The 63452-nt window shown below is 39.0% G+C and overlaps 1 protein-coding gene across 1 annotated transcript; it reads right to left on the reverse strand.

Moving 5' to 3' along the window:
- Positions 1-12432: 12432 nt before the first annotated feature.
- MTPAP (mitochondrial poly(A) polymerase) lies at positions 12433-44365 on the reverse strand. Its single transcript, XM_025930542.2, has 9 exons — positions 44187-44365; positions 37832-38004; positions 37077-37310; positions 35018-35242; positions 28672-28883; positions 26646-26872; positions 15839-15931; positions 15682-15755; positions 12433-13390 (listed from the first exon to the last, which is right to left on the reverse strand). Exons 1-9 carry the CDS (start codon positions 44338-44340, stop codon positions 13028-13030), a joined length of 1755 nt encoding a protein of 584 aa, XP_025786327.1. The 5' UTR covers positions 44341-44365; the 3' UTR covers positions 12433-13027.
- Between the last annotated feature and the right edge of the window lie 19087 nt (positions 44366-63452).

Consider the following 63452-nt stretch of genomic DNA (forward strand, 5'->3'; position numbering starts at 1 on the left):
GTGAAGTGGAACAGCAGCCTATGGAATGGAAGACAAAATTTGCAAACCATAGCCAATACAGAGTTAATATCCAAAGTTTATGGGAACTCATAAAATTCAATAGCAAAATTAAAAATGGGCAAAGGACCTGAATAGGCACTTCTCAAAAGAAGACATACAGAGTCAACAGGTATATGAAAAGATGCTCATCACTAACCATCAGAGAAATGCAGCTCAAAACCACAATGAAATATCATCTCACACCTGTTAGAATGGCTTTTAGCGAAAACAAAACATAATCAGTGTTGGAGATGATGTGGAGAAAGGGGATCCCTTGTACACTGATGGGAATATAAACTGGTACAGCCATTATGTAAAACAGTATGGAGGCTCCTCAAAAATTAAGTAAAACTACCATATGATCCAGCAATCCCACTGCTGGGTATATATCTAAAGGAAATGAAATCAGTATCTCAGAGACATAACTGTGTTCTCACATTCACTGCAGCACTATTCACAATAGCCTAGATACAGAAACAACCTAAATGTCTATCGACAGATGAATGGATAAAGTACAACACACACACACACACACACACACACACACACACACACACACACACACACAAAGTGATATTATTCAACCTTAATAAAAGGAAATCCTGCCATTTGTGATAGCATGGATTAATGTGGAGGACACTTCACTAAGTGAAATAAGCCAGAGGGAAAGACAAATACTGCACAATCTCATGTATATATGAAATCTAAAATATTCCACCTCATAGAAGCAGAGAATAGAATGGTAGTTCTCAAGAGCTGGATGGAGTGGAAAATGGGGAGATGTTCAAAGGGTACAAAATTTCAGTTATACAGGATCAATAAATTATGAAGATACAGTGTATATTGATGTGACTATAATTAATACTGAGCTATATACTTGAAATTTGCTGGAAGAGTAGATCTTAAATGTCCTCACCACAGAAAAAGAAGGAAGGAAGGAAGGAAGGAAGGAAGGAAGGAAGGAAGGAAGGAAGGAAGGAAGGAAGGAAGGAAGGAAGGGATGGAGGGAGGGAGGGAGAGAGGGAGGGAGGAAAGAAGGAAGGGTAATTTAGTGAGGTGATATGTTGATTACCTTGATTTTGGTAATTATTTCACAATGTATATGCATATCAAAACATCAAATTGTACACCTTAATTATATATATGACTTCTATTTGTCAATTATATCTCAATAAAGCTGAGTTGTAAAGAAAAAAACTGTTTAAAAAGAAAAGAAGAAAATGAAAAGGTTATACTAAAGGGACTTCACCAGGAATTATGGGTGCAACTTCAAGCATAAAACCGGATTGTACATTCATATTCCTCACCAAAATTTTTTTAAATATAAATATGGCATGTAAACTCATGGAAAGATGTTAAACATTAGTTAATAAGAAAATACAAACTAACATAAAAATAGGATCTGATCATTTGTAATAAAATATCTGACTCCAGTTTTGATGTTTGATTGCTAACAGCTTTCAAGTCCATCTTTTCCTCTTCCCTTTCTGCCCCCCAACTGGGAAAGTGGACTTAAAAATACACACACACACACACACACACACACACACACACAGGGGTGCTCCTAGCTTTAACGCCAGCAGGAAGTTTAAACCACACAACCACAGCCCATGCAAAGGAACCTTCAACCCAATCCCACCCCTTAATCTCCACTAAAACCCCAAGCCACTCTCCTTTCCTTGCTCTCTCAAGCCAATTTCAGAGCAGTTTGGGAAGCCTGCCTTGGTCTCCTCAGAAGGTCTTATTATATGATAAACCTTTTCATGCCACCTTGGGGTGTCTGTGTGTGGCATCAGTCTTGAAGTCCAAGCCAAAGTTTAACGGGGGTGGGGAGGTTCCATCCCACCTATACCAGGTGACCAACACACCATTAGAATGGCTAAAATTAGAAAGCCTGACTATATTCAATGTTGGTGAGGATGAGGAGGAAGTGGAAACAATACACATATGAGAAAGTAATATACAGCTGCTTTGGAAAATAAGTTGTCAGTTTCTTAAAAAGCCAAACAGACATTGACCATATGACCCAGCAATTCTACTCTTAGGTATTTGTCCAAGAGAAAAGAAAGCATATGCTCTAATAAAGATTAGTACATGGAATGTTCATAGCAACTTTATAACAGCCAAAAACTAGAAATGGCCCAAATAGTTCATAAAATACTATTCAGTAACTTAAAAAAAACTGAACTGGTAATAAATGTAATAATATGGCTGAATCTCAATTATGCAGATTAAAAGACAAGAATACAAACTGTATAGTCCCATTTATATAATTTCTATTTGCAAGTATCAACAGTGATAGAAAGCAGTAAGTAGTTGCCGGGGAGCCCAGGTTGGGAACGGAACAAAGGTGCTGGGGGGGTGGTGGTGGAGACACAGGAGGAAGGGATTACAAGGATGCAACATGGAACTTTCAGAGATGACAAACATATCCAGTATCTTGATTTCGGTGATGAGTGCACACCTAAGTCAAAACTTATAAAATTTTACACCTAGGTATGTGCAGTGACTTTATATGGAAATTGAACTTGGGTGTTTTGGGTTTTTTTTTTTAAAGACTGGAAAATTTCACCTTGAGTACTTGTTGACAGAAAAGAGTCCTAAGGATTATGCTTGGGGCATTTCTCAGATCTCCTCCTAACCATCATTCTGGGTATGCTCTTCGATTTTCTGTTTTTGTTCTTTTCCTGAGTCCTGTGTTCCTCTTTTTTGGTTTGCCCCCTCATGTTACAGAAGACACCCTTCAGTGATACTGTGAGAAAGGGCATTTCTGTGGCACCTGAGTGGCTCCATCAGTTAAGCATCTTGAGTCTTCAGTCTTGAGTTTGCTTCAGGTCATGATCTCAAGGTTGTGAGACTGAGCCCCAAGTTGGGCTCTGTATTGAGGCATGGAGCCTGCATAAGATTCTCTCTCCCTCTTTCCCTCTCCCCACCCCCAAAAAAGGGCATTTCTGGGGGCGCCTGGGTGGCTCAGTCGGTTAAGCGTCCGACTTCGGTTCAAGTCATGATCTGACGGCCCGTGAGTTCGACCCCCCACATTGGGCTCTGTGCTGACAGCTTTGAGCCTGGAGCCTGCTTCATGTTCTATGTCTCCCTCTCTCTCTGCCCCTCCCCTGCTCATGCTGTCTCTGTCTCTCAAAAATAATAAACATTTTTTTTTTAAAGGGGGAATTTCTGTAAAATTACCTGAGGAGTATTCCTATGACAGTTTGGCTAGGCATAGAATTTCAGGTCAGAATTCCTTTTCCATCAGAACTTTGAAGGCACTGGCCATTACCTTGTTTTCCTTGTTGCTGTTAAAAAGATCAAAGTTATTAATATTCCTTTGTATGTTGACATTGTTTTTTTGTACATGATCTTTCTTTTTATTCACTCCCTCCATGTCTCTGGGGGGCTGTGGGATTTTCTAATCATTTCCAGCAAAGTTTATAATGTGCTTTAGTATGAGTTTATTTATCCCCTGTTCTGGTCACTCACTTCAACCTGAAAACTCATCCTTCAACTTTGGCAAATTTTCATAATGACTTTTTCCCTCTTTTCTTTTCTCTCAGTGGAAGTCCTAATGTTCACATTTCAAACCTACTGCTTTGTTCCTTTAATTTTTTCTTTCTTTCTTTCTTGCTTTCTACTTCCTATTATATCTATCCTATTTTTATCTTTCTGAGCAATTTCCTTACCTTTATCTACCAACCCTTATATTGAGTTTTAAATTTCTATTATATGTCAATTTTTAAGATTTTTTGAGTGTTTGTATGTATATGTATCATTCTGTTCTTTCATTCACTTGCTTCTCCAAGCATATTAGGGAGAGTTTCTATCTTTAAGGTATTTCTTCCTTCTCCTGGATAGTGTGTTCTGTAATCACTGTTTTGGTTTCTCCCTGTTAAGTGCTTCTCACATACCGTGTGTAATATTTTTCTATTGCTGCTCGGATTACTGCAAACTTACTGGCTTAAAACAGTGCCATTCTGGAGGTCAGAAATCCTAACATCGGGGTGTCAGCAGTGCTGCATTCCTTGTGGAGGCTCTGAAAGACAATCCATTTCCTTGTCCTTTCCAGCTTCTAGAGGCTACTCACAGCCCATGGCTCATGGCCTCTTCCTCCATCTTCAAAGCCAGCAGAGTATTATCTTCAATAGCTCTGATTCCATCAACGCATCTTCTTCCCTCGTCTGACCCTTCTGTCTCCCTCAAGCAAGCACCCTTGTGATTATAATGGGCCTACCCAGATAATCCAGGGTAATCTTCCCATCTCAAGACCTTTAACCACATCTGCAAAGTCCCTTTGGCACGTAAAGGAACACTATCAGTCTCTGGAGGCTAGAATGCAGACACAGTGGGGGCCATTACTCAGCCTGCCACATCTGGTAACCTTCACCCTTTCACAGCCAGTCCTGAACTTAGATACTTATAGTATTAAGACAGATAGTGCCTAAACTTGCACAAAGAAAGAGGTTTTCCCAAATATATTCATCTTCTGTTACTGCATAACAAACAAGCACCAATTGAATGGTTTAAAACCATATATTTATTTTCATGGTTTCTGTGGCTAGGGGGTCGGAGGCAGATTTAACGGGTCTTCTGCTCAGGGTCTCAGAAGGTTCAATAAAATTAAGGCCTTGGCCAGGATGCAATCTTACCTGATCCTTGGGATCCTCTTAAAAGCTTATTCTTTTTGGCTGAACGGAGGTCCTGATTTCTTGCTGGCTGTTGGCAGCGATAGCTTTCAGCTCTACGAAGTCACTCTTAGGTGCCAGCCACGTGGTCCCCCACAACACAGCAGCCTACTCCTTCAAAGCCAGCAGGTGTCTATATCTCCGGTAGGCCAAGGAAACTCAGATCACATACTACAATCACAGGAATGGTTCAACCATCACCTTTGCCATTTAATGGAACCCCATCAAGAGAATGACTATTGGTCTGATTTTACTCAAGGGCAGGAGGTTACACGGGGTGTGTACTCCGTGTACACTCTGTAACAGAATTCTGCCTACCTTGTCTAATTTGAAGCTTTTAGAGAAAGAAGTTTAAAGATTTAAATGGAAGCTGAGCTCATATTTTTCTTGATACTATTTGTGTATCTTAATACATTTAAAATCATGGGCTAAGATGTGTGTGCGGTGGCGCTTGGGGGAGAAATTAATTAACTGATTACCCAATATATGCCAGGTACCGTGCCTTTACTTTTAAGTAAAGATTCCTTTACTTTATAGTTACCCCATGTCAGAGAAAAGAACAGCATTTGAACCACAGAGGTACTAAAAAAAGCATGTAGCCAAATCAATTATCAGTGTGTTAAGGCTTTTAAGTACAGATAAGAAAACTGGACAATGATCATAACCGTCATTGAGCTGAAAGGCTAAACTAGTATTTCCTAATTTTCCTAAACGAGTGAATGAGAATGCTTTTAATGGTTTTGGAAAACAAATACTCTACACTTCCCAGTGTAATGGACTTTTTTTTACAAAGCAAAACAGATTTTAGTTGCATAGAATTTAAAACAGACGGCAGCTTATGTAACTAAATTTAATGGCCTAAAATATTTTCTCCTAAATCATGCTGGACATATTTTATTAATCTGTGAACAGAATTTATTCCAGGATGGCACTGTACATATTTAATCATAGTCAAATCTTTCTTCATCTAGAAGATCAAATACAGCTAATATTGCTTAGAAAATAAAAACTACAAAGGACTTTAGAATTAAGAAACATTTTAAACCACATTTAAATTCAAATATTGGTAAACACAACTTTCATCCTGAAGCATCAAGGAGAAGTCTGAAGTACTGTCTTTGTTCAGAGCAATCAAGGTAGAAACATCAAATAATTTCACTTTTCAAAACAGTTTTATTATATATTTAAAGACCTGAAAGTTTCTGGCAATATAGCAATGTTAGAATATATGGAGCAAATTATAACACAAGTTGAAAACGAACTCAAAATTTTATTTTATTTTTTTTTTTTAATTTTTTTTTTTCAACGTTTTTATTTATTTTTGGGACAGAGAGAGACAGAGCATGAACGGGGGAGGGACAGAGAGAGAGGGAGACACAGAATCGGAAATAGGCTCCAGGCTCCAAGCCATCAGCCCAGAGCCTGACGCGGGGCTCGAACTCACGGACTGCGAGATCATGACCTGGCTGAAGCCGGACGCTTAACCGACTGCGCCACCCAGGCGCCCCTGAACTCAAAATTTTAAAAAATTTCTTTTAATGTTTATTTATTTTTGAGAGAGAGAGAGACAGACAGACATAGAGAGAGAGGGAGACACGGAATCCAAAGCAGGCTCCAGGCTCTGAGCTGTCAGCACAGACCCGGACACAGGGCTCAAACCCTTGAACTGAGAGATCATGACCTGAGCCAAAGTTGGATGCTCAATCGACTGAGCCACCCAGGCGCCCCAATGACAGTTATTTTTAACTATTTCTCTGTCACCTAAACAAATCCAGGCTGATAACATAGCTGAAATACTACAAATATGAAATGGCCAAACATCAGAGAAATAACTGACTCATAATACAGAAAACCTAAATTATTTCACTGATGTAAAAATGCACTGAAGTTTTTGTGTTCATGAATAAGAGATCATGATAATAACATATGCTTAAAGTTCAAAAGAAAATTTCTTATAAAATCATAAAAATTTTAAGAAGCATTCTGGCCAAAAATACTTCATTCTTGGTCTCAACCCAGAGAAATATTTTGGAAAACTGGAAGAAAAATTGTATTTCATAGTTGTTTGAGGTGTCTCAATATGGTTGGAAAAAGAAGATATTTTCCCCATTCTTATTTGGGCATTTTGCACGCATTCACACATGGCATAAATTTAAACTTTGAACTGGCATGCACAAAACCCTCTATGAGGAAATCACAGTCTAGAAATAAAAGCAATTTCTGATTTTTGAGACAGAACACGAAACAACATTGGCAGGGCCCTGTTTCCTCAGTAGTGAATTAGGCATTCATTCCAGCCAGGTATTCAGTTACCTAAAGACCCACTCAACAGATGTTGGTGAGAGACTGCATCTGAAAGCTCCTTATAAGGAAGCACATGAAATGAATAGTATACATCATTTGTATAAGGTTAAAAATAGACACACACACACACACACACACACACACACACACACACACACACACACACACTATATGGGAATGAGAAGCTGGAATCACAAAGAACTCAATGGGTTCCAGTAATGGCAGACTAGGTAATAAACACCAACTCTCTGAACACTGGAAAAGGTGGGCAAAACCAACAGCAGTTACTTGAAAGCATCCAAATGCCAACAAGGCAATGAAAAATCACAGGTCAGTGGAGAAGTAAACTTTCACAAGGGAAGCCTAGCGTTTGGGGCTGCTGTTCCCACAGGGACAGCTGCTGATGAGGTAACTCAGAGGTGAGCAGAGCTTTCAAAAATCTCACAGGAAAGGGGACAAAAACTGAAGTTCAGGGTTTTCCAAGGAGAAAGGACTCTCCTAAAGGTTTGTGGCTTTGGATGGAGACACACTCTGAGAGTAAAGAGTAACTAGAATCAGGAACTGAATCCGACTTCAAAATCTCAAGCCCTTTCTTGATTAAGGGGATTCAGGATCCGAAGTACCCCTACCTGCCTTCTGAAAGCAACACTAAATCAGTTCTGAAGGAAGATTAACATCATCCTCCCAGAGATAATCTCTGCTCTCTTTCACATACCGTGCCAACACACAAAATAACAACTCCATGTACCAGGAGAGAGATCAACATCATGAAAAACAGAGAGGCCCACAGGGGAGCAGATAATCCAGTTATCACACACAGACTTTAAAGCAACTGTTTAATACAAGAAAATCAGACAAACTTGAGAATTTTGTCCAAAAGTTAACAAAAACAATTTTTTAAGTACCAAGAAGAAATTCTGGAACCAGAAAACAAATAAAAAAACAAATGAAGAGGGGGATAAAGGATAAAAAAATAGAGAAAAGAAAATATGGTTGAAAGTTTTCTGTTTTCTAAAACTGGTACACTTTTAGGTCATTAAGTGATGCTGCTCTCTCTCTCTCTCAAAATAAATAACTAACAAACAAACAAACAAACAAAAAACCACCTCTGTACTATTCCAAAATATCTGTAGAGTCAAAATAAACACACACATATAATTTAATATTAATTTACCATAACATGTACGGTTTTAAATCCTAATCATTTGAAAATTAATGGTTTCAGTGGGTACACAGAAGAAGGAATTCATTAGGTTAAAAAACAAGCTAATAGATTATTGCATTAAATTAGGAGAGAAGAAATACAGGCATGAACTAAACTAATGGCAATGGAAATAGAAAAAGATCAGGCAAACAAAGGGGAAGGGGAAAAGAAGGAGTCTACAAGGATCCCAAAGTTTGAGCTTCAGTGGCAGACAAAATAATGGCACCAACAACAGAAATGGGCAAATTATGAGGTAAGCCAGTTTTAAGGAAGAAGATACTTTAACAACGCAGGCTGACTTGGAGGTGAAGAATGATAGTTAGGGCACAAAGTCCAGTGCACAATAAAGTTGAAGTTCTAGAGGGTGGGACAGTGTTAAAAGAGAAATGATTTGAGGCTCATATGCCCAGAAGTGATGACAAAGCTATGGAAATCAATGTTATCTGAAAACTGTTTATTTGAATCCATCTTACTAGTTCACAAAAGATAAAACTAAGTGCCACTGCTCACCATCATTCTAAGTGTAGTTACTTCTTAAAAAAAGAAAAAAAATAGGTTGATCAATCAAATATAAAAATATGCAAAAAGTGCTTTCGTTCTCTTTTTAAAAAACTCAATTACATAAAGTTGAAGGAAACGAGTCAATACTGACAAGTGAATTTTATAACCACTAACACCAAGAAATCAAGCAGGGAAACTCCAAAGACACTTACTGTTGGGACTATTAGAGAATGGGAAAGGCGGGAGCATGAAGGAACTTTACCACGTAAATCATTAACAAACAGCCCCTCTACATCACCAAAATTAATTGTTAATAATGAAGAATAACAAGGAGAAGCTTGTGCTAGTTTTATATTCATAGGTGTATTTACAGAATCACAAATACACGTTTTAGATGGAATAAAATAAATAAATAAAACAGGCTTTGAGTTTCAAATTCTATCTCACGACATCAGCCAGCTTCATAATGCACCTTTTTTACTGTTAGTTTTGGGGAAGAGAATATGTCAATATGCTACTTCACACCACTCTCCAAGTCCATGTGTAACCTCAGCAAGGATTATTTAAAACCCTAATCATTAGGCTGCATTTGCATCTAAGTGCAATTTGCACCTAATGCAAGTGCATTAGGCTGCACTTGCATCTAAGCCAAGTACCAGTAACTTTGTAACAGGAAAAGCTTCAAAAACATAAGACGTTCATTGTACCTAACAATTTAACAAATTAAAGAATTTTGGTAACACAGAACATAATACAGACCTATCTGTAATCTTTCTGTTAATTTGAGCCATTTTATTTGACAGCATCCATTGAAGTTTTCAATGTGCCATAATGTAAAATAAACCCAGAAAAAATAAACATCTGTAACTTATATTTATACCTATTCTAAATTAGGTATTTTACCATACTCTATTGTCTTCATAGAATTATTCACCGTTCAAGTTGAATCTTTCCGATACTCTCTTTTAAGATGTTTCAGCACTACATTCTAACAGCTTAGTAAGAAACTCTACCACGGGGGGGGGGGGGGGGGGGGGGGGGGAGTTTAAATGCGTATATCTAAGAGTAGACAGAAAAAGTGAGTAACACCTTTAATCTAGCTTTGACTCCACAGTGTTCTTAAAGGCGGGTGGGATCCACATGCTACAGATAACGTAAGAATCATATTTAAAATATGAACAGCATATTTTTAAATAATTTGTGGTGACTTTATATATCCTGTATTATACATATTACAGATTCAAGAGTCAGACATTTTCTGGGAGTTGCTCCATGGGAATTCCAGAAGAACATTGTAATGTTTATATTCTTTGGAATATGTATCCACACATAATTGAATTCTGCATGAAACCAAAATAAGCTTTTCAAGTATCGAAAATAAATTTTCCAACATCACCCCAAGCTGAAAAGTGATTTTTGGTCATGCTGTCATTCCAAGTATGTATTGTAAAGTATTTCTCATTAATAGGGCTTTACGTGAAACTGGGTGTCATGGCCTGATTATTTCCTGATGATAACTTTAAACTACTTAAACCTTACTTCCTTATTGAATATTAAGAAGAAAAACTCCTCTGAGGTATAGGGGAGTCAGCTTCTGGACCTTTGTGGAAAATTTAACAGCCAAATTTTATCTAACTTAAGGATGAGACCCATGGAAACTCAAATTGCAAAAAGGAGTGGTGATCCAAAACCACTTATCACCAGATTACTTGTCGAAATGCACTGCCTTTCTATTATTCTCTTACACAGAAACCTTCAACAGCTTACCACTGAAAATACACTGAACTTCCATAACTTTGCCTTTCACAGTCCTTCACAATCTCACGCAACCTTAACTCTTCTGAGTATCAGGGTAAAAACTGTAACCCAGCCGGTCCAAACCGGTTCTCCAATACACTTCCCACTTTCTGACTCTTACTTAACTGTCATCTTTTTTCAGGACAGTAAGCCCCGTGTCCCTCTCTCAGTCTACCTATCTTTCTTTCAAGGTCTACCTACGCTATTCATCAATAAAGCCTTTTCTCATCGCCTCAGGCAAAAACGATTTATTCGCTTCTATGGCATTTTGAATGTTCCACTCCCACCCCGTTTCCTGAAGGGACTGGACGGAGACGCAATGACAGCTACTCACCAACTGAATGCCAAACTTTGGAGAGTGGAAAGTTGCTACCTGGACAAGCTGTGACCGCTTGACTGCTCTTTCTGCTGGCTTTGCTGCAGATGTTCACTGTGTTGGATTAAACTACACATGCAAATGTAGCCTTTCCCTACTGTGGCACTGACAGGCTGCAAGGAATTGAATAGAGCTGTATTTTAAAGGCTGAGGAATTGCCAGGAACACGACATAGCTTGAAACCATCTAATTCTGTTCTCACCTGACAACAGCCCTTGAGCCAAAGAAGAGAGAGGCAAGGAGTAACTGACAGCAGGAAGGAAGTCCTACTGACTTCAACTGTATTTTCTCTTCTCTTCTATGATCACTTAGAGGCTTTGTGCCTCTAAGATTACAGATGGATACCAGTGGGCCATAAAATCCAGAAAAATGTAGAACTGAAATTAATCTGAGCTAGGTGGGCTCATATCAAGTCTTTCACATACTGAACAAAACTTTTTCCTTACCTTATTGCTGCAATCAGTTTTAATTAAGCAATGGCAATGGTAAGGAACTGAAGATTATCTCTACAATCTAATAAAACTATTTTTTAAAAATTTGGGAGGCGATACAGAGAAGTTAAGAGAAAACATTAAATTTGTTTGTAGTCTATATTTAGTTAACTAGAATTAAAACTTTGTATTAGAAGATCTTTGTAGATTAAAATTTCGCACATAATTAAATCTGCTCCTGAAAAGTAATACAAACTTACAGTGTCAGAGTTGTTCTATAGATTACAAAAAAAAAAGAAAGAAAATGCTAACACGTATTTTATGTGCCTCAATGATCATTTTAGACTTAAAAAAATGTCCAATGTCCAACCTTACAAAGAAAATGTCCAAATATCTGTGAACAGAAAATCACTTCCTTTGGAAACTCTAAACCAAATATGCTTTTTAAACCTCTTTTTAATTCTTAGTACAGATTTCTTGCCCAACAGAGTAAACCTAACTGAAGAACAAATGAAAACTAGCTTTTAAAAGAACTGTATACAAGAACACTGCATATGTATACAAGAACACTGACACCTGTTTGTTGGTTTCAGATGTGAAATCAAAACAGCAGAGCCATGAGGGTGCAGAACTTACTTGCTCCGTAACAATTCTATTAGTGAGTTCCCCAAACAGGTTAGAGTTTCTGACCTAAAATTTAGATGGGCAACCATTTTGAAAAGCACCACAAACTGTAAATCTGATTTCTGAATAGCAAGAATTACACACCACAAACACGAAAAAGTAACAGCTAAAGAAAAGTGACAGGTATGATGTGCCAGGCTCTTGACCTAGCACTTTCCTACGTACCTCACTCAAAACAATGTGTGAAGTAGGCACTACTGTCGTCCCCCCTGTGACAGATGAAACAACGGGGTCCCGGACAGGCTGAGCAGTCTACCAGGAAGCCAGGCTGGCTCCAGTCCCCTGTTTTCTAGCACCGCACTATTTGCTTCTAAAACTGAAAATTATTCCACAGGAAATGTCATGGAAGTTCTATTTCAATATGTCTCTATTTCGAACAGGAAGAAAGGAGGTTTCAAAAGTAAAAGAATATTGGAAATATATAGTAGAAACAGGGTTTTATTTTTGAAAACAAAAGTGACTAATATTTTAAAATACAATGTACCAATATTTTTACAGATCTGGCTTGGAATAGCTCGAATGCAGTGAATGAAGTGTCCGCACTCATATCTTAAAAACATGACCATTTTTGGAAATCACTACCAACCTGTTTTTATGTATATGTGAGTAAGAGTACAGTACTTTGCTTGAAGAATAAAAAATAAAAAATACATACTAAAGAGTACTAGCAAATTCGGAAGTTTTATTGTATCCACTGACTACATACGTACATATCTAGAAGTCCTTTTAAATGATTTCCACCCAGAGACAGATGTAGAGATCAACAATGGTTTGATCTGAAACCGGATTTTTACCGCTTTCTATGTACAGTTTATTTAAAGAACATTCCGATCTCCTTCCACCTGTTCCTCGTGGCTGACAGCTCAAAGTGCCGGTGGAAAGGAGGCTTATCAGACTGAAACCATCCCAGAACTTCAGACCGGAAAGGGGCCCCGTGAGAAGATCAGGGGAAAGTGGTTCCAGGTAGTCCAAGGAGCATGTTACCGCAGAAAACCAGTTCTTGGAGGAGGAGCCATCATGCCTGAGTACTAACTGTTCTTTTCCCGTTGGTGCTGGTGGCATTTTCTGGACCGCTACTTTTTATGGATTCCAGCAGGCTTTTAATTCTTTCACTTGCGGGCTTCTTCCTTACCCTCTCGGCGAGAGACGCGCTGTTCACGACAGACGGCAACAGCAGGGCCGCCAGCCCCCAGGGCTGACTCCTCGATGAGGAAGGCCGATCTTTATCTTCCTGATTTAAAATCCAGGCACTTTCTCTGGCCAGATCAACAAATTTTTGTAGCTGGCTTTGACTTACATTTTTGCTGATGTTGAGAGAAGTTTCAAAAGGATTCTGAATGTGTAATGGAGAAGATTCAGGTTTGTTTTGTTCCCTTCCCTATAGATTGTTATAAGGAAGAGAAATGCATAAATACACGAAAAGCTCAGATAGAACAACCATTTGGTTTAATAAAATGTTAAAAAACATGTAAAATCCCAGCATGAACTTTACAGAGTAAAGGATTTCTTTCCTAAGGGAACCAGGTATGTGTGCATGTCATGTGAACATGTACTTCTGATTTTTTTTTTACCACTGTAGTTCTGTGATTATTCTTTTTTTTTAAATTTTTTTTTCAACGTTTATTTATTTTTGAGACAGAGAGAGACAGAGCATGAACGGGGGAGGGGTTAGAGAGAGAGGGAGACACAGAATCGGAAACAGGCTCCAGGTTCTGAGCCATCAGCCCAGAGCCTGACGCGGGGCTCGAACTCACGGACCGCGAGATCGTGACCTGGCTGAAGTCGGACGCTTAACCGACTGCGCCACCCAGGCGCCCCTGTGATTATTCTTTAGAGAAAAATAAATTAGGTTTATGAGCTATGAATGATGATGCTCAGATGAGAGGCACCTCAACTAAGTCAACCAATAGAAGTATTCTTAAAATAACATAATTTTTACCTAACAGGATAAAGCTAGGAAGGGTAAAAAAAAATGACAAAGAAAAATAGCAGAAAATAAGATGAAGACACTTATTTTTAAGACTTGCTAAAAACATAATAGAAGCACACAAAATTAGAATCCTTAAATTAAATACGGTAATTAATGTTTCCCAAGTATAAAATCAGAAAGGAAGAGAAGGAACAAAGGATTATTCATTATTCATTTTAAAACACTGGAAGTTTCTTATTATATTCCTAAAGACCCAACTTCTATTCTGTGAGGCTCTAACAGGTACGACAACATCTCACAGAAGTAAAAGAAATGCTACAGCTGTGATCACACGACCAGCAGATGCAGTAGTCTCCACAAGCTTTTCCTCTTTCAAAGGCTATCACGTGTATTACTCAACTATTACAAAGCAAATGGCCAAGATTCCCCAATGTGAGCAGCACCTAGTGATTCCCTAACTTCTCTCATGCCCTAGCCAGCAGTGGTCCTGCCTATCCATCATCTTTGAGCCCTGGGGGTAAAGTACAAAAAGGATAAAGAACTTCGTATGATCAGCGACCTTTTTCTCATATGGAATCTGACTCCATACTAGCTTGCATTTCAGAGCTCTGTGTCCCCTCCCCTGCCCTTCCCCACACTTTTTTTGTTGCTGTTAAACAAAATCTCCATGAGCAGGATAAGAGTTAGGTGAGAATGAACAAAGGCGAGCTAAAGAAACAACAGAAAAAAAAACCTGAGGATGTGTTTTATGTAGCCAGTCTTACAATGGTTATAATTAAGTACCCAAATGCTAAACACAAACCCAGAGAGCTACCTCAAGTATCCCGCACCATGAACAAATTTTGCCTAGGGTTCTGCTCTAGATTTTCTTGTTTTAGAAAAATGTCTATCATTCCAGCTACTCAGATGAACCAAAATCATAAATTCATTTCCCTAAATAAATTTAGGGCTCAAACTGACAGAATCACTAAAACCTCCATGGCTGTGTATCCTACTTCTTCCACAAACACAAAAGCAGTTTAGAAAGAACTGTATAAGGGCACCTGAGTGGCTCAGTTGGTTGAGGGTCTGACTCAATTTCTGCTCAGGTCATGATCCCAAGATCCTGGGATCAAGCTGCATATCGGATTCTGAGCTGAGCCTGGAGCCTGCTTAAGGTTCTCTCTCCTTCTCGCTCTGCCCCTCCCCCACTTGTTCTCGTTCTCTCTCTCTCAAATAAAAATTAAAAAACAAAACAAAACACTGTAGGGGCGCTGGGTGGCTCAGTCGGACTCTCGGTCTTGGTTCAGGTTATGACCGCGCACAGTTCTGGAGTTCGAGCCCCACCTCGGGCTCTGCGTTGATTGTGTGGAGCCTCCTCGAGATTCTGTCTCTCCTGCTCTCTGCCCCTCCCCTGCTTGTGCTTGCTCTCTCTCTCAGAAAAAAAAAAAAAAAAAAAAAAAAAAAAAAGAACTGTATATAAAATTATGTTTTCCAGAAACATTTTTAGCATATATTCTGTATTTTGAAGGATGTAGTATTAGATGCTGAAAGAGCTGGTTTTTGCTCTTCCAAATAATTAGGTGACTGATCTTATTCAAGTTAGGCAGCTCCTACAGGCTTCAATTTCCTTATTAGTATCTATTACTGCAGAGTTGAAATACAGTAACACATTAGAGTACTTTGTGAACTAAACTAATTCAGTATTAGTACAGCAGAAGACCAGATACTTAATCACCAAATATTAAAATATTATTTACCTGTCGGATATTTATGGAATTTTTATTGAAAGCGAAATTTCCAAAATATTCAAAAAATTCTTTCAGTAGTAATTCTGCAAGAAAATAAAACAAGGAGAATAAGAAGAAGGTCTATTTCAACTTTAAAAAAACGCAAACAGAGAAAGAAAACACCTACCTAGTGTTTCTGTGTTTCCCGAAGGTTTAATTTTATTCAAGTCACGAACAAAGGTACAGTTGTGGCCTTCTATTACACATTTATCTTCTGCATCTTAAATAAACAGAAACGGAAAATATTTCACACTCTATTTCAAAGATATTGGCCTACTTCAGAAGAGAAATTCAGAATTAACTAAATCAAAGTTACAGATGAATGTGTCCTATCATTAGTCAATGCTATGTATGTTTACAGTTAATAGGTCTTAAAACTCCATTAAAACAAGATTTGAGACTAATTATAGTACAACGAAATTAGCATTACATTTTTTTTTTTTTTATCATACTAGAACTATCAACAACCCAATGACTCTTAATCTATCTTTTCAGGAAATCAGCTTCTCAGTTATACATGAAAATGCAGACAGTTCCCATCTTTCACCAGCTCTAATCTTGGCTCTATTTTTTTATCAATAATATTTAATCTCCTCTCCATTTCTGTCCTTACCACCCTTTCATGCATATTATTTTCAACAATTCATCCATGACACAAACTGAATGCTCTGAGAGTTTTGAACAACCTCTGGCAAGTTCTAAAATGCAGTGATCTAGCAACCAGAATTCACCACCACATAGTAAATGGCATACTGGACGTTAGCATTCACCTTTTCTAATAGTATTTGTACCTACAGAAGTAATCCCTTCCCTCATGATAAATATACAGCCACCATGAAATCCCTCAGCCATTCTAATCTACATTCCACTGTACAATCAGCAGGCAAATGCCCACTCTTCAAAAATCTAATTAACAGCCGCCTCATCTGAAAGCATTTCCTAATTCCAAGTGGGCCATCCTTGTCCTGTGCCCCATGAGCACTTGTCTGACTGCACTGTGACTGCAGGCACACTTTCCACTCCCCTACCCCACTCTGGGATGACAAATGTCATGGTCCTATTCATTATTCCCCCTCCCCACACCCAATCCAGCTACAACAAGTGTCTAGCATACAGTAGGCACATAACCAGTAATGTGAATGATCAATGAATGCCTATGATCCCCAGCAGGGGGATTAAATATAGAAATTAGAAAGAGATAAATAAGGGTCCTTCAAATTTTTGTTTTTTTGTGTGTGTGGTGTTGGCATTTTTTGGGTAGACCTGGGTTACGAATGTAATTTCTCAAAAATTATTCTAGATCCTAACATGTTAATTTTAATAATTTATAGTACCCTGAAGAACTTGTTACACTTAGTTACACTTAGGTTTTTTATGGGACCCAGACACATGTTTTATTCTTTTACACTATCAATAGGTTATACTTCTTGTGACAACAGTGCCAGTCACATATGTCGATGTTCTTTTAGTTTCTCAGAAATGTATGTCCAATTAAAGCATTCCTACCATAGAAAAATGAGCTCCATGTCAAAATATTTCTAGGGCTAAGCTGTCTCTGTGACCACTGCTCTTCACTAAAAGGGTTTTTTAACAGAAAGCATTAAAACTTGAAGGAAAAAAAAGTATCTTCTGATTTAAGATGGGACCATCTTTGTTTTTTCAAAATCCCTAAGGCATTCAAACCTAGCAGCCTGGTGGCCAAGGCTCTCCCCTCCTTTGTCTGTCCCCCATTGTTTACTGTAACACCCAGACAACATCTACGCAGTCCAATATAACAGTCACCAGCCACGGGTGGCTATTAAAATAAAATATTCAGTCCCTGGACCACACTAACCATATTCCAAGCCACAAGTGACCAGCACCTACCCTATGTACAACATGGATACAGGACACTTCTATCATCATAGAAAGTTCTATTGGATAGTGCTGCCTTAGAAAAATGATTCTCAGGGTGCCTGGGTGGCTCATTCAGTTAAGCGTCCGACTTCAACTTAGATCATGACCTCACGGGTTGCAAGTTCGAGCCCCACATCGCGCTCTCTGTTGTCAGTGCAGAGCCCGCTTCAGAGCCTCTGTCTCCTTCTCTCAGCCCTTCCCCCACTTATGCACTCTGGCTCTCAAAAATAAACATTAAAAAAAAGGAAAAAATTATTCTCAACCTATTCTGACACAGGAAGCCCTATCACTATTAGTTTAAACCTGTGGCACTTTTTTCTTAAAAGTATTATATGAAACACTGGCAAAAATTAATAAGTAAATACAAACTCTCTCAGTTGTAAGGAAAATAGCCATGTAATAAGCAACTTAACTCATATTAGGAGCTTGATGACACATTCCTTCAACTTCACCTTTAGTGAACTTAAAAACTATGAAAAAGTAAGGTTATGCATTTACTAAATTTGATTTTCTGGCTTCCTTGGGAAACCTTAGACCCTCACGGATTGGTACGTCAATTACTCTTTCAGCAGAGTACACATGATGAATGAAATTCACTGAATAATGTTCTCGCAGCCACAGCCAGATAGATAAACTTACCCACATTTTTTCAGGGTACTAATATCCACGCTATAGTAACTCATAATTAGTCACAGAGATCACTACTGGCACTTACCCAGGGGCTGCAGTACAGATAATCCTGTCTACGGGTTGTGTGATTGTTTACGTTAATCTTTCTGGTCAAATGAGCAAAATCTACATTGTGCCAGCTACATGCATTTCTAATAAGTAACCTGAAGTTGAGAAGCACGAATATTAGGGACATAACAGGCATAAAGTTCATATGAAGGCTTACTATTTTTTTCTTCGATAACAAATCTTTTATGATGTCCTGGTTTTTTACGAGGAGCTGGAGCAAAACTTGAATACCTAAAAATCGTATAACTATATTCAGCTTCTATTATAACTATTAACAGGTCCAAACCTTCCTGAGGTCAGTAGTAATTAAATGGGATAAGCAAAAAGGTGATCCCTGCTGTACTAATTAACGCAGGCTGCTGCATACAGGGCAGGGAGTCCTATACACTTAGACATTAGACACACTGGCAGTTTGCTTCCTTCTAACCCACCCAGCCAGAACCCTTTTTGAGAATGCATATCCAAGCAACTGCCTCTCAAGTGCCTGGATGTAACTTTGAGAAGAGTGTAAGTGTTATGGTTATATCCGTGTTTCAAAGTAGCTTTACTGATTGTCTTGTAGCTCACTCAACTCCAGAATGCGACTCATACTTAGACACTATTCTTCACATACGTACATCTATAATATAGACTGTTCCCTATTAATCACTTATGCTAATCAACAGACAGGTGAAGTTCTACCTGCTCCTCCCACCATGCCATATGCTCCAGTGACACTCAGCCTCCCTCGGAGGGAGCCTATATACCAGTTATGAGCACATGCTATGGGGTGAAGGTGATGAAACGAACACAAGCATCTATCTTCACCCCCTCCCAAAACACCTATGAACTGACAGTAAAATGACATAAAATCTTGAAGACAGAGAACAGAAGAAATAAGAACCAAAAATTTTTCAGTGAAGAACAGATGGACAAGTAGCAAAGACTTAGGAACTCTGAAAAGACTAAATCCTAAACTAGTAGTAAAGAAAGCCAAAAAAAAGGGACGCCTTGGGTGGCTCAGTCCGTTAAGCGTCTGACTCCTGATTTCAGTTCAGGTCATGATCTCATGGTTTGTGGGATCAAGCCTCCTGTCAGGCTCTGTGCTGACAGTGCCCAGCCTGCTTAGGATTCTCTCTCTCTCTCTCCCTTCCCCACTCTCTCTGTCTGAAAATAAATAAACTTAAAAAAAAAAAAAAAAAAGCAAAGAAAAAACCAGATCTACAAGGCAGAGCTCTCTCCCAACAACTCAGGAAATAGAAACACCAGGTCTAACTGGAAGCTCCCTGGTTAAAGAAGCAGTTAGACTCCCCCAGATCTCTTCCTCCCTGACAGAAAACCTTTAGAGTACTTTGGAGTACTTGGAGAGGGTAAAAGAGAGGGTATCTACACACGGAGTTACAAGGCATGGCTGTGGTTGGGAAAATTGTTCTAAAAGCAAGAAGAAAAGCACAGTAAATATCAAAGTTACAGCATGCTAGTAACTGGGTCTTTTGTTCCAGACCAAAACAAAAACAAAGCAAAAAAAAAATTTTTTTTAAGTCATCTCTGGGGAATCTGAATAGCTCAAGAGGAATGACCTGGGGAAAGTGACATAAAAAGTGCCCACCAATGCAATAGTCCAGCTACACTGCCCTACAGTGAAGCTCAGAGTCAACAAGCCCCACCTAAGCTCAGAGATTCAAATGAACTTTTTAGTTTCCAACTCAAACATGAGCAGAAAATCAAAGATTATCAGACACCTGAAGAAGGCCTCTAAGAGGACACGAAACTTAAAAAATGAAATAAAATGAAAAAAGCTACTTAGAAACAAAAGAGGCCACATAAGAAAGAATTAATTCACAGAATAATAGATGATTCTGACTATTCTGAGAAAAGATTTAGACAACTGGTAGCAAGTTGGAGATTCAAGTAATGTTAAGCACATAAAAAACTAAGCAAACAAACTATAAACTCCAAAGAACAGAAAAAGTTGGGTAGGAAAGGAAATTAATTTTAGTTTACTCCATGGATTAAACAGGAATAGCATTTACATAGTCATAATATATAGAATGCAAAGCAGGGGGGCCTGGGTGGTTCAGTTAGTTAAGCATCCAACTCTTGATTTCAGCTCAGGTCATGATCTCGCAGTTTGTGAGATTAAGCCCTGCTTTGGGCTCTGTGCTGACAGCATGGAGCCTGCTTGGGATTCTCTCTCTTTCTATCTCTCTCTCTCTCTGCCTGTCCCTTACTCACATTCTTTCTCTCAAAAAAAAAAAATAAATAAGCATTAAAAAAAAAAGTGCATAATAAAACTATGCTACAGCCATATTCAGAATATGAGGGGTGGAAGAGACGTGTGTATGGTGAGGGCTACAGGGGGAAGAAGATAATTCCTCTTTTTTCATAAAGGGAAGTCATATATGATGCTTAAAACTAAAACTCAAGAAACATGGTCATTGTTTTGCAATATATACAAATATTGAATCATCACACTGTATACCTAAAACCAATATAATGTTGTATAGGTCAATTATACTCCCCAACTACATAAAGAAATTAAAGCATTTTATTTTGAGAATATGGTTTAAAACAGCAAACAGATCATCTAAGAGTTAAAAGTGGTGCCCACAAAGGGCAAAATGACTCGAAGGCAGAGGCTCAGAGTGGAAGTTATTGTTATGAAATTTGTAGAATCTTTTACTCTTTAACTATTTAACTATGTGTATCTATAACTTTGATAAAACTGAACTTTAAAAATCATAGTCCTTTTGGGACTCCTGGGTGGTTCAGTCGGCTGGGCATCCGACTTCAGATCAGGTCATGATCTCACAGTTTGTGAGTTCGAGCCCTGTGTCGGACTCTGTGCTGACAGCTTTGAGCCTGGAGCCTGCGTCAGATTCTGTGTCTCCTCTCTCTGCCCCTTCTCTGCTCACGCTCTCTCGCTCTCTCAAAAATAAATAAACATTAAAAAAAAAAAAATCATAGTTCTTTTCACCAAACATCAATCATTAAGACAGTGAAAAGAGAACCACAGTTATGTATTTATTTGACACATAAAGACATACACATGTATCCACAACATGTGACAAAGGACTCGTATGCAGAACATATAAAGGATTCCTGCAAATGAATCCCTTAAAAAGGACAGATAGGTGGGACGCCTGGGTGGCTCAGTCAGTTAAGAATCTGACTTCGGCTCAGGTCATAATCTTGCAGTTCGCTGAGTTCAAGCGCCCCATGTTGGGCTCTGTGCTGACAGCTCAGAGCCTGGAGCCTGCTTCGGATTCTGTGTCTCCCTCTCTCTCTACCCCTCCCCCACTCACGCTCTACCCCTGTCTCTCAAAAATAAATAAATATTAAAAAATTTTTTTAAATAAATAAATAAAAAGGACAGATAGGGGTGCCTGGGTGGCTAGGTCAGCATCCTACTCTTGATTTCGGCTCAGATCATAATCTCAGGGTTCCTGGGACTGATGAGCCCTGTATCGGGCTCTGTGCTGACGGCATGGAACCTGCTTGGGATTCTCTCTCTCCTCTTTCTCTGCCCCTCCCCCTACTTGTGCGCGCTCTCTCTCTCTCTCTCAAAATAAACACTTAAAAAAATGTTTTTAAATAAATAAAGAGAGAGAGAGTGCAAGAGAAAAACAGGCAAAAGACTGAAAGAAACATCACAAGAGATACCCAAATAGCTGACAGATACATATATGTGTATGAAAAGGGGGTCAATGTCATTAGGGAAAAGAAAATCAAAACACACCATGATGCCACTACGCGTGCATTTGGAATAGCTACCATAAAACAAGATAGTATCACGTGTTGGCAAAGACACAGAGCAATTTGAACCTGTACATAACGCCTGTGGGAGTTTACACTCTGGAGAACTGTTTGGCAGTGTCTATTAAAGCTGAATATACCCAAATCCTAAGACTCAGAAATTCTATTCCTAGTTTATACTTGAAAGACAGGAGTACCTATGCTCACCAAAAGATATGTGTTAGGATGATATGAGCAATTACTTGTAATAGTCCCAAACTACAAATTATTCAAATACCCATCAAAAATAGAATTAAAAATATCTTTTGGTATCTTCACGTAAAAGAATACTGCACAGTAATGAGCATGAATGATCCACAAATATGCTAACAGTAGGAATGAATCTCCTCAACACAATGCTGAGCGGGAAGAAACCAGACACAAAGCAATACACACGACATGATGCCCTTTAGCTAAGAGACATAAACAGGTAAAAGCAAGTCCATTGTTGGGAAGGGGTGTGGGGATGTGTAGGGACTTGGAGGGAACACACCAGTACTTCTGCAGTATTTATTCAGTCTGAGTGATGTTCACTTGGGTGTATTCAGTTAGTCAAAATTGGTGGGTGTGTGTGTGTGTGTGTGTGTGTGTGTGTGTGTGTGCGCGCGCGCGCACATACTTCTGTATTATATTTCAGTTACCTTAAGAAATTTAGAAAACCTCTCAACGCCTCAGTCTCTTCACCTATAAAATGAAAATATAATTCTGCCTCATAAGACTTGTTGGGAGGACTGAATGAGATGGTGTGTAAGATTTTTTAGCTAAATGCCTGGCACAGAGTTAGCACTCAAGAAATTGTTCGGCAGTCAGTCACAGAGCTACCAATGAAAACTTTCTTCCATTCGGGGGTTTCTGCATCAACACTACCAACAATACCGTACCCAGTCATTTCTTCCTCAAACCTTTAATTCATCACAGGAAAGAAGTCCTAAACAAAAAACTGTAATCAAACAACTGTTTATAAAAGGAAAATGCCACACGAAGCACTAAGCACAGAAATAAAGACAGTAAAACCAAAAAAGGAGAGAACGCACGATAAGAGACATGGGGGGTATGAGGAGAAGTGGAGATTATACAAAAACACAGAGAAACAGAAATTCAAGAATAACCAAAACATGAAAGTTGCCATCATGCTCAGTAAAAAAGTTTTCAATTTTATAATGTTCACCCAGCATCTGAAATCTACTTACTGAACTTCCACTATGGACCCAATCCTATGCCAGGAACAGAAGATGCAGAAATGAATCAGAGACTGCGTGCCCTAGAAAGGCCTGGCCACCTTGGGTAGATAAATCGGCTATGTTACAGCTGTCAATGAGCAGGTGTGCACCAAGGACTTGGAGGCCACCAGAGCACCACCTCCTGCGAGGAAGGCGGGAGGGAGCCAGACAGGGGTGACCTAACACGAGAGATCTGGGACTCGGTTTGTCTTCTTTCTTCGCTGGCCTAATCTTGAGGAGGTTCTCCACATAAACTGAGGAGGTAGCGAGAAAGCAATTTCAGGCAAAGACAGAGATGTAAAAAAGACCAAAACATCTGAGGATCAGCGAGGAGTTTAGAGTGCTGCCGCTCCTGATTTGCACAAAGAAGTGAATGTGAGACGAGAGGAGGAAAAGGACGATCAAAGAGACCCCTAAATACAACTCTACAATGTTTGGACTTATTCTAAGCTCCAAACAGTGGTTTATCAAGTCCTAGAAGTGCTCATAGGTGTTCCACAAATTTATGCGCCTTTTATTAATAAACAGGCAAGCAAACGTATTTTTTCTTTTTTAAGAAATAAGAATTGAGAGCCTCTATTTGGATATCAAGTGAGGGGCACGACTCAGAAGAAACAAAATGTACACAAGACTTAACTCACTCAGCCCATCAATCATAGAATACCCAAGACGATTTTGATTATTTCATGGTCTAACACTGTTTTCATTCTTGGCCAGAGACTGGTGAATACATATCAATGTGGAACCACTGGTTAAAATCAGGAAGGGTAAAAAAACATGGAATTTGAAAAATACATTTAAATGAACAGAAGAAGAAACTTTGATAACTTCTTCTTAAAATACTCACCACATCCTTAATATACATTCACTTATGAAAAATTCTTTGATAGCAAATTCAAGATATCATTAGAACTTCAAAACCAAAGATAAAAAAGTAGCAATAATTCTGTCAAATTTGCTTTTTCATTTATTGACAATTCATTTCATTTATCGGCAATTTCAGAGTAGTAACGGCAACAACAAATTCAAACTTAGTGTTTAAAAGCTAACACAGAAAAATTTTAAACCACCAATGTGGTATTTTAAAACAGAAAATTAAACAATTCCAAAATCAGTTTTGTCTGTTTTGATGCCATTAGATGTGAATAAATTTAAACTGTTTTAAAAAATAGATTTGAAATAAAAACTCAACATACTGTAAATGTGTCCATAGATCATATTCTTTTTCTAAAATAACTAGCAGAAAGTTTTTAGAAAGTTACTGAAGGATTTCAAGAGCCATCAAGATGTGAGGGATAGTTTGCTCCCAGCATAAACTTGCCTTAGTTCTTCCTACTTTCTACAGATTCTACTCTTTCCTTATTTGCTGAACTCCAAAAGTTCCATGATTTTTTTCCCAAAATGGTCTCTATGAGGGCAGTTTTAAGCATCAATGCACACAGCAAAGGTTAAAGAGGAAGCACTATTTACAGGTTGCTTACTGGTGAGGATCTCCCCACATTTAATATTTAATGCATGTGTGTACATATGTCTTACGTCTACCAGATTGAGTTACCTTAGAACAACGTCCATATCGTCACTGCACCAAAAAATAACACCTGATGTAGAATAAGTCACCAATAAATATTTAGTGAATGAATGACACCAAACAATGAGATGAGCACAGCCATGGATGCTGCCCATTTATTTCAACCTCAACAGTGAGATATGTGACTACTACCCTACCTTCTGAAAACTTCCCAGTTTCCATTAACCCATCATACTGAGCTTTTTTAAAGCTCAACTTTAAGCCATGCAGTACTTAACAGCGTTCACAGGAAGGAATTACTTCTAATTTGGATAAGAGAAAGTGGCATAGATGAGAGAATTTAGAGAAGTCACAATCCAGGCAGAAAAACAAACAGCATGAACCAAAGTGCTAAGACAGAATACAAGGAGTCATCACCATAGCGAGTGGAATGTGGGAGCACATGAAGAGGACGAATGAGAGAAGGGGCTGGGAAATCAGGGACGGCTCCATAAGTGAAGATCTCAAATACGAAGCTGAGTAAACCGAGGTTTACTCCACAGGGAATAAAATCTCTTTTAAGGTTATTTTAAACACGGAAGATTCAGGGATATACTTTAGAAGTATTATCCTGCAGCAATACACAGGACGGGCAGAAGATAGAGCATGTATACATTTTCAGTGTATCCCTTGTTTACCTTCCTTTTAGAATTTTTAATTTTTTTTAACGTTAATTTATTACTGAGAGACAGAGCATGAGCATGGGAGAGGCAGAGAGAGGGGGACACACAGAATCAGAAGTAAGCTCCAGGTTTCAAGCTGTCAGCACAGAGCCCGACATGGGGCTCGAACTCACAAACAGCAAGATCATGACCTGAGCTGAAGTCGGACACTTAACCGACTGAGCCACCCAGGTGCCCACCTTCCGTTTAGAATTTAGAACTCTAATACTTTAATATCTCTTCTGGCAGTCTACCAAAATGTCAAATAATTTGTGACATAAATAACATAATAATTTTAAAATAATTCACCTAAGACTGCTTGTAAACTTTTAACTAAAAACCACATTTAGGATCTTTAAAACCTCATGGAACAGTTTTTAGCTTCTTTAAAAATAAATCTGGGGGCACCTGGGTGGCTCAGTCACTTAGGCGTCCAACTTCGGCTCAGGTCATGTTTTCACAGTTTGTGAGTTCCAGCCCTGCGTCAGGCTCTGTGCCGATGGCTCAGAGCCTGGAGCCTGCTTCAGATTCTGTGTCTCCCTCTCTCTCTGCCCCTCCCCTGCTCATGCTCTGTCTCTCTCTCTCTCTCTCTCTCTCTCAAAAATATATATTATGTATATTATATATATAAAAATATAAATATAATTATATACATATATAGTTAATATATAAATAAATAAATACATCTGGAAGTTCAGATTTGGAAAGCCATCCTGAAACTATGATCCACTCAGAAGCTGTATCTGGCATAGGTTTTTTTTTTTTTCCCAATGTCATTCCAGGCTTGGTCAACTAAGAGAGAGGCTCCAACTGTCTCATGATAATTGTAAACAACCTTGCCAACTGACACAAATAAGGCAGAACTCTAAAGACCTCAGCTTTGCAAATCCTCTGCTCTCATGACCCCTGGTGGGCATTAAAAAAATAAAAAACACTTAAATTTTAGATTCACAATGTTTTAAAAATACAGAAGACAAATTATATGACTAATAAACAAACACACATGTCTTTGATAACACATGGTAATTATATTATTTAAAACATCAGAAAGAGAAAATAGATTGCTTCTAGTCTTACCTGCTAGGGTTTTCAGGGAGTCTAGCGTTGGAAGAATAGGGGGTGATCTCCTCTGGAGAAAAAAGATGACCATCATTGTAAGAGAGAAATTTGTAATCCAAGAACCAGGAATACTGCTCGTTAATGAGTGTGCTCGAGCCCAACATCGAATACTGAACACCAAGGCTCTCACTCGTGAATCAAGAGCACCATATATATAAAGGAGTTCAGAACTTTTCAAGGCAATCCTTCAAAAGAAAAAACAAAAAAAGAATTTTCAAACCACCAAATTATGGCTCCAGACTAGAATAAAACACATACCTGGGAACATATGTAAATATCTTACCATTTCTGAGTGTATTCAGAACACCATGATCAGATAATCAGAAGCATTATGTATTTGCAACATAAAACTGAATGTGAATGGTTGATTATCAAACACATTCATTACCACTAAAATATTCTTTAAATGTTGACAATCATGATGTAGTTATAAAACTTAGAATTTTTAAATCAAAGTTCCTAAACATGACTTAATTAAGAGAAACGCTACAGATGTGCTCTTTAGTAACTATCGATAAAGACAGACACATTAGTAAGTGAGAGGCTCTACACCTGACTTTCATGCTTTGGTTATCTAGTTCTTGGCAAGCAAGGAAAACACTGTACTAATTTTATCAAGAGTATAAATGTCTTAAAACTCAGGCAAAATTACATACGTCTAACATTGATAAAAACCAAAACCTACGAAGATAAAATGTCTTTTAAAGAAACCGACCTTTAGAGCCAATTTTCAAAAAGCTTCCTAGTCATAAGTTACAATGCAAAAAATTATTAATCAGAAATATTTTAAAGTTAAGCTCCTACTGATCAAAACATGTCTTGTAATGTCCCAAAGAACCGACAGAGGGCACAAAACCATTAACGGTATCAACTTCAAACTGTGAAGTATCAAAACATTTCCTTCCTGAGTTTACAGAGAACAGAAGAAATTGCAAATTGGAAATTCAAGGTGATTACATGTTTTATGTAAATGAATCTGAATTAAGTTGCAAATAAATGTCAAATAGTGCCAGGTATTCGATATAAAGAAACAATGCAGGAATATAAAAACCTGAAAGATTTTGGAACAAATTTTTAAAAACCTGTCCCAACAAGACAATAAAAATAACACTGCTACAGACACAGATGCCATTTTGTTCTATCACACATGCTATACAGAAAATATAATAATGATAGAAAACGCAGTATGTATACTTATTTTTACTCCCTTGGGCTACTTGAGAGAAATTCAGAAGTACTTAGCACTGCCTTGTTAGTGAGCAGGAGTTTAAGCAAAACTGCTCTTGAATGGATTTTCTGAATCTATTGTTAGTACAGATTATCTAACAGATAATGTAGTGAAATCTAATGCATGCAGTGAGAACACTACAGTTCTGACTTCAACTCCTGCATTGAGAAGTTTTCCCTGCTAAGAACAAAAACGATAAGGCGTCAGAGTAGGAAAGAACTTGTCACTCGCACCCCATTTTTTTAAGGAAACAGGCTGCTAGGATAATAAAATGAAAATATGCTAAGGAAAACACTTATACAGACTGAAGCTGCTCCGACCCACTTTCCATCCAAAGCAAACACCATCTGGGTTTAGGACCCTAAATTGTCTATACCCAGAGGTTCAGGGTCAAACCCAATGTGCTACTTTATTTTCTAAGTATACTTAGATGACTACATACAGAAGATCTGTTACAGGTGTTTTCATGGTATCACGCTATGTAAGGTAAGAACAATGAAACAGTTCTCCTCAGATGACGTTAGGTATGTTAACACTTCAAACACAGCGTCCTAACATTTTATTTATGAATATCAAAAAGCCAACAGATATATCTAAGAGAAAATATTTCCAATTTTTAAATCCAAGTATTCAAAAAATTTTGAAGTTATTATTAAAGCATGTATAAAAGTCCAAAGCCACTGTTTTTGTACAAGAAAAACTATGCTAACACCTTATGATATTCACATTTAAGATGACAAAACAAAGATATAGTACCTATTGTTAGTAGTCAAATCACATTGAAATCCAGAGGCCTGGTGTGAGAACCTCACGAGAGGACACCGAGCATTTAAGATTTTTTGTACACCCACACAACCAGGGCCAAAGTGGTCAAGGCATTCTCCTATCACAGACAGGATCTTCTGAGTTGCAATTCTTTCTGAAGGTACATTTTTCACTTGAAATTCCATCAGAAAATTTCCTGAGGTCTGAACAATAAAAACATTTGTAAATGGGAGCTTTTAATAAGAAGGAATTTCTTAAATAAACTCTCTAGAAGAAAGCTCTAAGTCATTTTCAACAAAACAAAACACAAAAAACACACATTCAAGGGGCACCGGGGTGGCTCAGTTGGTGAAGCGTCTGACTCTTGACTTCCATTCAGATCATCATCTCACGGTTTGGGAGATCGAGTCCCATGCCGGACTCTGCACTGACCGTGTGGAGCCTGCTCAGGATTCTCTCTCCCCCTCTCTCTCTGCCCCTCCCCTGCTTGAGTTCTCTATCTCTCAAAATAAATAAACTTAAAAATAAAAAAGAAGAAGGGAGGCTGGGTGGCTCAGTCAGTTAAGCGTCCGACTTCGGCGCAGGTCGTGATCTCTCAGTCCATGAGTTCAAGACCCACCTTGGGCTCTGTGCTGACAGCTCAGAGCCTGGAACCTGCTTCAGATTCTGTGTCTCCCTCTCTCTCTGTGATTCTGTGTCTCCCGCTCACACTCTCTCTCAAAAATGAATAAATGTTTTAAAAAAAAAATCAATGGGGGTGTAGAGAGGGGGAAGGGAAAGGAAGAAAGAAAAATAAAGCAAGTATGTGGAAAGGAAGAAAGAAAAATAAAGCAAGTATGTGGAAAGAAACTGAGTACCTCATGTACTCTTGATAATTTACACTTCCTAGTTCTGGTTCTTTCCTAAGACTCATTCACATTCCTTGCCTTGGGTTCTATGACACTTCCTCTACTTTTTTAAAAATTTTGTTTAAGCTAGTCTGAGTTGGTATCTGTGAATAAGCAAAGAATATTAACTAATACGGTTGACAATTAAGAGGGGAATAAAAGACAGCACCCTAACTGTCTTAACAAATAAAGGACTCGTGGGTCGGCTTTAGCTCAAACGGGGTTACTTCGCATGTGGTTACTAAACAAATAAAAGACTCGTTAAGCAAATTACAGTACATTCATTTAGTGGAATACTGAAAAAGATGCAGTAGACTGAACTGCCAAGACACTATTAACTGGAAAAAAAAATCAGGTTATAATCTGCAAAGATAAAGGGTTTTATTATAAAAAGGTAGAAGGATTTCTACCTGCAGAGGAAAAAAATTCAGAACAAAATTCACTACATTATTCATAGTAGTTACCTCTGCAAGTGGTGAGACCATCAGAGATATTTACATTATACATTTCTGGAACTATTACTCTATAATCAGAAAAAAAGACATTAAAAAATATACAGGTGTGACATGTATACAAACAATCCCCAGAAATAAACATGTTGTATTTTCTCTATTTATTTCTGTCGAGACAAGCTTTTTATTAAACTAGGAAACTTTTATATTGAAGAAAAAAAATGGATTTCCTTTAAGAGCATCAAAATTTCAAAAATCTAGCTTAGTCCTTTTGTTAAAAGATCTTAGTAACTTCTGGTTCCCTGGTCTATTCGATTTTAAAATTCAAACACACACCAATTTATATGGGAAGGAACCCAAACAAGAATAACCAACAAATAGAGCACAGAACTACTCAACAGAAAAGTAAAGAAAAAGAAACATCTTCTATCAGGATAAAGCAGTACCAGAAGAAAGAGACAGATTTGAGGTGAAACACTCTCAGGATAGAAAAAAAAAAGGGGGGGGGGGAATTGGGAGATTAGTATCAGACTAGTATCAGCTGTGTTGGACTCAGATGCAAAGGAAGGGTTAGAAGTACTCAGAAGAAAGGAGATAATGAGATTTTCACTACAAATGAGACAAAAATAAAATCGCTGAGGCAACAAGTGAAAATGACACCAGAGAAAAACAGATTTGAGTAATGCAGTAATTGAGTTCCAGTCTAGAAACTAGAACTAGCTGTGAACTATAGGCAGGAATGTGAAGTTACAGAAGGTATTGGCCAAATACTCTGCATTGCCTTTCTGACATTTAGGAGGGTGTCCCACTCCTGCCCCTCTAAAGTGAAGCACAGCCGCGTGACTTGCTGTCGCCAATGAAATACGAACAGAGGCTTCACAAGTCACTTCCAGGCAGAGCTTTAAAAGCTAGTGGTCCATTCTCCACTGTGCCTTTCCACTTCTTCGGTGCTAGAAGCATGGGCACGGGCGGTGAGAGCTGCTCAGCCTGGGTGCTTAAGAGACCTGTGCAGAGTGCCCCTGCTGACCTGCTTTGGCCACACAGCCTTAGCAAGAGATTAACAGCGAGGTGCAGAGTTTGGGGAGGTGTTTATCACCAAAGCATAACCTGGCCTAATCTGGCTGATATAAGAAGCAAGAGATCAATAACCACATGGGATAATTCTACTTAGATAAATGCACTCCACAGAGAAATAAAACACTGCATTATGGAATAAAACACTGCAATTATGGAAGATGCAGATGATGAAAAGCACATCTATAATGAGCAGAAATAAGACCCCCCCCCAAAAATTACTCTCCTCTAACAAACAAATAAAAATAAGAGAAATTTCTCAGATGGCCAAATCAATAAACATTTCTTACTAATTTTGCTATTCCTCTGCTACCTCTTTGTTTCAGATAAATTTTTAAAAAATTTTTATGTTCTTCCTAGTTACTCTGGTATCATGCCAATATCTCATAAAAATAAAACACAAGGTAAGCGCCTTGCCCACAGCAATAATTTAGAGAAGAGGATAGGACTTGGCCACCAATTTTTATTTCTGTTACCTAAATCCTGTAATACATAAAACCCTATCAGAAAAAGAAAAACCCTATTAGAAAAAGAGCAAGATTTTAGCTTAAAATTTTGTACTGAGGTGCCTGGGTGGCTCAGTCGGTTAAGCATCGGACTTTGGCTCAGGTTACAGTCTCGTGGTTTGCAAGTTTGAGCCCCACTTCGGGCTCTGGGGGGTGTCAGGGCAGAGCCTGGAGCCTGCTTCGGATTCCGTGTCTCCCTCTCTCTTCCCCTCCCCTACTCGCACTCTGTCTCTCTCTCAAAAATAAACAAACATTAAAAAAAATTTTTTTTTAATTTTGTACTAAAATGATATTTGTGATAACTTAGGCAGCACATTTCACTTGTGAGCATCGTTCACACATTAAGAAACATGAAAGTTTACAATTTAGTTGCTAAATAACTTTCCCTTACTCATTAGCAAATCATCTCTTTCTAGTGCCTGTGATGCACAAAATATTCTACATAGTGCTAAAAGACATACAAGAGTCTAACACACTCTTCCTAACTCCCCTCAACTCGGACTGAATAAAATAAGCACCCAGAATTATAAAGCAAGGTGATGTGCCAAAGGAGACACAAACCAAGAGGAGAGGAAGGAGAGTGCACAATTGCACAAAGCTGTCCAAGAGACTCTTTCATGAAGCAGATGAATTTAAAAGTGCTTTTGGTTTTCATTACATTTCATTTTTAATATTTCTAGTAGCAAAGCTATTATAATCTTAAACACGCACATATTTCAAGGTACACATTTATAATACATCTCATTAGTTAAACCTACATACCAAATAACATCAAATTGCTTAGTGAGATTGGAGCACTGTCTTTGAAAACATCTTTTTGGAATACCTCTATATTTCAGAAATCTAAGACCCAACTAAAAGTTTCCAACGCTTACCTCTGCCTCCAACGGAAAAAACTGTGTGTTTCCTACTTGCATAATAATGAAATAACTAGTAATATGGCTGCTGATGGTGATCAACATTGGAACACTTATTACACACTGAGCACCGTCCTATGTGCTTCACATGTATTAGCTCGATGAAGCCCTCCGGCACTCCACGAGCCAGGTGCTATAGCACCAACCCAATCTCACAGCTAGAAAAATCTAGGCACAGAGAAGACCAAAATAACTTATCGAGGATCACACAGCTAGTAAGTAGAAGAATTACTCTTCTCCAATTTGGCTCTAGAGCCCGGGCTTTAGCCATTACAATATATTATTACACTCCTTGATTATTTAGCAAAGTCTTTTACTTAAAATAAAAATAACCTAGCACAACTTAAGTGTCCCTGCCAGGAATTTAATACAATTTCAAGTACATGTTAGTCTTACTAAGAATGATCCATTTCATTTTTATGTGTTTTGTATTACTTTAATTCAGTAAGTATATACTGAGCAGAACATATTGAGTTATGCCAGGCACTGTGTGGGATAAGAAAATGAACAGACATGGTTGCTGCCCTGCCCTAGCTTACGATATAGTGGGAGGAATATATCAGCTGCTAACTAAACATAACACAGGAGGAATCTGGAGACAGAAATATGAGCAAGATACTACCAAAAAAAGAGTAATTAATTCTGAGAAGAAAAAAAATCAAGATGGTGTCAAGAAGGCAGAGTAAGAACTGGCCTTTGAAAACTACCAGGGAACGGCAGTCAGGGAATAGTGGGAAAGAGCACTCCCCACTGAAGAGAGAGATTAGCCAGTATTCATGTTCTAAAAGTGCCTTATAATTTGGTAATTAAACGATGTGATTGGAACACTGGGTAGACAAAGACATATAATGAGAAATCGTTACTAAAATTAATTAAGAGACAGATCATTTCAATACTATGCTAACGAGAAGACCCATTCTATGTCTGTGAGAAGATCCAATCAGTCTTTTAGGATAACTCCAGTACGGTCCAAAGATTGGAAAACCAAGACATGACACAAGAAATGAGGTAGAAAACAGCATACTGTGACATTAATCTAAGTGAGAGTTTATAAGGAACTGTGCCACTATAGCTTTGAGGATGTACATAAAGGGGGAGATACGAGAGATAACCTAGAATCAAAGAAGATGGCAAATATCAGGAAAACAAAAATGCCACTAATTAACATGTGAAACATACCTAAGCACTTTCATAAAAACTCACCAAGAGTATCTACAAAGAATGAAAAAAGTTTTATTTTCAAAATGGTAGGTTCAAGTGTCAACTGGACATCCACGTAGAGAAGATTCCTAGTTTGAAATATGTAAGAGAAGACAGAGGTTTATAAAAACCTACATTTTATAAACACACAGAAGCCTTTTCCAAGTTGTAACTAAATGAAAGCGTCCCTCATATTGTGTGGGAGAATGGTGGAGATACTGGTTCACTTCACCTGTTACATACGCATGTTAATAAGAACTGAATGGAATATATAATTTCCAAACTCGAAGAGGAGAAAGTGGGATGAGGCAGGAATAAAGCAGCAATCCACAGGAATAAAAGGTAGAGGACAGAGAATACAGTCACTGGTACTGCAAGAGCATTGTATGGTGACAGATGTGACAAGACAGACACTTGTGGTGAGGACAGCATAACATATGATCTTTTTAAGTACTGTACACCTGAGACTTATGTCACATTGTGTCAACTGTACTTCAGCTTTATTTTTTTTTAAAAAAAGCAGGACTCCAATAGGAGGAAGGAAAAGGAAATGAAAAGCAAAGATAAAGCACTGAAAAACATAAATAAAAAATAACACCGTAAAAATGAACTCAAAAATTATCAGTAATAATGAATAAACACATTGACTTCAAAGACTCAAGATCAGAGTAAAAGCACAAAATTCAGTGATCTGCTATTCATCAGAGATATTCAAAATACAAGAGCATGTATAAAGGCTGAAAATGAAGATACAAAAGATACGTGAAGGAAGTAACAAGTGGTCATCTTAACAAAAAAGAATTTAAGGAAAAAGCATGTATAGAGATAAAAGACATAATTTAATGATAAATGAACCCAGTCAGAAGATATAATAATCATACACCTATATACCTACACGTTGCTAACACAGCCTTTGAACAAAACAGAAATCAAAAGAATTCCTAGGAGAAATTAACAAAACCAAACAAACATCATGAGATTTCAAAATATTTCAATAACTAGATCACACAGATAAAAAAAATTAGTTAAGATACAGATCATTTGAGTAAGACAATGAATAACCTTGGCCTAATGGAAAAACTTCAGAACCCATGGAAAAAATAATCATTTTATTATGTGTAGAATAGTCACAAAAAATGATTCTACGTTACACCAATACGAAGAAAGACTTTACAATTCCAAAGAGTTAATATCAAATAAACCATATTCTTTAACCACAATGTTTATTGAAGTTTAGAAATCAAGTTATAATTTTATTAAGTCCAAAGATTACTTTTAGTGACCTAAAGCAATACAATTACCTTGTTGGCGCTGAATTTTCCAATTTCATCCAGATCCAAAAACATGTCCAAGTCACATCCCAATTTCCCAAAACTGTTCACCGAAGAGCCAAAGGGTCTGACAGTACAGTCCAGGAAATACGCAGCTGCTATATCTTCAATAAGAGAACACGTCAGGTATCGGAGCTTAGTGTTCTCCTCTGTTAACTGCAATTCCTTCAGCAGAGTGTTCAGCTGATCATCTATCTAGCTGGCCAAAACAAAAGCAGCAACATATAGAAAACGTACAGGTCACATAAGATAGTTGCCATTTTACTTCTAGAGATTCGATGGCTTTGGAGACCGAGCTGAAAAACATGTACTTTTTTCCTTCCATCCTAAAAGCAGGTGTTTTAAAAATATCCTTTAAAAAGGACTGAGGAGTGATGATGATAATAATAATAAAGTGTAAAACCATAGAAAAATAAAAAAAAATAAGTAAATGAAAATAAAAATACAAATGTTGGCACTTCAATCCACAACTAAATTGTCAGCATCTCTGTGGTTGGGGCCAGTAAGCAAAATTTTGGTATGTTTTATAGGCAATTCTGATGAAACAAGTTTAGGAGTCAATTGCTAGTCCAGACCATGATCCATTTATTCGGCAAATGGCTACTAAGTCTCTACGGCTAATGGTCAACCGGAGTATGGTTAGTCAACCAGTCTGCATATAACCTGGGGATCATCTGCCCAAGTCTCTAACCTACTCAAGGAATCTGGGTATTTAATATTTAAATAGAATACACTCAAGCCCACAGCTTACGCACCCTGAGAAAATATCCCTCACAATGTCTTTGAGGATTATGGAGACAAGGTAGCTGGTGTGATCTGAGTTGTGCTGCATGTGCAAAATACACACCAGATCTGATGATTTTTTTGAAACAAAAACCTAAAATATCTCATTAATAACTGTATAGTGATTATATGCTGAAATGCATATTTTAGATTTATTGGGTTAAATAGTTAAATTAATTTCAAAGAAAAAAAAGGACTGAGGAATGATGACGTCGGCAAAAATCAAAACCACTGCATTTCTTATGCAATATGTATAAAGTATTGTTTCAGGAGAATGAAAGTAGTTAAAATGCTCCAGAAAGAGGTCAAAACAACCACAAAGCTAGACATTTTAAACAAAGTTGGGGAGGAAGAAGAACCAATGTTAAAGGCAGGAAACACAAGAAATAAGCAATGCTTCAGGTAACCAAGGCCCAAGATCCCTCAACTCCTCAGAATAGTAATCCTGTATCTTCACCAGAAAACTGGTGTTAAAAACATCACCTTTTGAAACTGTGCACTGGAGTATTTAAAATAAAACTCATAGCTTCAAATGCCCATATTCGGAAAAAATATTGAAAATAACTGAACTACGTGTTCAAATCAAGAAAAACAAGTAACAGAGAGTAAAGAAAATGTGTAAGGTTAGAAATAAAATTTTTACAATTAGAAAATCAAAACAAAAAATAGCACTTTGATCAAAAACATGAACTGATAAAGCCAAAACTAATATAAACAATGTTAGGGCAGCAAAAATAGATTAAATCAGAAATGAGGTTTTTTGGGTTTTTTTTTTTTTTTTTGGAGATACTTCTTATTTTTGAGAGAGCACAAGTGGGACAGGGGCAGGGGGGGCATGTGGACAGAAGATCCAACAAGCTGACAGCAGTGAGCCCAATATGGGTTCGAACTCAAGAACTGTGAGATCATGACCTGAGCCGAAGTTGGAAACTCAACTGACCAAGCCACCCAGGTGCCCCAAGATACTTTTACATTTATAGAAAAATGCCAGGTACAACTATATGCCATTATGTTGACTGAAGAAAGAAAACCTGAATAGTCCAAAGGCTGAAAACTCTGTAAGACTGTGGTTACTTGCCAGGCATACAAGCAGAGTGTGGGGGAGGAGAGTGGGGAAGGACTGCTTTCACTTTTCATTCAACATATTCTGTAGTCTGAATATTTTATAAGAACCTATAATAAAGAAAATAATGTCAAACACACACACATATTTTTACATATTGGAGAAGTATACCTACAAACTTACACTTTCTGCGTAACAGAGTAACTCAAGAAGCTTCTTGCTAGAAGGAGGTGCATGAATACTACATTGTACACGTGACTGTTCTGAAGTCGGGTTTGAGGGATTCTTCGTCTTTAAATTGAAGACACGTGATCTGAATGGAATTGCAGCCTCTGTGCCCATACTTGGAGTACGAGTTCCATTCTGCAGTGAAGTTACACTTTCCTTTTGACAAAATTCTACAACAGCATAAAGACCCTATGCCAAAAACGTAAGAAAAAACAGAACACATCTCAGACTGATATATTTTAAATAGCATTTTTGCTCAAATTTCCAAACAATCATTGTTAATACTAAAAAAATATTGATTTTTTTAAATTTACAAATGATACACTTCTAACACAAGCACTGGTTTTAATCATTACAAGCAGATTAAGAAAAGGAACACTATAAACTGGTAAGAGTCAACACAAGCTGAAAACAATGATGAAAGAGAAAATTAAAAGGCAAAACAAAAATCCCCTCCCCTTGGACTTTATCAGTAAGATAAGAGACTACTTAAAGGATTCAAATAATGGAATCAGTCAGTTATAAATTACTTATAATCCCATAGTAATAATGCCATAAGGATTTTTATTCTCCTATAAAAAGATCATTAAAGAAATTTAAAGAGAGATGTAAGATATCAAAAGAGAATCTAACTTTACCATACTGCAAATAATGAATGGAACCTTTAACTTTCAAAAGCATGAATGTCAGACTGTTTTTCAAATACTTACAAAGCTCTCATAGAAGAAATGATTATTAATAGGTCCATGTTGGGATAAATATTTTAGAAACTTTTTTACACTGATTTTATTTGGACAATGTATCAAAACGGTTCGCTGTGCCTGTTCTCGTCTTTCTTTCTGCACCTCAGAGAATGTCTTTTTGGGAGTCCCGCCTTCAGAGCCTACGAATGAGACAATATTTCCAACACATAAACACACACACACAAATATAAAATGTAAAGCATATTTTGATAAGGTACATACAGATTTTATAGCTGACTAAAACCACTTTATCCAAATCTCATCTTCTTTCTTCTTCGCCTGTAAAAGAATGAAGCTACACTACTTTCGATTTTCATTTACCATTCTCCTGTAATTATCCCTAATACTGTCCACTTTCCCAGTTTTGATTTACTACATTCAATGCAGAGCACTGAAAAGAGAAATATCCACAAAGTTTTAAAAGCCAAATCAGGAACGTAAAATCACCCGTTTAACACTACCCCAAATACACACATATAAAACCTGTACAAGGTTGTAACATACCAAAGCCTAAAAGAAATTATTATAAACCTGAGTGTAAATGAGAATGAAGTTTAGAACTTTAACGTATTGGGGCACCTGGGTGGCTCAGTCAGACTCTTGGTTTTGGCCCAGGTCATGATCTCAGGGTTCATGGGTTCGAGCCCCGTGTCAGGCTCTGCAGAGACGTGGAACCTGCTTGGGATTCCCTCTCTCTTCTTCTCTGCCCCTCCCCCACTCTCTCTCTCAAAATAAATAAATAAACTTACAAAATAACTTTAATGTATTAAAGTAAGTTACTGTTGTTTTTCTTTGTCATGGGTCTTGATCTAGCTCAAACAATTAACAGTGCGTTACCAACCATGCTGTGCTGTGTATCACAGGTACATCAACCAATTTAAAACTCAGCTGCTGTCCTTAAGAATTCATGGTAATTTTACTAAAGAAATAGGGGTAATTTCTTTTTTCATTCCAAACCAAACCAGGGCTGGGGGCTTTACCATCACAGGAAATGAAGACAAGAGCTGTAACAGTCAAGAATTAGATATTAATAATCAACTGACCACAAACGAAGAATCAACCACCAAGTAAAGAGTGTATTAAAGCCAAATGCTGAATTTTAGCAACATATTTTTTCCTCCAAGATACGTAACTTCTAGTTGGGTGGCCTAAAAGTGTTTCTTGTAAATATCTGGAATGGTAGATTCTAGAGATTATAAACCACCAAGTCTGGTAACAATACCCACAAAAAATTCCAAAGAGATTAAATAGTACAGAAAATATAACTGATAACATGGAAATCAGCAGATGCTTTTCGACTCCTTTCAAAAGGTTATAAAACTGATAGATCAAGGAATACTGCAAACACACTGTACCTTGATCTCAGCAAACTCCAAGACATTCTCATGGACAAGACAGAAATGTGTGTTAATGCAGTAAGAGCTCACTGTACCCTAAACCCTGTTCGTTAGCAAAGGCCTGGAGGCAGTCTCCAGTGGCACACCACAGAACTCTTAGCCCTGACATACCCCACGTTTCTAACTAATCAAACACATGCTGAGTTTGATTCCTGCCTTCACTGTACGAGATGCTGAAAATACATCTCTTAAATAGGGGTCCACATCTCCATTCCGGATGCCAATTCTTTAACATCAATCTCTTATATTTCAAGACCTGTATCACAACAGCCAGATTCCTCAAATGGTCTTATTCACGCTGGTCTTTTCCTTTTCAAGCCATTCTCTGGTGCCAAAGTGATCTTTATAAATCAATCTTTTAAAAAAAGTCGTATTCTTTGACTTCCCTGCTTCAAACCTTTCAATAGCTTCCCTACTGCATTCAAGATCAAGCCTAAACCCAACAGCATGGGGACAGTTATTGGCATTTTGCCCCATCTCTCCTCTTCAATGTCTACCATTTCCTTCTACCATTTCCTCCTTCTGCAGTGTTCACTTAAGGTACCCCACACACTGTGAACTTTGACTATCTTCTTGTCTCTGACTGGAATGCCCACCTTCTCATTTTCTGCCCCGAACACTCCCATTCATCCTCCCATAGGTCTGCGAAGACTTCTGACTTCCCATGGTAGGTATCTCCTCCACCTCCGTATTACCTTACTTCAACATCTGTGAAAGAACGTAATTCACGGTGTTGTAATAACTTAACAATATGGAAGAATATATGTCTTCTAGATATTGAGGACAGAGACTATTACTATTAACTGTGATCTCAAGTCCACTGACAGTCCTTCCAATTAGTCCCTATTTCCTTCTTCTTCTTTTTTTTTTTTGATATAGGCTCTGCCTAGACCACCTCACCCACTTTTCCCTTTGTAACTACCACTTACACATTGTCTCTGATTTTTACGGAGTCCAGACTGTTGCCTAAATGCTTATTGTAAAAGTAAAGTCAAATTATTACATTTTATAAAGTTTAAGTATAAATCCTTCCCTAGTTCTCTGCCCCTAATAACACTCAACCATTAAGTTTGGTACCTATGTTTTCATACATTTTTAAGGCATATACAAATATTTGCATTTCTCCACAGGTAAACATTTTTTACACAAAATTACCAAAATCATATCTCACATTGTTTTATAATATGCCTTTAAAAATTTAATACACTAGGGATATCTGTATCAGTATATGTCTACCTCATTTTAAAAGTAACTGTGTAAAAAAAAAAAAAGTAACTGTATAAGTATTCTTGTTAATTTATCACAGTTTAGCCAATTCTCTACTGATATTCACATGGTTTACCTCCTGTCACTATCACAAACAATACGGCAATATCATCTGCATACGATGTCTTTGATTTTTATGCAAGTATATCCCTGCAGCTGATCACTAAGAAAGAGGAGAGACTGAATTTAAGATTGATAGAGAAGTCTGATAAAAGATGAAGAAATCTGCTTAAAAAGCTGGGAGAGGTACAGTACAATCTAAAGTATTTACAGCTCTGGCCTGAACAACAGTAGGTAAAAATGATGAGGACAAAGTTGTGAAGGGGGGACAAAAAGTTCAGGAAGTTTAAATTTATTCCCTCATAAAAGGTTTATCAAACCTACGAATAACACAAAGTTGAGACTGAAAAGTAATAAGTGCTAATATTTTATGACAGACTCAATTTCAATGGTCTTGATGACATAATCTGGTAAGCATAAACTTAATAAAAAAAAAAAACTAAGACTAAATACTGTCCTGCACTTAAAATCGAAAACAACATCGGGGCACCTGGGTGGTGCACCTGGGTGGTTCCGTCGGTTAAGTGCCTGGCTCCTGATTTCGGCTCAGGTCATGATCTCACAGGTTCATGAGTTCCAGCCCCACACCGGGCTCCGTGCAGACAGTGCGGAGTCTGCTCGGGATTCTCTGTTTCCCTCTCTCTCTCTGCCCCTCCCCTGATCGCTCGCTCTCTCTCTCTCTCAAAATAAATACACATTAAAAAAAATAAATAAAGACACAATGACATAATGGGGAAGAAAATTAACCTAGCAGCAGTTGCATACAAGAGGCCCAAAAGTTTGATTTGATGAAAGCTCAAAATGAGTCAAAGCGACGTCTTCACCTCTGGGATGTGCACAGGGAATGAACAGATATAAAATGGCGAGGAGTGGTAAAAGGTCTAGAAGCTGACAGAGAATTACTGTAGATTAAGCGGGATTTGCAGCCTGGAGGAAAACTAATGAGAACCCGAATGCTGTCTTCAACTCTTAACAGCAAACCCTCTGTTTGTGCAGCACTTCAGTTTTCCAAGCCTCCACAAATACGCTCTATTTCAAATATCAGAATAAGCTTTGTGATGGAGCAGGTATCATTACTGGTAAAAAAGAAAAAAAAACTTGCACAAAATCAAATATCTAATAAGCTGGATAGCATCTTCTAGATTGCTATCTGTTATCTGATTGCCTAGCCTCTGTCCCCCTTGTTTAAGTGATAGCACACCCCTGCTGGCAGGAAACCACTCTATGAGGTTGTGGGGGGCTGTCAATATTGTTATCCTACCTAGGATACTGACCCTCATCCCCTCGGAGAGACTAAGATTATCAGACTATTTTGGAAAGCTCCTCTTGGTCCAAGAGGTGGGGGTGTGATCAATCAAAAGCTCCTTCCCAGAATTCTTCAAATTTAGGTATAAGATTATCTTACTCTTCCCTTTGGAAAAGGCTATACGCATGTAAACTTGAAGCTGCTGGTGGTCATGCCTCCATGCAGAAGAATCTGAGATAAGGAGGCCACCAAAAAACAGCTGAAGAAAACACTACCGCACATTGACCATATCCACCCAGTTGACCTTAAAGCAGTTGGCTCTTTCTGGAGTTTGGTTACATGGGTTGGTACATTCTCCCCTTTCTACTTAAGCTAATTTGACTTAGCTTCTGTCACCTGCATCCCAAAGAGTATAATACACTATATACACTATATATTCTTACTCTTAAAATCGGGGTTCTTTTCCACTACTCAAATGAAAGCTATGTCAAAACTAACATGGAAATGGGAAATTAGTAGATTTTAGCTCATTACAAACATTTTCAAACCATTAGAACCCAACCAAAAGAGGGAATTAGCTGATTTATGAAATAGTGTGTTCCTTGTTACTAGAAAACATTACTGGGAATGTTTTCCAATGAGTTCTCACATTAAATGGAAACCTCAACTGGATATTTCCCAAGTTCCTTCCAATGATAAAATTTTATGCTTCTGAGTATCAGGTGCAGTTACTTCCTTCTCTTTTTAAAAATGGAAAAGAGGGGCGCCTGGGTGGCGCAGTCGGTTAAGCGTCCGACTTCAGCCAGGTCACGATCTCGCGGTCCGTGAGTTCGAGCCCCGCGTCAGGCTCTGGTCTGGGCTGATGGCTCAGAGCCTGGAGCCTGTTTCCGATTCTGTGTCTCCCTCTCTCTCTGCCCCTCCCCCGTTCATGCTCTGTCTCTCTCTGTCCCAAAAATAAATAAACGTTTAAAAAAAAAAAAAATGGAAAAGAAATTCAAATGATGATTTTGTTGCACACCACAAGAGTCCCTGTATGTTTAGCCAGTTATATGATACAAAATGAAACACATTTTCTAACAAAAACAACAAAACTGTACTAAATGAAGAGTACAGCCTTGGAATCAGGTTTTTTCCTTATCACTGCTACTTAATAGATGGATAAGTTTGAGCTAGCCACTTGGACTAGCCTGTTTTCTCATCTATAAACGAGTAATAACTCCTTTCATACCAACTTTACAGAGTTCTATTTTCTCAAAGAGCATATGAAAATACTCCCAAATTTAAACCACTATTCAGATGCTAAATTAAAACAGCTTCTTTGGCAGAATTCTTACTCAAATTTTCAGAGTTACTTAAGAATTTTTAACAGAAGCAGCTTCTACCAAAAACAATCCAATCAGTATTTTCATGAAAAGTCATGTTAAGTAACACTTCCACTCCCTGTCAATACGACCCTTTATTTACAGTCTGGGGAGAAGAAAAATCCTACCATTTACTTTAGGAGGGAACATTTTACTTGTTCAGCCTACTATAAAACTACTACCAGAAGTAATTTTCTCTCTTAAAACTACAGCTCCAAGAAATGGTAGTAATAAACATTTTGCCTATTAACTTCACTCGAGATCTAAATTAACTCGATATGTAACCTTACACAAGTTGCTTGGTTCTTTTAGCCTCTTTCTACACCTGTTAAGTGGAGACAATGAAACATTTTTTGCTAGATTGTTTTAAAAATTGTACAGAAGATACAGCTCTTGGGGGTCACAACAGGGCTTCAATAATACGCAAAGAAGCATATAAATTTAGAACGTCTCCGGGTCGGCAGCCTGTTCCAGTGAATGCAAACCCGTTACCAGGTTACTAAAACGGCCAAAAGAATAAAGCAAAAGGCAATAATTTTCACAGGCAGAATCCTACATTCGGAAGCGGGGAATACTGTTACTCATTAATGCTTCGATACACCCGTCCTCCAACAGCTTGTAAATCAGATACATTTGTGAATGAAGCAACTGACCGATATGTGGCATCACCGTTATCACTGTATTTTATCAAAGTATAAAATATAAGCAAATTGTGCTCGTGGCCTGAACTTCACAAAAATTTAAACAACTTCATTACTGTGCACAGGCCTCCCCGAATTAACATCACACCCCACTACTACCATGAGGAACGGGTGGCTCTAAGTTCCCCTAGTGAGATTAGAGGAGGATGGGACACAACCTCACCCTATTGCCAAAGGCTCCTCGGCCGTGTCCGCAGGCCACGCGCCCGCCCGCGATCCCAGTCTCTTCCCCCTTCCCTCGCCCGCGGTGGGTCGCGGCTACAGAGCAAACCGAGGACACGGCGCCATCACCTGTCTCCACGCTCCCCGACGACTGCTCTTCTCTTTTACTTTCTGCGGCCACAGTTCTTGGGCAACTGAGAAGCCTGTGGATAGGACGCAGCACTTGACTTCTCTGAGCACATAGGGGTAAACTGGCCAACAACCCCACAGCGCGAGCCGCCATTGTCAAAGTAACAGAGGCAGGAAGAGGAAAAGGGCACCTGGCTCCTGCGCGTGCGTGCTGAGGAATAAGGAACGGGAAGCCTAGAGGGTCAAACTAGGCGAAAGTTGCCGGACTGAAGATGCCTTTGCTTTCAGATTCGTTTTGGTTTTGCTCTCCCACGGTTCTCTAAAAAGAAGAGCCCCCCGTAGAACGAGCCCACCACCTACTCTTTCAAATAGAGTCATGAAAATAGAACCGGACCTCAAGGTCATAGGGAAGGAGCACTTATTTGGGAATCTATACTTAAGAGTAGAGTAAGTGGTAACACTTTTTCTTTATCACGTACCGGCTCTCAACCCTTACAACAACCCTGTGAGATGGGAACTATTATTATCGCCGTTTATTTACGGGGAGACTGAGGCGTATGCAAGTTAAGTAACATTTGTAAAGTTACACAGCCAGTCCGGGACAGAGATGGGAGTTAAACCTAGATTACCTGGTGCAAAGTTTTTCTTTTTTCTTATAACAAGTTTACTGAGATTTAGTTCATATTCTACACAGTTCACCACTTTAGGTGTCCCATTCAGTGGTTGTGAGTGAGTATACCACAAAGTTGTGCAACAATAGGCATAATCATTTTTAGAACACTTTCATCAGCTCCAAAAGAAACCTTGTGCCCATTAGCTAGCACTCCCCCAGTCCCCACATTCCCCCCCGCCCTAAATAACCACTTATCTACTTTTTGTCTCCATGCTTTTGCCTTTTCTAGACATTTCATAGAAATAGAATCATGCAATATGTGTTTTTTGTGACTGGCCTCCTTCACTTGGCATAATACTTTCAAGGTTCTTCTATGCTGTAGCATCTATCAGCACTTCATTCCTTTCTATGGCCAAATAATAGTCCATCACGTGGTGTTAAAAGATAAGCTGGGGCATATTAAAAATTTTAAGAGATTGTTTGAACAAAAATAAATTCAAATCAGGCAACGTCCAATCTAGCAGACAGAAAGGGCGTTTATAGGCAGAAGGGAAGACTTGAAAATATAAATGAAAGATTTTCACAGGCAGAAGAGAGCAGGAACAAGGAAGTAATAGTGAGCAAAAAACACACTGGTTTGCATAAAGTTACTTTCCTTTAGGGGATGTCCCAGTTTATCAGTCAAATAAACTGGTTCTAATCAGGTGAGTTCTGATTGATGGGCTTAAGATTCTATTTCTGGGAGAGTTGAAACTGTAAATTGGGTTTTGTTTTGGTTACATGAGGCTTACACAAGTGACACTATCTGGGGCCTGTTGTCTTATTTTTAACAATGGATATGCCACATATGGTTTCCCATTTCTGTTGTTTCTGTCTTTTGGATATTATAAATAATGCTGCTATGAACATCCATTATCAGTTTTTGTATGAACATATGTTTTCACTTCTCTTGGCCATATACCTATGAGTAGAAGTGCTGGGCTGTGTGGTAATTCTGTGTTTAATCTTTCGAGGAAATGTCAGGCTATTTTCCAAAGCAGCTGCATGATTTTCATTCCCACTAGTAGTGTAAGAAGTTTCCAATTTCTGCACATTCTTACCGATACTTGTTATTTTCTTTTTTTTTTTTTTTAACGTGTATTCATTTTGAGAGACAGAGACAGAGCATGAGCAGGGGAGGGGCAGAGAGCAAGGGAGACACGGAATCTGAAGCAGGCTCCAGGCTCTGAGCTGTCTGCACAGAGCCCGATGTGGGGCTCAAACCCATGAACCCGTGAGATCATGACCTGAGCCAAAGTCAGATGCTTAGCTGACTGAGCCACCCAGGTAGCCCTTCTGGGTTTTTGTGTGTGTGTGTTTTAATAGCCTTGCTAATGGGTATGAGTGGTATCCCACTTTTGATTTGCATTTGATGAATGTTGAGCTCTCTTCATATGATTATTGGTCATTTGTGTATTTTCTTTGGAAAAATGTTTATTCAGATCCTTTGCCCATTTTTAACTGAATTATTTTACTACTGTTTTAAGAGTTCTTTACATAGTCTGGATATGTCTTTATCAGATGTATGATTTGCAAGCACTTGATCCTATTCTGTGGGTTTAACTTCATTTACTTAATAGTGTCCTTTGAAACATAAAAGTTGATTTTGATGAAATCTAATTTTTTTTCTTTTGTTGCTTGTGTTTTAGTGTTATATCTAAGAAACATTGCCTACCCCAAGGTTGTGAAGATTTATCCCTATGTTTGCTTCTAAGATTTTAACATTTTTAGCTCATACATTTAGGTCTTTGATTAATTTTGAGTAAATTTTTGTATATGGTATGAGTTAGGCATCTGATTTCATGGTTTTGGATGTGGATATTCAATTTGTCCCAGTACTATTTGTTTAAAAGGCTCTACTTTGCCCATTAAATGGCATTGGCATATTTGTTGAAGTCAGATGATCACAGATACCTGTGCTTATTTCTGGATTCTCAATTCTATTTCATTGATCTATATGTTTATCCTTACATCAGTACCGCCCTGTCTTGATCAATGTTGCTTTGCAGAAAGTTTTTTATTTTTTTTTTATTTTTTTTATTTTTATTTTTTTAAAATTTTTTTTTCAACATTTATTTATTTTTGGGACAGAGAGAGACAGAGCATGAACGGGGGAGGGGCAGAGAGAGAGGGAGACACAGAATCGGAAACAGGCTCCAGGCTCTGAGCCATCAGCCCAGAGCCCGACGCGGGGCTCGAACTCACGGACCGCGAGATCGTGACCTGGCTGAAGTCGGGCGCTTAACCAACTGCGCCACCCAGGCGCCCCTGCAGAAAGTTTTTTAAAATTGAGAAGTGAGTTTTCCAACCTTGTTCTTTTTTTCCAAAATTACTTTAGAAACTGTTATGAGCCCCTGTATTTCCATATAAATTTTATTATCAGCTTCTCAGTTGCTTCCAAAAAGGCAGCTGAGATTTTGAGAGGAATTGTGCTGAATCTGTAGATCAACTTCAGGAGTATCGTCATCTTTAACAACATTAGATCTAAAATGTGAACATGGGAGGGCCTTCCATTTGCTTAGGTCTTCTTTAATTTCTTTCAACAATGTTTTCCAGTGTTCAGTGTATAAGTCTTGTACTTATTAAATGTACGTATTTCTAAGTATTTTATTCTTTGTGATGCTATTATAGATGGAATTATTTTCTTATTTTCCTTTAGATTGTTCATTGCAAGGGTATAGAAACACAATTGATTTTTGTATGTTTATATTGTATCCAGTAGCATTGATGACTCAGTTTCAGCTTTAATAATTTTTGTTTTTTGTTTTTGTTTTGTTTTGTTTGTAGCTGTGTTAGATTTTTCTATATACAAGATAATCTGCAAAGAGAGACAGTTTTATTTCTTCCTTTATGGTTTGGAAGCCTTTATTTAATTTTCTTACTTAATTACTCTGGCTAGAACCTCCAGTGAAATGTTGAATTGAAGTGGTGAGAATGACCATCCTGTATTCTTCCTGTTCTTAGTGGAAAAGCATTCAGTCTTCCTGTATAGTTTATGATGTTAGTTGTGGGTGTTTTGTAAATACCCTTTACCAGGTTGAAGAAGTTCTCTTCCCTTTCTGTTTGTTAAGCATTTTTATCATGAAAGGACATTGGATTGTTTTGTTTTTTTCCTACATCTATCGAGATGATAAGTGCATTCTTTTAATGTGGCATATAACATTAATTAATATTCAGCCTTTAAAACAATCTTGCATTTCTCTAATAATCCCACTGGTCATGGTGTGTAATTCTTTTTACATGTTGCTGCATTCAGCTTACCTGTAGTTTTGCTCTAACCTCTTAACCAGTTTGCCTCTCTCTCATGCTCCATACAGTCTGTTCTCATCCCATTGGCTACAGTGTAGTGATCATTCCATTCTTCTTTTCATTTTTTTCCACTTTATTTATTTATATATTTATTTAAATATATGAAATTTATTGTCAAATTGGTATCCATACAACACCCAGTGCTCATCCCAAGAGTTGCCCTCTTCAATACCCATCACTCACCCTCCCCTCCCTCCCACCCCCCATCAGCCCACAGTTTGTTCTCAGTTTTTAAGAGTCTCTTATGCTTTGGCTCTCTCCCACTCTAACCTCTCCCTTTTTTTTTTTTTCCTTCCCCTCCCCCATGGGTTCCTGTTAAGTTTCTCAGGATCCACCTAAGAGTGAAAACATATGGCATCTGTCTTTCTCTGTATGGCTTATTTAACTTAGCATAACACTCTCCAGTTCCATCCACGTTGCTACAAAGGGCCATATTCCGTTCTTTCTCATTGCCACATAGTACTCCATTGTGTATATAAACCACAATTTCTTTATCCATTCATCAGTTGATGGACATTTAGGCTCTTTCCATAATTTGGCTATTGTTGAGAGTGCTGCTATAAACATTGGGGTACAAGTGTCCCTTGGGTAAATTCCTAGCAGTGCTACTGCTGGGTCATAGGGTAGGTCTATTTTTAATTTTTTGAGGAACCTCCACACTGTTTTCCAGAGCGGCTGCACCAGTTTGCATTCCCACCAACAGTGCAAGAAGGTTCCCGTTTCTCCACATCCTCTCCAGCATCTATAGTCTCCTGATTTGTTCATTTTGGCCACTCCGACTGGCGTGAGGTGATATCTGAGTGTGGTTTTGATTTGTATTTCCCTGATGAGGAGCGACGCTGAGCATCTTTTCATGTGCCTGTTGGCCATCCGGATGTCTTCTTTATAGAAGTGTGTATTCATGTTTTCTGCCCATTTCTTCACTGGATTATTTGTTTCTCGGGTGTGGAGTTTTGTGAGCTCTTTATAGATTTTGGATACTAGCCCTTTGTCTGAGATGTCATTTGCAAATATCTTTTCCCATTCCGTTGGTTGCCTTTTAGTTTTGTTCATTGTTTCCTTTGCTGTGCAGAAGCTTTTTACCTTAGTGAGGTCCCGATAGTTCATTTTTGCTTTTAATTCCCTTGCCTTTGGGGATATGTCAAGTAAGAAATTGCTACGGCTGAGGTCAGAGAGGTCTTTTCCTGTTTTCTCCTCTAGGGTTTTGATGGTTTCCTGTCTCACATTCAGGCCCTTTATCCACTTTGAGTTTATTTTTGTGAATGGTGTGAGAAAGTGGTCTAGTTTCAACCTTCTGCATGTTGCTGTCCAGTTCTCCCAGCACCATTTGTTAAAGAGACTGTCTTTTTTCCATTGGATATTCTTTCCTGCTTTGTCAAAGATGAGTTGGCCGTACTTTTATGGGTCTAGTTCTGGGGTTTCTATTCTATTCCATTGGTCTATGTGTCTGTTTTTGTGCCAATACCATGCTGTCTTGATGATTACAGCTTTGTGGTAGAGGCTAAAGTCTGGGATTGTGATGCCTCATGCTTTGGTCTTCTTCAAAATTACTTTGGCTATTCAGGGCCTTTTGTGGTTCCATATGAATTTTAGGATTGTTTGTTCTAGCTTCGAGAAGAATGCTGGTGCAATTTTGACTGGGATTGCATTGAATGTGTAGATATTTTCAAAACCCTCCAGGGACTTCTTCCCACTCCAGAGTAAAAGCTAAAAACTTACAAGATCTGTTGTAAGCCAGCCTTCCACTTCTTCTAGAGCACATTTCCTGTCACTCTCTGCCCCATCTACTCTGCTCTTTCTAATACTAGTCTCCTTGATATTTCTCAAAATTCCAAGAAAGTTTGCACCTCAGGACATTAGCATTTGCTGTATTCTCTTCCTTGGTTGTTTTTCTCATATGCCTTACTGCTTTACTTCCTTCATGTCTCTTCAAATATTGCCTCATGAGGGAAGAATTTTTTTGATCACCTTATAAAATAACAATGCTTTTACCCCCCAAATATGGCTTGGTATTCCCCATCCTCCTAACCTGTTCTTTTTTGATAGCATATTTTGCCATCTGACATTCTATATATATTTATATGCTTGTTTTACTTACTATCTGTTTTTCTTCAAGTTCAGCATAAGCTCAATTAAATATGTTTACATATCTATTGGACAAATATTATTGATTTAATACTATGGGCAATGTTCTAGATGCTGGAGATAAAATGAAAAAGAAAAACAAACAAAAACAGATAAAATCCTTGCTCTTATGAAGCTTATCTTTTAGCAGGGAGAGACATTCAATAAACAAATATAATTAAAATAGAGAGTATCTCAGTGGTGATAAGTAGAATAGGGAAAGATTTTGCAAAAAATATGGAGGTCACTAATATTGTTGATAAAAGCAGTTTTAATGGAAGATGGATAATGAAAACCCAATTGAAATGGGTTCAAATGCAAATGAGAGGAGACAAAACTGATAATACAGAAAATTGTTTTAGGGATTTTACTACTAAGGTGAGTGAGTAGGTGAGTAGAGAAGTGAGTTATGAAGAAATAGCATGTTTGCTGATCAAAGCAATCCAGCAGAGCTAGAACATAGGTGCTATGGTAGACAGAAGAGAAAATTGCTGAGCTATGTCCTCAGCAGGATGGAATCTAGTTCCCAAGTGGAGGGACTGGACTTAGAAATCTGTACCCTGTGGAAATGATGTAAGCAGACAGTATGTTTGTTAAACAAATGACTCACGGTTGATCCAAATAGTAAAGTACTTGCCCCAGAAAATTCCAACGAGTGGCCCTGCATCAGGGGGCTTTCCCTGATCTCCTTTGTGAACTGAAGTCATCTTTGTATGTAGTATAGTCAACTAGGTTATAGTCTACCATATTAAATTTGGGTTCAAGGGCTGACTTGTTATCATTTTCTAGAGACTGTTGCAACAGTTCTTTTACGTGGAAGCACTTTAATGTGATAGATCAGAAAACCAACTCAAATTATGTAAATGTAAAATACACATTCATGACTTTTACCCACCATTTCCATTTCTGGGAATTTACCCTATAGATAGACTTGCACAAGTGAGCAATATTATGTATACAATCAGGTTCACTGCAGCATTAAATGTAAAAGCAGAAAAATGGAAATAACTTCAGTATCAGTTGTTGGTTATATCAGCTAGGGTGCAGACATACCATGAAACTCTCTTCCTTTATTACAAAGAATGAGTTACTTTGCCTACAGAGTACTTTTGTCATGAGAAGACTTCAAATTTTTACATCATAGAATTCTATGTATACAATAATTGTATACATATTGTATACAATATTTTACAGTAAGCATGTCTCAATATATTAACTTTATACCACTAAAAAAATTCCATATAGGACACTTCAAAGATATGGTAATGTTTTATTTTTTAAACTGTGTGGCAGGGCCACGTGTGTTCACTACATTCGAATTTTTCTTACTATACACATATTTGTAAATATTATTTTGTATCTACTTAATATTTAATAAAAGTTATACCCATGATATCTGATTCTTTTATTGTTAATGACTTCTCTTTAATTTTTTTTAATGTTTATTTATTTCTGAGACAAAGAGAGGGCATGAGTGGGGGAGGGGCAGAGAGACTGGGGGACACAGAATCCGAAGCAGGCTCCAGGCTCTGAGCTGTCAGCACAGAGCCCGACGTGGGGCTCGAACTCACAGACTGCGCGATCATGACCTGAGCTGAAGCCGGACGCTCAACCGACTGAGCCACCCAGGAGCCCCTAATGACTTCTCTTTAAATAGGCTAATACTGGGGTACCTGTATGGCTCAGTTGGTTAAGCAACCAACTCTGTATTTTGGTTCAGGTCATGAACTCATGAGTTCGAGCCCCACATCGGGCTCTGTGCGGACAGTGTGGAGCCTGCTTGGGATTCTCTCTCTCCTTCTCTCTTTGCCCCTCCCGTGCTTGCTCTCTCTCTCCCAAAATAAGTAAAATAAACTTAAAAAAAAAAAAAAAAGAAAAGGCTAGTGTAAATAAATCTTTGTTCAAAAGTTGGGGGTTCTAGTTAGCTGAGGTCAGTTCATTCAGGTTTCTCTATGTCTATCAATAACTGTCCACATAGATTCTCTCAAATACAGGAAGAAAGAACCAAACTTCCAGGTACTACTGAATATTTGTTACAGATAGTGGCCTTAATTTTTTTGTTTACAAAGTGTATCTACTATTAAGGACTGAATTGTGCCGTCCAAAAAAGATATGTTGAAGTCCTCTGTCTTTCTGAGCTCTAGGCATCCCATTTTTTCCAGAAGTTCAAGCCAGGAGGCCTATCATGAATTGCAGCTTGGATATCAGCATGCTTATCCCGACCACTCACTAAAATTCAGTCTTCTTAGAATTTTCCAGAATTTATAGGGTCCAAAAAAAATTGTCTAAGTGATTTCTCATGGTTATATTATGCAGAGAAATAAACTGTTCCTATGGTGTATCCATAGAAAGGATGTTGTCATCTTTCACCAGTTCTCATATGAGATATAAATGAGATCGTCTTTCAATATTTAGAGCAATCGCCCAGGCTCTCATATTCAGATTGGCAGCATTCATTGTTTCCCGAGTCTGTCTACCTCAGATCATGCACGAATCCTCTGCACAGGCTTCTGCCTTCCAAATGTTCTGTCAGCACCACCAGAACAGATGAATCTGACCATTTCTGACTACGCTCGCCCATTCTCTGCTGCTGCTGTTCCAGTTATGGCCACATGGGGACACTGTTGAAAACTGGAGATCAGAATCATCCAAAGCTAGCATGAGGTTATGCAGTCATACCTGTGTCCCAATGTCCTAATGAAAATAGCTTATTCTGGGGCACCTGGGTGGCTCAGTCGGTTGAGTGTCCAACTTCGGTTCAGGTCATGATCTCACAGTCCATGAGTTCGAGCCCCGCATCCAGCTCTGGGCTGACAGTTCAGAGCCTGGAGCCTGCTTCAGATTCTGTGTCTCCCCCTCTCTCTGCTAGTCCCTCGCTCACGCTCTGTCTCTCTTTCTCTCTCAAAAAGAAATACATGTTTAAAAAAATAGCTTACACTGATTTGTAACTCACTACGGACCTATGCTATATTGTGTCTAACTGCATCGTTTTACTTAAACCTCACAATATGCCTGTGAATGTTATTATTATTCCTACTTTATAGATGCAAAAACACATGTGGAAAGATGAGGTAAAATGACCAAGATCGCAAAGTTGTCACTCTCAGGTCTGACTGACTTTCTAGTCACCATGATTATAAGTCCATCCCTTCAATATGTTTGTGCTTGTGACCTAGGAATTCTACTTCTGTATTAGAGATACACTTCAAGGTTTACACACAAGGCTTCAACACAGTATATGATATAGGGTTATTAGAGACAATCTAGAGGTTCAACAAGGAGTGACTAATTCATTTAGAATCTAATACATGAATTTATTAAGTGAATAATACCAGCCAGTCACGGCTCTAAGTATCTTGTTTCTTGACTCAGGTAACCCCCACAAGACCCTGGGATATAGGTATTCCATTATTATAAAACACTCCATTATTTTAGGTACCACTGAGAAAAATGCTGCCAATTAACCTGGGACACAATGCTTTTTCACTGTTGATGGTTTCGGAGATTTTAAAATATGGGTAAGCACACTTATTTTAAAATATGGGGAAAGTGTTTATCTTAGACTTACTAAAATAAGCTATTACCTCTTGTTCTATGGGTAAGGAAACTGAGGCACAGTGAGATTAAATAATTTGCTCCATGTTTAAAAACAAAACAAAAGACTGTAAGCAAAGACAGAACAGTGATCAGTGTTCAACAGTCCCATCTTGATAGATCTCTGTGTGTCTCTCTCTACCTCTCTCTGAAGGAAAAGTATAATATTTTAACAATATTAAAAAAATAAAAACTACCTAAGATCCTCAAAGTGATTTGGGCACCTCAGAATACATGGAGGACTTTTGGACAGGCCTAAAATCATAGGAAACATTTCCATCAGGACTATAAGAATGTCTTTAATTCAATGAATTTCATAGAACTCTGAGCTACAAAGAAAGAGTTCTGGGCCACCTGAATGGCTCAGTCGGTTGAGCGACCGACTTCGGCTCAGGTCATGATCTCACGGCTCGTGGGTTTGAGCCCTGGGTTGAGAGCACAGAGCCTACTTGGGATTTTCTTTCTCCCGCTCTCTCTGCCCTTCTCCCACTCATTCATTCATTCATTCATTCATTCATTCTCTCTCTCTCTCTCAAAAATAAATAAACATTAAAAAATTTAAAAAAGAGAGTTCTGTATCTTCTTCACTACCCTCTGAAATGGTTTATGCAAATAAGTAGCATTGACAACTTTTCTCTTTCCTGTATGATTTTTTTCTCTTAAAAAATTTTTATTTATTTATTTATTTTGAGAGAGAGAGAGAGAGAGAAAGAGAGAGAGAGAGAGAGAGGAGAGCTCTAGCAGGGGAGGGGTAGAGAGAAAGGGAGACTGAGAATCCCGAGTAGCCTCTTAGCTGCCTGACATGGGGCTCGAACTCATGAGCCATGAGATCATGACCTGAACCAAAACCAAGAGTCAGATGTTCACTGACTGAGCCACCCAGGTGCCCCTCCTGTATGATTTTTTTTTTTTTTCTAAGCAATTGCTGCTATTTTGGGACTATGAATGGTCGATTAGATTTAACCTCATGTACAAGTGCTTATAAATAAATGTTTTGAAAATGTGAACGTCAGCTTTTGGGATGTCACCCTAATGTGGCTGCAGTTTGACTTTGCATATTCTAGACTAAGTGTTTTTTCTCTTTTTGGGAGGATAGGCTTTCTAAAGTTGGTCCAGGGACCTGATTCTCGCTTCAGAAGCATCTGGTGAGCTTATTAAAATACAAGAGTTCTGGGCTTTACCTGCAGGCTTATTAATCTGACTGTCTAGGGGTGGGATTCAGGAATCTGCGTTTTTTGGAAGCTGTCAGGTATGCTAAAACTTGAGAGGCACCGCTGAAGGCCATCACTGCATGTGTGTGTGATCCCATGGAAGTCTAGCTTTTCTGAAGAGGTTGTTTTACCACGTGAAAAACACCTCACATAGTCGAGTTATCGCTAGATTATTGTTGCTTTTCTCCCTGGAGAACAGGCTAATGCTTTCTTGCCATATTCAGAATAACAACGACAACAACAACAATAACAATACTAATAATAACTGTTACAGCTGCTGAATTCGCTTATACTAATTTTTTGCTCGGATTACAAAGAGTTCTATGGATTCACAGATACTGTATGTCAATTTTGATTGTGAAGCCAACTGTAATATGGAGTTCTATGAACTTAGATCCTAACCAGCCCACGCACTCAGACACACAGTCATCAGGGCAGAAAAACGCATTTCTCTTCTTGCCACATTTTCTTTAAGTTTGTATTTATTTTTGAGAGACAGAGAAACAGAGAGTGAAGGGGTGGGGCCAGAGAGAAGGAGATGGAGAATCTCAAGCAGACTCTATGCTGTCGGCACGGAGCCCCATGTGGGGGCTTGAACTCACAAAGCATGAGATCATGAACTGAACCAAAGAGTCCGACTACACCTACTGAGCCGCCCAGGCGCCCCTCTTGTTGCCACATTTTTAAAAAAATTTTAGTATTTATTTATTTTCGAGAGAGAGTGACAGAGCACAAGTTGAGGAGGGGCAGAGAGAGAGGGAGACACAGAATGTGAAGCAGGCTCCAGGCTCTGAGCTGTCAGCACGGAGCCCGACGCGGGGCTTGAACTCACGAACTGAGCTGAAGTCGGACGCTTACCCAACTGAGCCACCCAGGCGCCCCTCTTCTTGCCACATTTAATACTGTATTTTCTTTGAAAAAGGAAAGGAAGAAAGAACAAAGAAAAGATCCTTTGAAGAGGGAAGAGGGAAGTGAGTTTGCTTTGCCGCGTTGCTTTCTTCTGTGGGTTGCTCACTCTCAGAGCCATCTGTCACTGGCTCCTTTGCCCACCCCTGAGAAAATGTTGCAGCCACCAAGCTACAGGGAGACTGTCTTCCTGTGATCAGAAATGCCTGCCCCGGGCAGCAAGGCAGAGGAAACCAGCCTCCAGCTGGATGAAGACCATTGTCTGGGAACAGTATGATCCTTCCCCTGGGGACAGAGCCCGCATTTCCACCCCCCCCCCCACCTCCTCATCAAGCCACTTCTGCTTGGTCTGTGGCAACCCAGCTGGGCTAGGAAAAGAGAAGCCTGCCTGTTGAGCCTCGTAGCTACAGGCTCCGAGACATTAAAAGTTAGGCTTATTCCAATCTGTCCCAGTATTCTAAAAAATAAGCCCTCCATTCAATTCCCTGAGACATAAACTAGGCCTTTATATGGACCTTTCTAAAGAGGCTGGCAAGACCTTCCTAAAACCTCTGCACACTATGTAAAACATTCAATGATTTCTTAGTTGGGTTTTTCCTTAAAAATGTCCTGTTTCTTATCAATTTTAGATATTTTCCCAAGAACCCTCGGGAGATTTGCAGAGGGATAATCCAGTTTACATGGTAAAAATGAAACCATTACCACATAACTAATGATGCAAGAAATAAAGTATAATAAAAGCAGCACTGAAGAAAACCGGAAGGTTTGGTATCTTAAAAAGAAAAGCCACAGCAAGATTACTTTGACCCACTGAATCGGTTCCCCAGGTTTCTCCACGCACTGACCCGGGGTTTCTGTTCCTAACCAGAGCCCAATTCAGGTGAAAGAAAATCCCAACCACCACCAAGTTCTATTCTATCCCCCCCCCCCCCCGGGGAGGATATTAAATTTTTTCACCCTATATGCCATTTTCCTCTCTTACTATTTTCTCCATTTAAACGTTGGAATAGTAACCATATTTACTAAGCATTCTGGTTTCCTGAATAAGAAAACCACAGCTCAGAAGGATGAAGTAGCTTTTCCAAATCACACAGCAAATAAAAGGCAAAAAAAGAAAAAAAAAAACACATCTGGACATTACATAGCACGAAATCATGTTCTTTCGCCCCAGACTAGTATCAGGAAAAAAAGATTGTGCAGTTGATTATATTTGATTACAGTATATTTATGGGAACTAGATAAAGCAACATTTCTTTATATTATTCTTCTCTAAAAGGAGCCCCAGGGGCACCTGGGTGGCGCAGTCGGTTGAGCATCTGACTCGGGCTCAGGTCATGATCTCACAATTCGTAGGTTCAAGCCCCATGTCGGGCTCAGAGCCTGGAGCCTGCTTCAGATTCTGTGTCTCCCTCGCTCTCTGCTCCTCCCCACTCATGCTCTGTCTCTCTCAAAAATAAATAAACAATAAAAAAAAATTTTAATCAATCAATAAATAAAAGGAGCTATGTGTTACAATAATAACAGGATTTGTGGGTCTAAAAAGCTAGCCTCTGAACACAGTTCTGTTATTTGCCAATAACACAACTCTGGCTAAGTGATTCCCTTGACCTCATTTTCATCATTTACAAATTGAAGGTGTTGGATTAAATCACCTCTAACGTCTTTGCTTACTTTGAGAATCTAGCCACATCAACTAATAACACAATTGAAGCACGGGTTTAAGTGATAAACAGTTATTCCTACATTGCAACTTTTGACCTGTATCAGTTTGCCATAATCTACATCATTATCTTTATGTGAGGTGCACATTCTCAGAAAAGTCCTCTCTGATCTAAGCAAAGCCTAGTCCATAAGCCTCTCTCCACCCCCTAACTTCCTCCACCTTGTTCATTTCTTTCAGGAAATGCTGGTCACAAACTATACCCTTGTGTGTGTCTCTTGCTCCCCTACCTATAAGCTCCCTGAAAGCCACTGAGTTTGTCTAGTGCTATTTCCCAGAAGTTGGAAATGAATTTAATACACACTCAAGGATGTGTTAAATGAATGAATGAGTGAGCAGATTACCTTTGAAATAACGTGGTGGTTATTCCTTGTTTCTCACTTGTAAAGTTAATCTTAGAAGCAGTTGCCAGAGATAAAGGCAACAAAATCTTAATTTCTGTGAATGACACAGAAAATCAGAACAATGTTCACTCAAACGCTGACGGTCATTATCTCCGATCTGGGATGGGGCAGGGGTGGGGGAGGGATCCGTGTAAATTTCACTGTCTCTATTTTCTAAAATGTCTTTACCCAACACGAATTGTGTTGCAATCAGATTTAAGTCTTTAAAAAGTACACGCTTTTGATGCGCTAATCTGGTATTCTCGTAGCGGGTACGCTATAACCTGTGCATTGGGACGGGGGTCTTCATGGGAACTGTGTGGCACACTTGGAGCTTCCCCATCTTTGAGTCACTGGGGGTAGGAAGATGCATCTCATTATTCCAGCCCCCCTTGGAGGTCTGTGCCGCAGACTTTGCTTAGAAATCCTGGATCTGATGGGTGAAGTAGGGGAGCTGACCTGACGGCAATTCACTTGACTAGGACCCCTTGTGGTGAGAGGTTTTGAGAGCAAGCAAGGAGGTGGGGGCAAGCTGGTGTAGACTCAGAGCAGGGCTGCAGCAGAAGTAGGGCGGATTGGCCAGCGGTTCCGTGGACAATAAATAGCCACAGCTAGACAACGTGAGTTGTGTTCCTAGAGTCTATCAATCCCCATAAGTATCTCTTGAATCAGTGATTTAGCACCTGCTTACTCCAAGAATATCATAATCTAATGCCTACATAATTCTGAAAGCAACACATCTGGGTTAGAATTTGGACTCTGGGGGTGCCAGGATGGCTCAGTCGGCTATGCATCCGACTTTTGATTTCAGTTGAGGTCGTGATCTCACGGTTTTGTGAGTTCGAGCCCCACGTCAGACTCTGCACTAACAGCTGTGAGCCTGCCCGGGATTCTCTCTTTCTCCCTCCCCTCTCTCTCTCTGCCCCTCCCCTGCTCATGTACACGCATTCTCTCTTTCTTCCTCTCAAAAATAAACAAACTTTTAAAAATTAAAAAAAAAAGAATTTGGGCTCGGTATATTATCTGAGTAACTTGGGTCACTAATCTCTAGGTTTTAGGTCAAACTACAGCAGCTTTCAGGGTTACTGTATTAGTGATTAAAAACTGATAAGTAGATGAAATTATTATGTTTGTTTCTAAACTATTGTAAAATGGTATAAATTCACAATAATTGCTTTAAGTTTTCTCCCAATGTCAAAGCTGTGGGTTGTTATCAGCTTTTGAAATTGTAAAAAGTAAAATGAAAACAGAGTAGCTTTTGTTTTCCTTTCCATACACACACAAAAACCAAAGGCTCCATGACTTGAAGTGATCAGCACAGGGTCACATGGACAGAAAGTGACAAAGCAGAGGTCTGAATCCCCAAAAGCGCTCTATCCCAAAAGCCCGGTGTTTCCCAGTAACATTCTCCTGGAGCTTTCCAAAACTGAGGTCTTTGAGCCTTCATCTACTAAATGAGAAGTCCTCAGGCGATTCCTACAGGCGAATGCAGACTGCTGATCCCAAGCCCAGCCAGGGACAGCGTGAGGGTTCAGATTATGAAAGAAAGTGACTTCTCCCACTGCTGAGGACCAGGCCCACTGTGCCTGGACCATCTGATGGCCACTGGTGGTCTTTTCCCCTTCCCAGCTCTGTTGTTAGAATAGGATAGAACTATACAGGAAGCCCTCTACCAGCAGAAGGTGGAGGCCAACCGCCAGCCTTCATCATTGGAGATTTTGCTACTTGGGTGGAAATGAGATATTCAGATGTATCACCGAATATTCAAAAAGCAAAAGTAGATCACAAAAACACAATTAATTGGGGCGCCTCGGTGGCTCAGTCCGTTAGGCCTCTGACTTCAGCTCATGTCATGATCTCACAGTTTGTGAGTTTGAGCCCCACATCGGGCTCTGTGCTGACAGCTCAGAGCCTGGAGCCTGCTTTGGATTCTGTGTCTCCCTCTCTCTCTGCCCTTCCCCGCTCACACTCTCTTTCGAAAATAAATAAACAGTAAAAAATTTTTTAAAAACACACAATTAATGGGGCGCCAGGGTGGCTCAGTCGGTTGAGCGTCCGACTTCGGCTCAGGTCATGATCTCACAGTCTGTGAGTTCAAGCCCCGCATCGGGCTCTGTGCTGATGGCTCAGAGCCTGGAGCCTGCTTCCGATTCTGTGTCTCCCTCTCTCTCTGCCCCTTCCCTGCTCATGCTCTGTCTCTCTCTGTCTCAAAAATAAATAAAAACATTAAGAAAAAAAATTTTTTTTAAATAAAAAAAAAACCCACACAATTAATTACCTGAAATGTATCCGAAGTGCCCGAAAACATAAATTTTATCTATAGGCAATGATGTGCCACTAAATATTTAATAACCAGTCTTCTCAAAAGCTTGCCCTGGTTTGTAGCATTTGCTGGTTTCCGTGGTGTGAATACTCCCACCTCAGCCTATTTTAAGCCACCAATGTGAGGCCACCGAATGCAGAGTTGCAAACAACTGTGCTGAAGCCCGTCATATGGTCATATTTCCACCACACACATGGAACAGGCATGGGTAACCTCAGGAGCCTGGAAAATAGTGAAGTGCAACAAAATAATCAGGGGTAAGTTTTCAGGGTTTCAGGATCTCTTACCTTTGTCTTTAATATCTATCTTACTCACTTTTGATTTCATGTAATTTTAGTTTCAATACCGACGGTTCAGCAACCAGTTCTCACAGATCCTGAAAAGTTTAATACTGGTGGCACTGTGAGCTGGTAAAAACGGGCTCTACTCAGCATGTTGGGGACAGTGCTGGCCTAGGGACTGCGCATCTGTGGTAGAGATGGTCAGGTAAGTGGAACCAGCTGCTTGCCGGCCTTGAGAACATTTTAGGACCCAGCAACACCTCCACAAGCCTACCATCACGCCCAGAACGGGGGTGAGTGGGGCAGGAAGTCTCTCTGGGTTCCTGCAGACCCCAAGAGGAGTTACTTTAAGTACAAGCAAAACTGGTGTCCCATATTTGAGGCTTTCTGAGCTCAGTGATCCCTGACATCTCTACCCCTTGAAGACAGCTAAAATTCCTTCAGAACTTCTCCTGTCACAATTAGAGATAAAAGATTAAAAATATAAGCACCTAGGGGGGCCTGGGTGGCGCTGTCCATTAAACCTCGGATTTTGAATCAGGTGATGATCTCATGGTTCGTGGGTTTGAGCCCCGTGCCAGCTTTTGCGCGGACAGCTCCGAGCCTGGAACCTGCTTCAGATTCAGTGTCCCTGTGTCTCTCTGTCCCTCTCCCCCCTCCCAAAAATAAATATTAAAAAATTTTACAAACAACACACACACACACACACACACACACACACACACACACACACACACCTCGTTGAGGTATGCCTGAAATCCATTCACATCTTGAGGAAGGGGGCCAGAGGCTGGAGGAAAGGAGAGGAGTGGCCAGGATAGGAAAGCAATCTGGGGCATTTCACAATGTTGCCTATGGTCAGTCCTGTTTCCTTCCAGCTGGCACCTCAGTGCTTTTGCTGTGGGAGGTAACCACGTGCTGGTTAATGCAGAAAGTTATTATTTAGGTTGGGGGTCAGACAGGCATGGGTCAGAATCCAGTTTCCTTGGACACAATACTTAACCTCTTTAAATGCATGTAAATCCCCCCCATGCAAAAGGAGACACTAGTCCCACGTCAGGACTGCTGTGAAGTAATCTAGCTAAAGGGAGTGCCTGGGTCATGGTAAGTGCTTGAAACACAATAGCTATTATTATCGTTATTTTCATATGGTCTAAGCGTATAGTGATACTTCAGGATTATGAAATCCATCCACCAAAGCATCTTGATACTAAGAAAAAAAGTGATGAATAGTAATCTATGGCTTTAACTAAGGGAACAAGGGTGGCTCAGTTAGTGGAGCATTTGACTCTTGATCTCAGCCCAGGTCTTGATCTCATGGTCCTGAGTTCAAGCCCTGCCTGGAGCCCACTTAAAAATAAAGATAGGGGCGCCTGGGTGGCTCAGTCGGTTAAGCAACTGACTTCGGCTCAGGTCATGATCTCACGGTTCATGGGTTCGAGCCCTGTGTCGGACTCTGGGCTGATAGCTCAGAGCCTGGAGCCTGCTTCGGATTCTGTGTCTCCCTCTCTCTCTGTTCCTCTGCTGCTCATTCTGTCTCCCTAGGTCTTGCAAAAATAAATAAGCGTTAGAAAAAAATTTTTAAATAAAGATAAAAAAAATTAAAAAGTGAGAGAGAAGTAGACCCCTACCCCCTGCACACACACTAAAACAATGGAATCTGTTGGCAATTATTTCTAGCGCAGTAATGTAACCACAAGGGCAAAACACAAAATGCATTTAACTCACCTGATTTTAAAAAATCACATGGGGGCCACCTGGGTGGTTCAGTCAGTTAAGTGTCAGAGACTCCTGATTTTGGCTCAGGTCACGATCTTACGGTTTGTGAGTTTGAGCCCCTTGGCACAGAGTCTGCTTGGGATTCTCTCTCTCTCTCTCTCTCTCTCTCTCTCTGAAAAAATTATTAAAAAAAATCACATGAAGATAAGCATGCCATAACTCTCACAGGCTGTTGAAATAACACGACCTGTTTCCTAACATGCTGTGTGTGAAGAATACTATTTCAAAGGAGGAGTGTTAAAGTGTTTGGGCGGGGAGTATGCTATTCTAGCATGTTTTTTCTAGTATGCATTTCCATTTGCGATTATTATTTTTTATTTTTTAATCCCAGTATATTTAAAAGGTTTTTTTAATTCCAGTATCGTTAATGTACATGTTACATTAGCATCAGATGTGCAATATATTGATTCAACATTTCTGTCCATTACTCAGTGCCCATTCCCGTACTTACCTTTTTGAAGCAATGCCTTCCCTCAGCAAACAGTATGTTGTCCACACTTCCCTCACATCACCGGGACGGCCTTTTCTCTGCAGCATTTGCAGGCGATTGCACAGTCCTGGGCGGGGGAGGGTGGTGGGGGGCTGAGGTTAATAAAACAAGTGACAGGCGGCACCTGTGGGTAATCTACACAAATCCACCTGGGATTCCTCCAGGCAGTTTGGGGGAGCTGCACTGCTGAGCCTTTCTCCTCCTCTTAAAAAAATTGAAAAATGGGGGCACCTGGATGGCTCAGTGGGTTTAGCATCTGACTTCCGCTCAGGTCATGATCTCCGGTTAGGGGTTTTGAGCCCAGCATTGGGCTCTGAGCTGACAGCGTGAGCCTGGTTGGGATTCTCTGTGTCCCTCTCTCTCGGCCCCTCCCCTACAGCCTCTCTCTCTCTCTCTCTCTCTCTCTCTCCCAAAAATAAACATTTTTTTTTAAATGTGAAAAATGAAAGCACTTGCACCAGCCTGAAGGACAGAGCTTTGCACAGCTCCTGGGG

This window comes from Puma concolor, chromosome B4 (assembly GCF_028749965.1).
Source record: "Puma concolor isolate L17-30 chromosome B4, mPumCon1.1.hap2, whole genome shotgun sequence".
Classification (NCBI taxonomy): domain Eukaryota; kingdom Metazoa; phylum Chordata; class Mammalia; order Carnivora; family Felidae; genus Puma; species Puma concolor.

What these genes read in the sequence shown, in the direction of transcription:
- MTPAP (XM_025930542.2), bottom strand. Translation starts at nt 44,340, where the DNA reads ATGGCGGCTCGCGCTGTGGGGTTGTTGGCCAGTTTACCCCTATGTGCT. An exon ending in GTCGGGGAGCGTGGAGACAG is followed by an intron (nt 38,005 to 44,186) that starts GTGATGGCGCCG and finishes TCTCATTCGTAG; the next exon opens with GCTCTGAAGGCGGGACTCCC. An exon ending in GAAAATTCAGCGCCAACAAG is followed by an intron (nt 28,884 to 35,017) that starts GTAATTGTATTG and finishes TTTATTGTTCAG; the next exon opens with ACCTCAGGAAATTTTCTGAT.